Raw genomic sequence first — 72089 nt, 5'->3', positions numbered from 1 at the left:
ATATGTATGGTATTAAAGGGGAGTTCAGTATTGCAGCTCCTCAAATCCTAATGGTGTAGGGCACTGGGAACAGTGACCTTCTCCACCTTCCTGCCATTGGTAGTCTGAAACCTATGATATATTTAGAAAGTGTATGCAGATTGAGATGTTCTAATTTACATGATCGATCATTATTTATGTACTTGTTTTCAGAAATGACAGCTAACAGCTTGATTACAAATGTAAATTCTAATGCAGTAGCACAAGGCGAGTTTTAGGAGGTTATCAGCTGCTAGGAGCAAAATGGTAGCTGCTTTGGGTTCTGATACCATTGCTGTTTGCTTTGAGTCCTGAATGAACGAAAGTATGGCTAGACCATTGCTCAATAGCCTCAAGTGTAAAAGTACTAATGGTGTTATGGAGTTGGCTTTAAACTATGGGCCTGTTTCAGCTTAAATGAAACTGAACTGAAAAATTCCTAATTTTCATTAACATGGTTTGGGGCTTGTCCCATAGTTTATGTATTCCAGCCATAGACATGGAGCTTAGAAATAAGCTGAATGTGGGTGATCTAGTGTTCTGTAGTTCAAGGATTCCAGGTTGAGAGAGATTGGCAAGACACAATGGATAGAAGAAACAACTAGTTTATTACTATAGAAAAAGATAGGGAGGAAGAGCTGGCAAATGGTAAAAGAAACAGTGATGGATATTTTTGGTGAGTGTTTATCTTGCCAGCCCCAAAGACCACATGATGACGATCAGGAAACCAGCTCTGAGAGACATCATCTCAGTGTGAGGTGGAAAGCTCAGGCTTAGCAGGCACCCCTGCGAAGGCACCGTTGACCTGGGTGGTATGAGGTTCTGCCTCCCTGCATCACCTGGGGCTAGGGCTTTTATACTAGCAAAAATGCACACTCATTCTGATGTAGGGGGCCAGCCTACACTGGAAGAAGTGGCCAGCTGTATCTAGAAAGGTCTATGGGGATCAGGGACTTTTCAGGCATTTCCACAGTGGGACTTCCAGAGGAAAGCAGTACTTTCCTGGAGCTCAAGGGACTTTTGGGCAAGGAGCCAGCACGGGCAAACAGTACTTTTCTATTTTTGTGTGTTTCACTGCGGACCATTATCTAGTGTCACTGACACAGCTAGCTGAAATAAGAGCTTTCATTAATCTGAAACGTTTTATGAAACTTCAGACTTGAAAATCTCGGCAAGAAAACCATAGAAAAATCTCAGAATTTGTGCCTAGAGCTTCCAGCCTTGTCATGGGATACTGAATGATCATGCATAATTATATCGGAGTGTGATTATTGTCTTTGAACAATTATGCAATCTGTATTACCTATTTTTCTGTGATTATGCAGATAACGTATACTTACTGTTTTATTTAAAAAAAAACAACCCGGATTTAAACAATAGAAGAGATGATTGTTTTGTCTTCTTGTGATTCTGAAAATAGTTGGGCCTCTTCAGCTTAAACACTTCTGAAGTCTGAATAGAAAACCTGTTTCATGTGTAAATATTTAGCATGGAATTTTTGCCCACTCATTTTCTAACCCTATCTTCTCCTGTTTCTTAAATGCCCTTAAATTCTGGATTATAAATTAACACACTGGAACTCAGGACAGCTGGGAGAAATGTATCTTACAGTCTCTTGTTAACATAATCCATCTTACTTGGTGTGCTGTTATGTCTTAATTGCACAAAAATAAATTACTTATTTACTAATCCACACAGTCTACCCTATTTTGTTATTTTATCTTGCCTAGAATAATTAAGTTCCATTTAAACACCCTATCGGTTAATCCTCCCGAGAAAATTAGCACATTCATGTGTGTGAAGGGTATTTTGTGTCAAAAATCTTTCTCGTGGTTCAATAAACAGAACTTTGTGTTGCTGAGTAGGAACATTATTAACTTCTTGGTGACATTTTAATTATGGCTACTGATGCTACAATTAGCACAGCGAAAGAGTGCAGTAAGACAAGGACATTCCTAGCCTATGGCTACCTGTCACCTTCCAGAATACTTAGGTTTTTATTTCTCCCCACATAAAAGCACACGGAAAAGGTGGGGCTAACACAGAGGTAATCGTAGAAAGTGATAGTTGGAGCCATTGTTATTGGTCCAGAATGAGATTATTTGAACTGTAATTGTGGCTCGATTACAGTGTTTGCTGTTTCCTATGAGGACTGAGCTGGTTCTTACAGAACCAGTCATTGATGACCAAATTCAGAGCACAGAATTCCTGAAATATAACAATTTAAACACTCTTGTGTGTTTTAGTGAACCAGTTGTTAAAGGAGGGGAAGTTGAGGAGGTGTGAAAATACATTTGGAGATTTCCAGCTCCACTGAACTTTGACCCTATAGTGCTTTTTTCCTGTCAAAGCATCTGGCAGTAGTTTTGAATTTCAGCTTGAGATCCAGTAAGACTATGCTTGTTTCTTCAGCCTGTGTTTGTGCAGTACCTGGCACTATATACTATGGGCTGTGGTTCTGGTAAACATAATAATAAAGGGAGTTTCACAATAACACATATGTCATTTGCATATGTTTGCTTTCTTTGTATATGCTGTGTTCAGTATTTTAAGCTATTTTAGGTTCCTTCTGAAGTACCTAATTCTTTTAGGTGAACTCGCTTTATTTTTCATTCCTGGATGCTTTCATTGATCTATAAAATTCACTAGATATCTCTGGAATGGAAAAGCTGACTACTTCTTTGCACACCTGTCTTACAAATCAATAAAGTAGCATATGCAACAGCAAAGAAGTCTCAATGAACTCAATTCAGGAGTTGGATTAAGTACTAAAATTCAGTTTTCTATGACTCTTGCTTTTTAGTCTCTTTAAGAATCTGTTAGTCGGAATCATGATTATGAACATGACAGCTGTCAATCACAAGCTAATTGGAGTGTGACTGCAAAGAAATTGGTTTCCGTTCTATGTTAAAGAGAATGTGTTAGAACTAACCTTGACTTCTAGAATCTTAAAGTCAAAATTGGGAAGTGTTTGATGATTTTGGTTGGGTTTTGGTTGCGTTTGTTTTTGGGGGTTTTTTGGTTTGTTTTTTTCAGAGGAGGGTTTGTTGGTTTGGGTTTGTTTGGGGTTTTTCTAGAAAAGTCTTCTAGAAAAGTAGAAATAGACACTTAAATACAGATTTTCCTTTTATGACCAAGTCTTAAGAACAGAAATAACTGCTTTAAGGTTTCTTGCTCTATGAGAGTGCTGGAGAACTTGTGGGTTAACAAAATTGTCAAGGCCATTTATGATAATCCCTTTGTGATAGCAAAATAATCCGGCAGAGTGAAGCAACAAGTGAGCTGAGATCATTTAAATCTATTTATGACAAGGGCTATAGCACTTTCATTATTATGGGGATTCAGGAGAGACTTATGTTGTATTTCAGAATGGCAAGGGTCTGCTGGGGAGGGAAATTAATTTTATAGAGAGGTTATATGCAATCTCTTTCAAATATTTGGATGATTGTTCCAGCACAGCTGAAAAGTGAGTCTCCAGTCTGTTGCCTTGCCATTTTATAGTGTCTGAAGAGCAAGGCAAAGGCAATAATGTGGGTGGGGAGAGAACCTAAGATACACATTTTGTATTCTGAGTATGATGGAGATACAGTATTGTATATAGGAGACACTGGGCAAGACTCTGAAGATCTGCTTCTCTTTCTCATCTGCTCTCTTCTTATCTATGTGATTCCCTTTCCAATCTTTCTTTCCTTTGCTTTGCTAATGGTAGTTGACTGAAGAATTCTCATCTGTGTAGTGCCTGTTTCAAATAAGTCACAGTATTGTCTGGGGCTCTGGACTATCTGTTGTGCTGACTGAAATGCCTGTTTTGCCCAACATGGACCAAATAAGCATTTATATCTAAATAGCACTTACAAATATCTCTTTTAACTGGAATTAACTTTTCATCAATCAAGATGATGCACAGTGATGATGCCCAGACCAGACTGCTTGTATGCTTCTCAGCTGCCTGCAAACTGAACAAGAATTAGCCCTTTGAGATTTACACTTTCATGGCAGCAGGATTTAGCAATGAAGCAGATAAATTTCCTCCACTTTGGATTAAGAATGTAGCTTCTCTGATGAACAATAATTCTATTTTTTGGAAAATGTCCCAATAGGCCAATTAACTTAAATTTGCTGCATAATATTAATTGGTCTTGTTAACTTGCCTGATTAGTGCTTCAGAATGAAACAGGTAATATATCACTTTATGTTTAGTTGTCTAAACTGCTGCACAGTATGACTTATTCTTGCCACGCATTTTAATCTTTCCTTTTCTAACAGAGATGCTCATTTATATTTTAACTTACGATTTTTAAAAAACTAATTCTGATAAGTGTTAAATAATGTGATTTACATTTACTTACACTACTCAGTCACTGCTGGGTAACCTCTTCTCATTCCCTGTCTCAATTTTCTCATTCAGAGATGAATAGGATTTCTGTATTTACATCCTAGGGCTGTAGGTGAGAATAAAATAGACCCTACCACCAATTCTTTCTTACTTATATTCCACTTCTGTCTCTTTGGAGCTTTGATTCGGATTTTCATTTTCCTCCTTCATGACAGCAGTGCATTGGAGTGAAGTTTGCAATAGCTCCCAAATGCCTACCCTGGTCAGTATGCAACAGTATAAGCCCAGGCCTCACTTACATCAGTAATTTTCTTGCTCACTTTTCTGTTTTATTTTTCCAGTTAGTGCTTGTAGATTTTCCTTTTATTGCTAAATAAAAAGATCTTACCTGTAGCGGCATTCATCTGCTATTTCCATCATCTAAATCCAGGAAGTAAAATGATACTATAATCTACTTTAAATCATATCATAACAATCCTCATTAATTGAGGCTTTGTCTTTAATCATCTAAGATTATGAATACAGATTTTTGCCTAAAAACTGCCAGCCAAGTTATGAATAGGGCCACTGAATATCCTCTATTTCTCTTCAGTTGAAAACGTTACTTCACTAAAAACCTTTCACTTGTATCCAAGCCTGATTCCAACATGCACTTTTTTCACACATGACTCAGAATAAAACTCACAACCTGCAAATTACCAAATTATTCAAATCTCTGTTTGCTGCTGAGGTGCAAAAAGCCCACAGCTATGAGCCACATAATTTCCAACTGTGAATGCAGGACGTTGGATGGTTCAAAATTATTTTCTTAATTACAGTTGCAGTTTCTTCTCAGATCTTTTGGTCAGGTAGGAGATGAGAGGGGCATTTACCTTGATTAAGGTGCAGGAATGTTTTTCTTCTTTCCAGATGTCTTTCCTCCAAATAAATCAGCAATTAAATCTAATTTGGATTGTATGTATTTTAGCTCAATTACTAAAATAACAAAAGTTTTGTCACGAGCTGGAGAGAGGCCTGACTTTGATGAAATCACTACTTAGATCTTGGTTACGCAACATGAATCGAAAAGGAAGACATAGAAATACAGCTACATAATGAAGTCCTGGATTGTACATGAACATCCTCAAATTTCTTTATTGGGGAATGGGAATTTTGTCCCTCTTTCTTTCTGCTGCAGCCTCGTTGAGTCTTCCTTTTCTTGCACATAGGGATTTCTTCATTTCTTAATACTTCCCTTTGCAGCCAAATGTTTGGAATCCAATACTGTGCTGCCTTCCCCCCCCGACCCCAGCTGACCTCACTTGCTCATCTTTTTGTCTTTTGTACATAATATACTTCTTATACTGTTCAGTAGAAAGCACAAGACAGGCTGCAGATGTGAGAATTTGTTCTATATAGCAGAGTATACCTGACATTTATAAGAGATTTTATTATCTCATGGAAGTTGAACAGAGTTATTTTTTTTCAGTCAGCTATTTATTTCCTATGAATCACTTGGTACCACGTTAATAATATTACTACATTATCAACCTTTCATTTTAGCCATCATATTTAAATTTCCGCACTTCTTTTTTGTGGCATCTTATATCCTCTATTCACTTTGAAATAAAATTACTACAATTTCTCAGCAGAGTTCTTTTAGAGCAAGAATGTATTGCTCAAAATAAAGTACATCTGTATCTTTTAAAATCTACAGGAAAAAAAAGAAAACCCTTATGAGCAAAGCCAGTGAAATTATGTCTCAGTATTTAACAAGCTATTTTAGTACCAATAGCTCAGAGTCTTGCATATCCTATGGTGCAATTATACTTGGTTTAGACTAGAGCAATGGTACAGGGTTATTTCTAATTCAGGTTTCTCAAACTGTACATTATTGACTCATAAAGATTTGGACTCCAAGAACCTTGATGTTCAAAGTACCTGTTCATTAAGTATAATCTAATAAATGTAAATTCTAGTCTTTGTTCAACATTCATTAGGGGCAAACTCCTTTCATGCACTAGGAAAAAAGCAGTCTAAAAGATCTAGTTAGAAATATCTGTTATCCTTTGTTATAATACTAAATAGCTTACCATTTCAAGACCTTAAACAGCACCAACACTTACTAACCTAAGCAGTGAGAGGTATACAATTACTGCTTTCTTTACTGTAAGGGATGTTAGCATTGCTAAATCTCATATGACACACAAATAAACATTGTTTTTTCTGAGAGATTTCACTCGGTGAAGCTGAAAGTACACTTATCTCCCTCACAATCCTTCTCTTTGCAAATTACTGCTTCCCTTCCTGGATGCTTGCAGAAGGATGGTAACACAGGGGTGACTATAAATTGTTAAACCAGGGGTAATTTCCCAGTTTGGTCTAAGCAGAAACCATGATCTTCCTCTACCTTATCTTCCCTTTCTTGAGTCCAAGTAACATCCACCGTATAGAGAAAAACTGTATGAAAAAAGGGGTGTGTGTGTGGAAATCAGTGGTGGGATGCTCATGGTACTCATGCCAAAGATTGGGTTCAGGATAAGGCGCTCAGAATGAGCAGGAGGGCAGCAGACACTTAGTTATTCCTTTATGTTTTACTGTCTCCTTTGACTAGATCAGAGATGACTAAATGGTCGGAGGCAGCTAAGGGGAGTTGTCATTTAGGCCATATACAGTTGTTACAAGTCACAGCTCTGGGGCACTGCTATCCCAGGACTATTGCTCTCCATCCTGACATAGGTTGCCTGCAGCTACTAAATCTTTCTGCAAGCTTTTTGTGTTTTGGTTTTCTTTAATTCCACAGACCCTTGTGGCACAAAACAATGTCATCTCGGTTTTGTCCTTAATCTATTCCCTATATCAAGCACTAACAAGTCTTAGCAAAAACAAGAGTGAAACAAAAGCAGGTAGTTTAGTTTGGCAAGATAGAGGAAATCTGCGAGGAAATTCTATTTCAAATATTTTCTGAATATCGCAGAGAAATGTACTTACATGACTTATTTTTTTTTAACAAGGCAGGTCAAGAGTGAAAAATCAATACATTTCAGCCTACATGGTCCAAGACCTGAACTCATTTGGAGGCCCACATTCCAGGGGTTACTCACAGTTGAGGAAGAGACAACTGGCCATCATGTGCCTGGTCATCATATTTAGCCACCTTAATTTTCCTAGTTCACATGATGACTCTGTCTAGGTGAGTACAGCTTGAAACCTAGGCTTGTAGAAAAGCCCAACAAATGCATTAAACCAAATATGCACATATAATAATACAGTTACTTTGTGGAGGAAGGAGAAGAAAAGGTGGCAAATCAGTGTAATGAAGCAGAATACAGATCTCTGCACATATCACAAGTCGAAATATCCATTTAGAATCAGGCTTCCAGGTTAGGTATGTAATTGCCATTCACACATTTGAATAGTTCGTCATTTATCTCCATAGGAAATTGGAACAACGTTTTGGGGGTTACTGAAATGTGTATCACTCATGGAGTGCTCACTCTGGCTTGTTTAAAATTGTGATTATATCTCCAGTCACAGACACAGAGATTGATTCATCCCAACTGTGCTGAAGCTCAGAGCTTGCTTTTAGCTAAAGGCATTCACAGCAAATCAGAGGTGTACTCCAGCTGGGTAGATGAAATAGGGTTGGAAGGCACACTGGTGACAGCAGTTGTCATGCCTAGGTCTCAGTGGCACTGAGCAGTAATACTCAAGCATGCTGTTTTCAGGTACTGAAGATGTTAAAACATACTAGTCAAGGTTAAAAATTGTATCAGAAAAAATACTTTCAGAGGGTCTTGTGCTTTGTTATCAAAATGCTAATAATTACAGGGAGGAAAATAAGGGATTTTTTCAGATGATGTCTATGAAAGTCTACAAAAAGAAATTAATAAACTTAAACTAAATTTAGAAAATCAAAACTCATCATCTTAGCAGATGGTGCAGCCACTGAGTAGTGGGATGTTGTACCTGAGCTTCTAACACATTTCACTCCTTCGAGAAAAAAAGTAAAATTTGACGTTGATGTCAAACCCCAAACTTTGCATTGATTTCCACAAAGTTTAGGAGGAATTGTGGCAATGTTCACACTTCTCAGGAAATTATGTAATATGGCATTCTCTACATGAATCCTGCTATTATTCGACTAGACAACAAAGTTTAAGTACAAATTAACAATGAAGCTATAGCAGAAAGAGCCACCATGTGAAGTTGGAAAGAAAAGTCATAATATATGTGTATATAAATTTATCTACATTAAAAAATATCTATTAACAGGATTCTAATAATTTGATTACAGACTTAGAACTGCTTCATTAGGGCTGAGAGATCTCCTTTAATTATCCCACAATTTAAGCTCTAAATATATCTATTTAATACATAACTGTTTTTCCCCAAGGACATTCTGCCCTTGGCAGAGTCCCCACAGCTGATGCAAATTTGTCTAAGGGTCAACAGGTTTTGCACCCTTTCTGTAATGTTAGCCAAGGCAGTATTTTAATGTATTTTATTCAGACATATACTCTCCTATTTCCCCCAAGCAAATAGTAATTAGAGGCAATGGAAAAAAAAAATCTTATTCATGCTGACTTGCCATAGGACCTGATTTTATATTTACTGGAGATCAGTCTCACAGTGTCCTCCTTGGAAGATTCAAGTGCCATAAGGCAACTGGTTGTATTTAGCAATCTTCTGCATCAGTACTTTTGCCTTTTGGGCTCCAGAATTGATTCTTTTCTTCTTTACAACTATGCCACTTGACCTAGTGCACTGCACTGTCCAGCAGTGGCATGAGTGGCAGAAGAAATGTTAGTTCAGACTGGTGATTTCTGGGATGTCAGAAGTGACAGCTTCATGAGTAAAGGGAATTGAGACAGGTATTTTAAAACATATTACAGCTGGGAATCAGTCACCACAGAGGTTATTCAGAATTGGGAAACGTTCTTCTTTATGAAGAAGTCGCCTGCAAGACAGGAAATGTGTCTACCCTGTAAGTACACAACCCAGAGTTGTTTTTAACACATTGTAGACTTCTGCTAAGATTTTCTTACACTGTGTGAGAACCATTTATCTCAAAATTCTTAGATTTATTTTATATTTAGGAACATGCTGGATGAAAAAAGCTTCCATAAAATGTGTCCTTGCTTTATTTAAAATTCTCTTTTAAAATTGCCTTAGATATTCTTGTAAATATCTTAGATAAAACTGCCACAATATTCTTGTACACTGTTTTCTAGGATGGGCTAGACTTTTGGCTATCAATAGCACATTCCACAGCTGAGACTTCTAATGTACATAAATGTAACCATTACTAGGGTGAGATTTCCACCTTTTCCCTCTTTTTTTTTCTAATTATCTGCCTCTTGCCTCTTTGTACAAAAGTCTGCTGAGAAGTCCCAGTCACTGACTGAGGATTCTGGTTGCAGTTATAGCTGATAGCAGCAATACCTAGCTGATAGATGTGACTTATTTTTTTTCTCAGCAGAACCTAATGGTAGTACAAGAAGTCTTTGAGAGCAGAGTGGATCCTTGCCTGATTTCCTTAAATCTAGTGAACTGCAAGATAACTTTTCCTCTTAACCTTCGTTTAAAGAAGGAACTAAGTATTCCAAGTGTTTATTTGCATTCACTCAGAAAAACACCCAGTAGTTTAGGTCTTTGGAGAGTTAAACCATACCTAAACCACTGGATTATATCACCTGAGTTGTGGTGTGACTATGGTGAATATTTTTCTTTTGGTAGTGTGGAAGTGGACAGAAAGTTCTGTTTAGATGAGCAGTTTCTTAAATCCCAGACATCATGAGTTAGCAGTTACTGTTAGCAGCAGGTTGAGGTCTGGTGTGCCCTTTTTCTCAGCTATGGAAGTCTGTTGAGTTTCTTGTACAGAGAAGTGATCTCTGCATACATCCAATGTTAACGTTCTTGGCCTTTCTGAAGCACATTAGTTTAACTGTGGAAATTATCAAATGAATACAGCACACATTTAATGAGAATTTTTCACTTGTAGAGAATAATGATTTCAGTGGGGATCGCTTGTCCCCCTTTGCAGCAGAGTGGATGAGGACAACCTTCTGCAGCCCTTTTCAGCCTTATTGCTCAATGGTGCCATGATGTCCATTCTAGGGGGACCACAGAGACAACCCCACACTAAGGCTTTGAATTTTCCTCAGAAACCTGTTCAGGTTCCTTCTCAGTGTCAGGTCACTCAAGCACAGATGTATTTGGGCTGTCGCCAGGCCTGGTCAAAGGAAGCCAGGCAGTTCAGTGTGAAGGGAAATGCTACCCAGGATGCTGGGACACAGAGACACTGGCTCCTGCCAAAGCCTGGCCTGACCAGGAGTGGCAGCTGTGGCATTGCCTCCTGCTCCATGATACAAATGCACATGTTCACTGTTTGCTAGCCTCCCCTAGCCTTCTCTTAAGCTGCTTCACCTCTGACTTCACAGCCCTCTTGCCTTCAGTTCCTTCTGTTGTGCTATAGGCAAAGTTTCTTTCTGTCTGTACTTTTCCTCCATGTGTGCTGATGAGAACAGTGTGTCCATTCTAACTAAGCCAAGTGCTGGCGCTCTTTGTGTAATGCCCCAAATAGTGGAACTGAAATCTTTGGCAGTTCTCTGCCACTACGAAGAAACTAAAAATAGTAAATATGTTTTTAGTCTGGGATTGGGGTTGTGCTGCGGTACAACTCGGTTTCCGCTGTGTTGATTTTTGTTCAAGGCCCTTCATTGCACTGACCTTGAAGCAAGTTTTCTTTAGTGATGCACACTATCCAGCCACAGTTATGATGACAAGAGAAATGGGTGATTGTTTGCCATTTGCACTGACCATAGCTTCTGATATCATCAGTCTTTTTATCTTTTAAACGTGCATTCACAGCCATTAAGTACTAGATATAATAAACCAAAATAATAGCTAATAATCTGTATAGCTTGGCTGCAATACACAGGTGTAATAGCTTGTCTGACATGTTTTAGAGCTAATATTTACCTTTATCACTGGTAAATTCCTCCTGAGACTCATTATTCATGTAATTCCCATTAAGAGGCAGTAGTAAAACAGCCTGTTGTCTTACAACTCTTGTTGTTAAGTACACTAGTAATAAATACGTCAGCTTGTGCTACACCAGAGAATTGTCATTTATCTCTAGACATTTATAAATAAATGAATCATGTTTATTTATAGACTTCTTTCCATTTACTTCTTGCAGTAGCCAGATAAAACTGCTTTCCTTTAGGTGTATGGGCATATTTTTTGAATCTTGATGTTCCCTTTGAACCTAAGGCTGTATCAAAATTAATATTCTTGCTTTTTATGTCTTTGCAATTAACCAAGAATGATACGTAGGAGTAAAAGTTTTATCAAAAGATAAATTAGTCCAATCTAGAATAATGTGATAGAAATACTTCACAGAATTGAGTTACTTGAACTTCTGTTATTTCCCCTGCTATTACTAAAGCCTGGTATGGGAAGGTAATAATTAACTTGTGCCTCTAATTTGCTTGATCAATGGCTCCATACAGATCTATGGCAAAACTCAATAATTTCAAGCTCTGTTATATAATTTAGAAAATCTTTTATGACTATAACTGGGAATTGTTTTTCTCTTTTAAATACTTAAAAGTCATTCTAAACATGGCTAGAAATTTTGGGTAAGCTTTTCAAATGCATCAAGCACTCATTTAATTCTGCTCAAAGGGTGTTTTTGTTGTTTTATTAACTCATTTGCTAGGAAAAGGCCATGCGTCTGGGGTGGGGAACTGGATGATGGATGGTTAATCATCAGACCTAAAGCTAAGATAAACATGTGGAAGTGAACTTTCTGGTTTACCAGTTTTCTGTGTTATCCATGGTTTTTTTGTCTTCTGTCTGTGTACCTAAAATTCATCTTCTCAATTGTTATACTTTTTGGAGTTTCAAGCAAAAAATCTTTCATTCAAAACCTATTAAATGGAAACGGACATTTTCATCCCTGCCACATTTTTTGGAGAAGATGACTTAGGTTAGAGTCATTTACAAATTGAGATCCAGTAACCCAATGACCAGACCACAACTCCTATGCATTCTTAGACAGCTCCTACTGAAGTAATGGCTGGGATCCTACTTAACTGCAGAAAGGTTTACCTTCTCTGGAAATCTGGCTGTCTGTTAGTGGGGGAGATTACATACGAAAGTAAGATAAGTACATTCAGGTGTGAAAATTTTGGCTTTGCAGCCAGTTAAACATTCTGTCATACATATGTTACTCTCATAATACACAGTGTGTCCTTTTAAGCTGTTGAAATGGGATATTTTGCTATTGCTTTGTTTCTTTGCCTTCCCATGGATAAATTAGGAGAGAATAGTCATTAATAAGCTGGTAAAGGCCCTAATGAGCCCAAGGCTCCATTTTTCTTGGTCTAAATTAGCCCAGTTCCTTACAAATCAAGTGCTAGTAAGAAAATCGGCAGGCTGATTGACAGTAAGGATTGTCTTTTGAATAGCTGTAAGCAGCAGTTGTCTTTTGAAAAAGAAATTTGATTTAGCTGTCTCGCGTAAATGAAGAAATGAAATCCTATCAAGCCCACAAAATTTTATGTTAATCTGCATGTTATTTTGTTGTGTCTTTGAGGCTTAGCTGATCATTATGTATCATTATAAAAATATTTCACATTGTCATATTAAAACTCATGTTTGATCTGAGACTCCCACGCTGTTATTTCCTGTGATATGCACTGTTACCTTTGAGAACTATCCCCCTCGCCTCATCGTGTCTGCTGTAGCCACTCAGGCAAGAAAAAGATGAAAACTGACAGATTTCATGTTTTTCTTTTTGTAGAAAAAATCAGAGCAAAAACCCGTATCTAAAGCACCTCCTGAAGGTATTAAAATTAACAATTTTCTCCAAAAAGCAGATGGCCTCTTAGTTTATTATGGTTAGCTGAAAAATGTTATTCTTTCTTAAATTCATGTCTCTACAGCAGGTCTTAACAACTGGCAGAGATTTTTACTGTGGCCTCTGTTGGCTTTTCTTTTATTCCAAAGTATATTAATTTAAAAGATCCTTGGCTGAAATCCACTTTTCTGGTTTTTGTAAAGTATTTCATAAAAAAAAAAAAAGAAAGATCTTTCTATTGTAGCTTTGTCAGGTTTTATTTTTTTTTTTATGACCATAAAAGATTTTCTTCTGGTTTGTTTTTTTTCTGGAATTTTTCATATGCTTGCAGTAAATCTGTTGCTACACTACAATGCAGAGCAAACCTAGAAGCTTACAAACCGCTTGTTTAGAAGTGTGGTTCTGCTGCTACAGATAGCAGTGGAATAGGACCTTTAAGTGTGGAGCTTTTAAAGAAATTTGCATGAATCCTATAGCAGCTGAATTATTCTTTTTCCCAGGAGGCACTCAAGTCAGCCAGTATTAAGCAGATGATTCATGTATGTGAAATTATAGTATAGCAAAGATTGTGCTTTCTGGGCAACCATTAACAACCCACTTCTAAAGAAATTTAGTATCCATGCCTGGTTCAGATCCTTAGACTTATACAACTTGAGGTTAATTAAATACTTCATATGTAAGAACACTTGCAAACACAGATGATGAATTTCTTTGCATTCAATTGTCCTTGATTGTAGAGAGTTCAGCAAATGCATCTTTCCTTCCTTGACAGCACATTCAGAAAAGCAATGCCCTTTGTTGGTCTATCTGTCTGTCTGCAGGGTTTTGAAGGGAAATGTCTCTAGTCTTTGGGTGAAATCCATGTAACAGCTGTGCTGGAAGTGTGAAATCCACTCAAAACATCTTCAAATGCCCTGAAGCAGTTTAATCGAATAAGTTTATCAGCAGCTGTGAAGTCATCCTGCCTGTTTGGATGGGCCTATATCCCCAGTGGAGGAGCCTATGGAAACTTGTCGTTTCAAGACTCTTAACTCTGTTGTTGTATTTGACGTAGTTTGTAATCAGATGTAACATGACAGCAGCAGCTTGACAAGCTGATAATACCCTTCACTTGCAAAATTCATGTGCTAAGACTACAAACACATTTTTATTTAGGCTATGTCATGTTTATGCATAGTAGGAGGTTTTATTTTTTCTTCTGTGCATCTGCTATAGAAAGTCTGAGGAGATCTTGAGGTTTTTATCTCTTAAAATATGAGTGATATTTTTACGGCCCCTAAGAAAAAGTTTGACTTTCCCCAGTCACACTAATTTATGCGGACAGTCATTCAGATACAACGCATGTATCTACAAAGCTGAAAGAGTTTTTCTTATTATTTGCTTCCTGAAGCATGTGTGCCCCATTTTCTAACCATTAGGGTGTTTCATAAGCTTTTATTATTTACCATAGTGGTGAAAAATAGGAGATAGAGAGAAAAGAAAATCAGAGAATTCTTTTTTTTTTTTTTTTTTTGTCAGTCTGAGAGAAATAATATAATCCAGCAAGTCATTGGTGGGCTTAAACCACGACAGTGGTGTATAAAAAGTTCTTGGTCATGAAGAAAGTCCTGCAGTAGCTTCTAGAGATGATCCAAGTGAAACTGAAGGAGTTTCTCCTATTGATGTAATATCAGAGAAAACACAGCAATGCCATGTTAGGGTGTCATGCTGGACTGCCTGGTATCTGTGAATGTGTCATCTGACAAGGCTGTTCTTCCACTCTGTGAGCTGAATAATGCTGTAGGTTTTTCTTCGAGCCAAATCCTGTTGCATCCAGCCCATTTTACTTGAGTAAAATTCTGCCTAAAACCATCTGAGCAGTGACAAGGGAGGTTTGAGAATCCCTATGTATGCTCTGTAACTGGCATGTGAACATAGGATGTGGGTGTTCAGATGGTGTCACTCACCAGTTTCTTTACCATACTCCTCCAGAAAATCCTGTGTGGGTTTCCATAGGGATTCATCTCTGTGTATTTAGTAGTAGGAGGCAAGGAACAGGGATTCAGACTGCATTATTTTCACCCAAAATAGAGGAAAGCATGATAAGTTAATAGAATCTGAGTCTGTATTAAGACATTCTTTCCTTCTATTTTGAAGAATATGTCTGTAGGAGTCATGCTTGAGAACACTGAATATTGTTATATACACTTAAACCAGATTTTCCTGCTTTGGAAGCAGGAACTGTGCCTGCAGTCAGTTGTCTCCCACTACATAAAAGCACAATACTCGCTTTTCAAGAAGTTTTCCAAAAAAATTTGAGGGCTGAATGCACTGGAGTGACTTCTCCTGTCTCTATTTTTCTGTGTGGGAAAGAAGGAAGAGCTGAGATTTCAACATACATGTATGCTTGTTTGAATGCTACCCCAAAACTCAATAAATAAGTGAAATAATATTACTTTACATAGCCTGAGGTACTCTTCTAACAGTCTTTCTTAGATATGTGCATTTATTTAAACAGTGAAATCTGTAAAATAAATAGCTACATTTTTTTACTCTCTACCATTTTACCTGGGAGACAAAACATTTCTGTTCTGACCCTCTATTGTATTCACTGTTGTGGTACTAAACCTTAACAGTTGTTGATCTGATTCAGCTGTTTTATGGGATACACATTGTGCGGACTGAATTATCTTTTTTGAATGTCAAATCAGATTTTGGAAACTTTCCTGTTATATTTGTTCCTAGAAAACACTGGAAAAAAAAATTACATTTATTAAAACTGCATTCATTACCAAATCCACAGAAGCTAAGGTATTGGATGAATAGCAGTTTATCTAACAATGTATCATAAAAGGCAGTAACTAAAGAAAACCAAAGTAAAACATTCACTTTCATTATTGAACATTTTTAGCTTTATTATTATAATAGAATTACAATCTGACATAAAATAAAGAGCTTTTGCTAAACTCTGTAAAGCAATACATGCTTCTGCCATAAACAACCTCTGTTAGATTTAGGTTTTATTGCCACATCACTGCACTGAGGTGCAATAAACATTCAATGTCATCTTTTTAAAATTATCCCAGGAGTAAACAGAAACTGTCCTCTATAAGAGTGTATCATTATTTTCAAGGAAGACTTACTATTATTACATGGTTTAGCAAAGCATTGTAAAAAAGCTACATAGAGAATACCTTGTCTTTGATAAACTGTGCAATCAAGTTTATACAGTATAATACTATTGGCATAGACTAACTAAGAGGTGATATAATGCAATCATTGCATAGCAAAAAGCAGACTAGGTAAGTAATATTCACATCTAATGTGCAAAATGCAGACCAAAAGGTAGCTATGGATTGCTGGAAAGTTAAAATGCCCTAAATGAACACACTAGTTTAACGCCAAAAATAACAAGATAAACAAGTACACAGAAGTTAAAGAGCCATAGTTTATTTTTTTCTATACATATATCTACACATGATACCAGAAGATGAAACATCCCCTTTAAATAAGGTCCAATCAGATAACTTATCAAGTTTAGACAGGACTAAATGTTAGACAATGAAGCATTATTAAAGAAAAAAATAATATTTTCCCTAAATAAAACATTAACTTTTTCCTTTTGTAGGTAGAGAATGTCAACTTTTTATTTATAGAGTTTAGAAAACATCGCCTATGAAATCTGACTTACAGTAGCTGTTTCTCTGGCGGCTCATATAGCATTGTTTTCAAATTAATTCAATACCATATATTACTTTTTTTTAATTGATGTTTGCAAATATCTACAGTTTTTCCCATCTCTTTGAAAAAATCTTTATCTGCAATTTTATTTCTAAGAATCGGCGGTAAAGATACTGACTAGAATTTTTTTAAAGGGGGCGCGATACCTGCAAAATGGACATCTTGTATTTAAAGCCCTTACATATTGTTCCTACAAATATATTGCTACAGTAAAAATGAAATGTAGTAAGTTTACTCAATAAAATCTATTTTCCTGTACATTCTTTTATGTATGACTTCTTTGTATTTAATGCTACATATATTACATCACTTATTGTAACAGTTATGTATCAGCAAATATAGCAGTAATATACAGATGAACTTCTGTCTTAACAAATATTTCACCATTTTTACCTACCAAATATAATCCCATACTTTAGTATTTATGCATGACCTGAGCAGACCAGTCATTAATCTAATAGTATACATTGGATGACGTTGTCAAATTGCAAGCTACTATACACTTAACCACTTTACAAATGGAATTAATTCCAAGCACTTTCTGCTTATTTATTTTGTAGGCTTTCCAGGACTGCTGATTTATTTATTTATCATTTATTTTTCTTTAGGCTCTAAATATGTTTTATTGAGCATTTAGCAACATATTAAGAGCTAAGAGGTGAATCCTACATGATGTTTTAAGAACACAACTTTAAAAAAGTAAAAAATGTACAATCTCATGCTGCGTATTTACATATATTATTTAAATATTATATTTTCTTTCTGCTATCCATAAATCTCAGTCTAAAGCTTCTTTTTAATGTATTGTTTTATAAAAGAATACATTCAACATATCTAGAGCTTGCAAAAATTTTGTTTTGTTTTAACTCTCTAAAATATAGTGATGAGTAAAAGCTATCTGTAAAAGCATCCAGAAGTTGTTTGGAGTACACAGGTGATAGAGGGAAGTTGGGATCTGCACTTGATTGTGCAACTGGCTTGAAATGTAGTCTAGTGACAACTTAATGCTTAGAACAAGGCTGCAATAAGACAGCATATTAAAGCATTTGTTACCATTAGATCTTATGTGCTATACAGTGACAAACTGTACCTACAGTGAGTAGATTTCCTTTCTCTTTAAAGACCATTTATTGTTATAATTCAGGTGTTTTGAATATAGAAGGGAAAAGGGATTAGGAAAATAACATCTCTTATTTGATTCAGCAAATGGAAAGCTTTACATCCTTGAAAAGATTATAAACAGTGGTTGAAGAAATGGTACAATATAGAATGTGCATCAGGAATATCATAAAGAGTATTTTCCCACTCCCTACAATCCTTTGAATAAAAATATCCTTTTCATGTACATATACAATATCTCTTGGGGATGTTCAGTACTAAGCTACCTACAAATAGTTCCTTTTTTTTTTTACCTTTTTTTCATTACTCTACAACTCTTTCCCACTTTCAGACTCACTTTTCCAAAGTATATAGCTTATATTGTTCTCTCCCTCACCCCCAGGTTTTTAAAATATACCGATATATTTTACCTTTTGTTAAATAAAGAAACCTTTATTTTCTTTAAGACAGAGGCAATGAAGCAGATGGGAATTACTGTATGTGAAAACGGGAAGCAATTCCCAGAGCAAATGACAAAACAGAACTGTACAAATCAATGAGGTTATTGGTGTGGAGTTGGAGCTTTTAACTGGGGCTCCCGGTTTAAATAGGTAGCCCAATAGACTAAGTTGAAGATTCCAAAAAGCAATGGAAAGGCTATTCTTGATAGTCGATCAATTTTACTGACGCTGTTAAAAGTTTTCTTGGGTTCTGCAGGTTTTGTTTCTGGCTTAACTTCTTTGGGCTCAATCGTTGCACTTTTAGCTATGGTTGCCAGCCCAGGGTCCCTTGCAATATTAGGGGTGTAGCTTGTAGCTGCAGCTGTGTATGTGTTATTTTTCTTAATGAGAGGATCCTTCACTTTCTTTGGCTGAAGAAGAAAGAAAATGTTTTATTCTCACTGTCTTCTCAACAGATACGATCATGAAAAAGTATAATAAAATTTTCCAATTAATCAAATTCACACCAAATATTGAAATAATCTGTAAGAAAGAAGTTAGGGTCGGGACACATGACTTATACAAAATATTTAGGTGAAGACAGAATAAAAATCATTAGTCTGCATTACTTGCATTAGTTAAACCAAGTTAGATGATGGATAAACACTAATGAGGGCTTTTACTGATAGCTAGGCTCACTGATAAAATTACCTCTAATGTTAATCAGCAGTGACTCATAATTCAATATTACTTTAATCAACAGGACTGAAACTTTAAAAGACACTGAATTTCTTATTGTAGCTTTCCGGTGTTAAGATTAAAAATGTGTTACCATGCATTCTAACGCAGTTTTTTTATTTAAAATAAAAAAATATTATTTTATTAAAAGAAAATATTATTTTATTAAAATATAAAATAAAATGATGTGTCCATGCACTAAAAGTATGAATCATTTAATAAACTACAACGCTGCAAGCAGTCTATTCATGAACAGTTTTCACCAAGCGCGCATGCATTATGGAATAGAAAATTTTCTTGTTTGAATGTTACAGTTGGATCATAGTGGCTGAAATATCATTCCATATCCAAGGATTTAAATAGCTGTATAATTTTTTGCATCCACCTAACTATCCTGCTAAAGTAAGAATGTACTGGAAGTCTTTTAGTAGATCAGAAAGAAAATCTAGATTTTTCCCCAGTGTCGTCATGTTTTCTAGTGTTCTAGGATCTACTTGTAGGAAAAAAAAGTAATAATAGCTGTTGTATTACTTTTTCATAAGTTGAAACTGACGTAATTCCCATTTGACAGGAACACTAGCTGGAATTCAACTGTCCTTGCTGCAGACAGTCCAAACCCTTCCACCAGCCACTGCAGCATGATAAACATGAGAGATGTACTAGATCTCTAAGGTGGTGTAAAGGAACGTATCACTTTGCTCCTAGTGCCTTTGTTTATGAGGAAGAAAACAACAACAAAAAAACACCCAAAAACACAACCAAAAAAAAGAGCTTAGAAAATCTTTAGGCAGTTCTTGGCACAAAAAGAGCAGCCAAGTGTTATCCATTCTATCCTCTTCTAAGGAGAAAAGGATTAAAAAAAAAAAAAAGATACATCTAAATAGAAAATATTAGGAGAATGTGATCCATTATGTTGTTTCCCAACATAGTAAATACAGTTCTCTGTTTTCAAGAAGCAGCTGAACAACAAAGGCAATATTTTTTTACAGTCACAGTACTTTTTATGATAGATCAACTACAGACTAATAGTTACATAAAATACCCAGTGGGGGGAGTTGATAAAAGAGTTTTTGTTCAAGAGATGAAAGTTTCAGGGAGCAGAAATACTATACTATTTAGAATACTTCCTAGTACAAGCAACTGCCTCAGCATTGGGACTCTTCTCAAGTATAACCCAGCTCCTGCAGAGCACTTGGGAAATTGAAGGGAAGCTGCAAAAGATCAAGTGGGCAGAGGCTTTTCAAAGCATGGCTTGGAGCCCCTTGGGGCTGAAAGGTTAACTTTCTGCTACTTAGGAAGGAAAGAGATTCACATGATGACTGATGTAGATGCTCTTTATTTCATGACAATGACATTTGGCTTAGCTTGAGGCTCGGATATAAGGCTACAAACTGTCTTAGAATATTTCTGATGAACAGGAGGAACAAACAGGTTGAAATAAAAAATAGAATAGAAAAAGGGCAATGTCAGGAAGATGTTTTAGTTATATGTTTATTCCTCTCCTCCTGAGCAGGAAGGCTGTTAACACGCTTGCCAAGTATGAAGCCAGTCTTGTTTCCTTAGTAGATACTCCAGTGAGGAGCAATACATTCAGCAGCCAAAGTACTGCTTCACTGATGTTTCAGGAGGATCTTTCCATAGATTTAAAGGTCATGAGAAACCTGATCTGCAGACAGCCCTGACACCAGTCAGGGTCTTAATATTTTATGTCAGATTCAAGTTATGAAAAGGTAATACAACAGCTAATTACAGCTCAATGTCATTAAGTTGCAATGCTCTGTTCATAGGTAGTTTGCCTTCCTCGCCTTTCCTTACATCTGCAGATAATGCATGTTTTTGACTTAAATCAAATGACACATAAAGACCCTTACCTGCTGAAGAATGCAAAGCCATAAATCTGCCAATGTTTTAAACAGTGTTTGAGTAGTGTGTTTATATGGTGGTTGAGTTTTTTTTCTGAAAATGCAGTTTTCTTTGAAACAAATGAAATGGCTGATTATAGTAATATGTTACAAGGTAGGTTATATTAGCAAGGCAATATTTAACATACAAGGATTTTGGTCTTTTAATACAGCCTGGTTTTTACAATGGATATGATGAAGATAGGAGACAACAAAGAATCAAACAAATTATTTAAAAAAGAAAATTAAATAATTTCTCTCTCATCCCCTTCAAGTCCTCAACAATTTCTTGATGTATCTTTGGTTTACAGACCATGTCTGAGCCCAGACAAAAGGGAGTCAGTGTGATGTCTCTCTGCTGCATTCATGGAGGTATGGATCAGGATTGCATAGTCCTAGCAAAACTGTCAATGCTTTCCCCAAAACAGATCAGTTTTTCATATAGAGTAAGATGTAAAAATACTGTTTCTAGTTATAAAAAAGAAGGAAACAATAGGAGGCAAAAGAAAGAAAAGAAAAAGTCTGGCAGTGATTTATTTGATCTGATCACATGGCATTCCTCCTGATGGTCATGTTGGGAAGCAATGTACTTAGGAAACTGTCAAATATAGTAGCCACAAGTTTTTTTTTCCTGTGTTTATACTTGAGGCATCCACTTTTTCTCTTACTTGCACACTAATTGCCAGCCTTAAAAATAAGATGCTCAATTATCTTTTCTGCTTAGCAGCACATGTCAAAATCTTAGTAAAATTTTAAATTACTAACAGTATTAAATATCATCCAGTATGTCAAAAGCAGTATTTAAGTACTCAATGTCTAAGTAATTATTGTTTAGGTGTAGAGATGCTGTGTGCGAATACATGAGGAAACTCTTTGGAATAATTACTTCCTATTCTAAGTAATAAGAATTTCCAGCAGAGTAAAAAACCCCATGTAATGACCAAAGATGGGGCAGGATGACCTGTTGTAATAGATATTAAGTGGCGTTACCTTTTCAGGAACGACGCTTTTGCCGTCCCATGCATAGCCTCTCTTTGTGAAGTAATTCACAGTTGCAAACTCAATGAGTGCAGAAAACACAAAGGCATAGCACACGGCTATAAACCAATCCATGGCAGTGGCATAGGCCACCTTGGGGAGTGAATTCCTTGCGCTGATGCTCAGAGTAGTCATTGTCAGGACAGTTGTCACTCCTGCAAAGCAAAACAGTTTAGTGTCTTTAGATCAGTGTCTATGTTAACTGCCACAACAGATAGGAAAGCCTTGTCTTCACCCCTAATTCTTATAAACTTCCCCACTTAAGTCCAGTTGTTAATTGAGGAGATCAGAGTTCAAGTTCTGTGGGAACTGCAGGATCTACAAAACATCTTTTATACCTTTATTCTTTGACATTGTTGTAGTAGAATAATGTTTTTAATGTTGTACTGGAATTATATTTTGCGGTGTGGATTGGATACTACTTTCTGCTTCCTGGCATTTAGAGAATCACTGTCGCTGTTCCATATTCATGCCCTGTGAATTGTTGTGCAGATGTAACAATTTAATATTTTTCATTCTTTTTTGGAACAGTTCTAAGGTATTTAGATGCAAAACTAAAAAGGTTGTTTGCATTCAGCTTATTTGGGATATACTCCTTCAAATATATACTCAAATGCACTAAACTTGATGTGATACTGCATTTGTTTGTATTGATGGGTTTACAGATTTTTGACCCTTTATTCACTGCTGCCCTGAAAACAGCAAAGAATTTATGTAAGAACAATAATAATGTAATTTACATTTCTGATACCAGAGCTTAGCACTGCTGATGAACCTTTTCCCTTAACTAGCCATGGAGAGCAAGCAGGACTCCATTGAACTGACTCTGCTTGCAGCTGCTTGGAAAAAGATTCTGCAAGTGCAGGCTGGGCGTTTACATCAAATCACATGTACAGGAGTTACCTTGACAACTGCAATGTCATGTATTGGATATGTCTTCTGAGCTCAACTTTGCTACACTGTTAGTGAAAATATGCAGTGGTCTAAAATAGGCAAAATAATAATGAGCAGTGTATTTTTGTGCTGGTGTAAGGAGCTTGAAAGAGGAAGCAGTTTCTCTTCCCTGACACATAACCTAATTTTGTCTTTGACCCATTACTGGAGTTCTTACATTTCACTTACATAGTAGCAAACCAGGATTTATAATTTATATAAACTGTTGTACCAAGTAGACTAGCAGGCGTGAATTGTGTTTCTGTATGTATATACTTCCATGCAAAACTGTCTGCAATCCTGTTTCACTGCCATTAAGAAATGAACAAGCTATTTTGATACATGGAGTAAACGCAAGACTCTTTACTATTTGTCTTCTAAAAGGAAAACATTCAGAAATATGTGAGTTCTTGAGGCTGTGAAAATTGCATCTTGAACATTGAGCTTGGAGCACAAGTGTGATGAAGAACGGCTGAGGGACGTGGGGGGTTTATTCTGGAGAAGAGAAGGCTCAGGGGGGACCTTATCACTCCCTGCAGCTGCCTGACAGGAGGATGGAGCCAGGAGGGGGCTGGTCTCTGTTCCCAAGGAACAAGTGACAGGACAAGAGGAAACAGCCTCAAACTGCACCAGGGGAGGTTTAGATGAAGATGAGGAACAACTCCTTTCCCAAAGGGTGCTCAGGCATTGGAACAGGCTGCACAGGGCAGCGCTGGAGTCACTGTCCCTGGAAGTGTCCACACACCTTGTAGATGAGGCCCTCAGTGCCATGCGTTAGTGGTGCCCTTGACAGTGCTGGGGTAAGGGGTGGGCTGAATGATCTTAAAGGTGTTTTCCAACCTGGTTGATTCTATGATTCTATATTATTTATTGTGAGCTTAGCAAATCTTAGAAATTGTTCTCCATCTAGGACCAATGAAGTACAGCATTTCAAACTAATAATCTGACATTTCTTTTTAAATGGCATAAGCAAAAAGAGGAAAATAGTTACAATTTCAGTAGCTTTGATTACCGAAGCCCTTAAAAATCCAAGGTTAATTATCAGTGAAGTTGATGATAAAAACTCGGGACTAATTTTAGATGTTAATCTAAACAATATCATGCAAATCAAATTTAATTTTACTGTGGTCTAAACCATTCTGTAAACACATATCTATTAACAGAAAGCCTCTACTTGGTTCATGAGGTCTAAAGCTATGCAAGTTGTGATTGAGGCATTGGGAAACTAAAGCACACCTGTAAAGACTGCTAGAAAAGGTCAATATGTATAGTTCTTGAACAAGAGTTTCAGAGTCTGCATTTTTCAGCATCAGTCCTTGTGACTCTCTGGCCAATGTAAACGGGCAAGTGCTCTTTGGCAAAGCAGAAGGGTGCATGGGTTCCTGTTCCAGCAGTGCCTTGAGGCAGGAAAACCCGTGTAAAAGCCAGCTTGGTTGTGCGTTCTTCCACCTCCTCCTGTCAAAGGTGTTTTGGTGTCCCATCTGAACATCACAAAAAAGACTAGGTGACAGCAGAAATCCCAGGTTCTGTTTTCCTTAATTGAAGATTTTTTACTTTTTTTTATTAGGTACTTGACTTGGATTAATACCTCTGAAGTCTGTGCTAGTTGTTTGTTTCTAATTTTAAGATAAGTGTTTGTAAGAGGTGGTTAAAGCACTAGGGACCAGCTGTGTAAACTTTGTCTTCTTACTGCATGTGTCGAGTGCCTCTATTCACTGCTGTAAGCACAATAAGCTGTCACTGATTTCAAGAGCAGACCTTTAGCAGCAGCCTGCAGAAGTGATTGATGGATTAGATATTTTAAGAATTTTCAAAGGGTCTAAGGATGTCAAATGACCAACACCCATTGATTAAACCTTTCTGACAATTCCCACTATGAATGTCATTGCTGTTGTCAGAAATGATTTATTAATACAATTCTTGTTTTGGAAAAATCAAACTGTAATGGGTTGCTCAAGGTATTTTCAGGTCTTTTCACAATCAGTTTAAAAGCTTTGATCCTTAAATCAGTCTCTGCTACATCTTTGCAATGAAACGTGTTAGCTACTGTGTACTGCACTATGCCCAGGCTTGTGCTGTCCTTCAATATCATGTTATGCATAAACATAAAATTTCTTAAGCCTATTTGGCTGATGATTGCCAAGCAGGTTATATGTCTTGCTTACCAAATACAGTTCTTGCTGGAACAGATTCTCTGTTAAGCCAGAAGGACACCTGCGAGAGTATCACTGTCATGATGCATGGCAGGTAAGTCTGGATGACAAAGTAACCAATCTTCCTCTTCAAATGAAAATGTGTAGTCATAACAACATATTCCCCTACAACCAAGAAAAACAGGAACATTAAAGCTTTTATAAATATCCAAATTAGAAGGCTTTATAGGAAATACTTTTTTCATTATATCCACCCCTATTATAAAAAAAGAAAAAAATGTCCTCACATCAGATTGGGTCAGCTTTGAAGAAAACATTTAATAATGAAGGTTCTGAAGTTCCACTAATAATACAAAACTAGACAGTTCTAAGAAATGCTAATTAAACTTACATATTTTAATCTCTCTGAGTAGTGAATGAAAGTCTGCATTAGAGGCTGTTTAGGCCTCTTGTGAAAGGTCTTATTCCATTAGAAGATAGAAAACCACCATAATATACATGTGTAGACATCAAATAAAGACTAAATCAAGAGGGGTTCCCAGAAATGTTTCAGGGCCAGGCTTAAGATGTACTTGTTGATGTGATTGGGTCTGTATTATCACTGTCTGTGCTTTATGTACTCTGAAGATTTTGTCCCTGTCCTGCTAATTCAGTACTTTACTAAATGAGTATTCTCTCCTAACGTAAATGGGCAATGAAAGACTCTTTTTATTACCGCTAACTTTTTGGGTGCTATGAAAACATATGAGCTGAGTATTCTAACTGCAACTGAAAGAAATCGTAAGTATTTATATAACTCTATAAATCTTTTGTGCCAGAGTACAGCAAATAATGCCGGATTTTTAAAAACAGTATATTCTCAAAAGATTGGGAAACCTATTGTTGTGACCTTTTTTTTTTAGTTGATTGTTTCTTCTTATTATGCAATAAATATTACCTTAGGAAAGGAACAAGTAGACATGTAACTGAATGGAAACCTCCATCTAGATTAGAGATGACATGTGAAATTACTGTTATTCTATTTTAAAATGTAGGCAGCTGGAAAGAGAAAGTTGCTCTCATACTGGAAAAACTTAAATTGGATTGAAAATCTATGTCTAGACAGTGACTGCTTATGCACCAAGCATGTCAAATGCCCTTTTCTTTAATTCAGAGTCTAGAAGAGCATTCATTTGAACAATCTTGCTCAATGTATAACCCTCAGGAAAGTTTGTAAATAAGATGTGACAATACTCCTGATATGATTCAATATAAAAGACAGTAGCAAAGGGGGAAAAGAGGATCAATTATAAATTGAAAGATATAGCAAAAGATATACAAGAAAAATTTTCTTTTAAAAATAGGACTGGCAGAAGTAGTATAACAGGTATTATTACTTGAATTTTGCCCACCTTTCTTTAACTTTCAGTGAAACAACCTTCTTTTCTTCTGTACCAGAGATTATGATCTCATGAAGAGTGCCAGCCTTGGCTAGAAGAGTTAATAATTTAATTTTATCTACAAAAATATGACGTGGGAAGCTATTTTAATGCAATCAGATATAGAATGCTCACAACGGTGTGTCAGCATTAATTCAGTGATTGTAGATGGCAAGCTAAGAATACAGAGTGAACACACCACTGTACTCTGAAGCTTTATTTAGCTACTTAAATTATCAAAGTATTTTTAACCTCTGGAAAATGAGAACAAGATTCAAAGCATAAAGGCAATTAAAAAGACAGGGATTACTCTCATCTGTTGTTAAGCATTGCAGTAGGTCTGAGCTAGAAGTCAGATAAAGGTAGTGCCACAAGGAATGCAGGCAAAGCACAGGTCTAGAGTAATGCCTACAGTTCAGCTGGGAGCCAAAGCCATATTTTTCAGTATCCAAAGTACCAATAGACTGCAGTCGTTTATTAGCAGATAATAGAGCTTTGAGATAATTTAAATAACTACTTAAATAACTGCAGGACATGAAAGTACTCAGTTATTTACTGATTTTTTAATTTTTTTTATTTGTTCCTTGAAGTTTAAATTAGTTTATATGTATTTCAAAATATGAAGCATTTAAAATTGTGCAACAGCTCCATCTACATTAACTTAAATGTTTTGAATGATTGTGATTTCCACGTTTGATTACTTCCACTGCTCTGCCTGCAGTTTTTAACTAGCCCTTAATTCTGTAGTGTATTCCAATGCTCAGGTGGTATAAACTAACCTGTGTCCTTGGAAGAAAATAGTTGATAATTCAGTAACATTGCATCAATCACTCGGTGATCCGTAAACTATTTCTGATAAACCCAGTTTATCAGGTGAGCACCTAAAATTGATGTTCATCACATCAGACATAAGGTTTGAGCTGGGGACTGAGTATTAGCTATAATAATACTTTTTCTATCACTGCAGGTAGGAAGTAAGGCTTTCCTTGTCACTAATTTTAAACATAGCATTTCTCATTTATTACTTTTGCCATGTAACCAAAGAGAAACTCAACAGCATCCTCTCAGAAGGTTTACAGAACAACAGAAAAAAAATAAACCATTGTGAATATAAATCCTGATAATTCTCAGAGCAAAGCAATGTTTTCAACGTTCCAAAATAATTCTATGTAAATAGGAACTTGCACAAGACCTTTAAGCATCTGTTAAGGTGCTTACAAAAGAGATCACTTTAACCTCTTTCTGAGTCAATATGAGTCAGTGGTTGGAGACTGACAGGAGTTTTACAAACATAGTAAATAAATAATTCAGCATTTGTAGTTACCTTGTTCTAGATCCAAAATTAAGAATAGCAGATGTCCTTTAGCAAAGGAAGAAAGTAAGGGCAGGAGGTGGGGGTGGGGTGGAAAAGGGAAGGGAAAGGACTTTATGGATTTACCAAGGCACTTAGTAGTTTTGAGAATGGTTAGAGTAACCCACTTACACCCAAAATCTTGGAAAATATGTGTCTGGAATTACAGGCAACTGCAAATATTATCTTAAAATTGCCCAAGATGATGTAGATTCCTTTAATGATCCACAGAATCAGCAGCACAAGAGCTTCGTTTTCTTGCCTAATAAAGGTGCTGAGACTCTTAAGTGAAGATTGTTTTCAATTCCTTTTCTCTTTTTGTCAGGTGAGTCATCATCCACGACTTTGAAATCCCTCCGTACTTTCATAATTTTTATTACATATATCATATCTTAAAGCAGAGATGATCAGAGGACAAATTTTTGCTGGAGGATTCTGTTGAGACTAGCTGCTTACTTACCTGAATGAGGAGAAAAGTGATTGTTAACCACTTCCGATCTCCAAAACTACTTTGAGGAAGGCAAACATTTTCCTTTCCAAAGCAAGTCAAGAAAAATTTTTTGTTGAGACATTGAATTTGGAAACAATAAACATGTTTGTTGTATGTTTTTATCAGGTAGCAACTAAAGAGGATTGCAAGTTTGGTAATAAAAAATTCTTTACTGGTTTTCTGTTTTTTGTTTCTTTTTTTTTTTTTTTTTTTTTTTTTTGTTTTGTTTCAGTTTTTGTGATAACCACTGTAGTTATTTCTTTGTAATCTTATTCTGCACCTAGCCAACAGCATCTTTATTTCAGCGACTATTAACTATAGTGTATTTAACTTCATGGATAGGGCATGGTAAAGAGTTTCGTAGGTAGAAGAAGGAGGCAGATTTCAAATCTAGGAAATACTGTCAATAGAACTATTTATTTCTTCATAGAAATACAGGAAGAATTTTTACATTTAAGTTTGCCTTCAGTTCTGTTTAAAAATTTATCATCTGCCTTTCGTAACAATTTATAGGATGCCTCTCATGTTACTATCCAATTACCTTGAGCTATACCTGGTACTGCTTATTGAGATTAGGTTAAGTTCCCACATCTACAAGTGTCTTCTGATCATCCTGCTGCCTTTATAATGCATACAGCCAGCAGAAATTGTCAGTGAGTGCAGAAGCACAGGCACACAGGCTGCCAAGGTCTCCCTGAACAAGTAGCTTCAGAAAAGAAAGAGCCAAGAGCCCGAGATCCTTGCTGTTCCTCATGAATCCCATTGACTTTCCAGCAAAGGGCAGCTGGGGTGAATTATTGGCTCCACAAAAGTCAATGGCAACATTTCTAGCTGTGGCCAGGCCAAGAGATCTCCCCTTTTCCCTTTGCTTGTCTGATCCATGCAGTGAATCTGCAGGAGCAGTTGTGTTGATACTGCCTTTGTGCCCTTAGTACTGGTCTTCCACTTCTTTTATAATTACATTAACTGAACAGAAGCTTCCAAGTAGTAAGCTGAATATTGGTCCCCTAGAAACTTTTGTCTGTGAGAAATTTTGTTGGCTTAATAGAGCATATGAATATACTTTGGCAAACGAACTATAAAATTCAGATGTGGAGTAGGATTCAGCTTGAAATTACTCACTTTTCCTTAAATGTTCATTGACTTTATGAATGACATATTAGAAGGTTTAATTTATGCAGGTCGAAGTGTACTTCTCTAGTTTAGTTACAAAGTTGGGTGCATTCAAAGCAATACAACTACTTCTAATGCAGCGCTTCTTTTGGTCCACTGAAGAGTCAGTCTAGTCAACGCTTTGAGCTCTTATTCATGCCTTATGCTCAGTTTCTTACTGTATTTGGGTCTTCATGCCACTTCCAACTTATTAGGAAAACAAACCCCAAACAAAACATCTTAAACACTATAAAGTGAAAAGCAATGTGTTTTAGACAGTTTTAAGGTTACAGGTATATAATACTGTAGATGTTGGCCATATTTCTGTATCTCATTACTAGTTTTGGGAGTAAAGCTGGTGCTAACATTAAGACATCTAAATCCTGTTTGAATGTTCCAGATGTTTTTTTATTTGATGACATATTTTTTTTTCATTCTCTAAAGACCTCCCTGAGAAACTATATGCTGGCTTTTAGCAACTTCACAGCCTCCAGGAACGTGATCCTTGAGGAGTCATATTTTTATGCAATTATTTTTCTTTATGCTTATATAGTAAGCAGACAATACAACAAAGATATGAGGATTGCTTCTTTATAATGTAAATTACTGTTTTTCTGGCTAGATCTGTCACTGTGGGAAGCTTTTTAATTGGTCAAATACTTTAACCACTAGTTGAAAAAGTGGTTATCCCATGATATGTTGTCTTTTCAAACTCATGGTTTCCTAATCTGAAGCACATATATTGCACTTTACCTCTCTTATTCTTTGGTCTTTGCATTTTTTCTCCTGCTTGAAATTATGTTTTGGCAGTTAAATATGACCCTTAAAAAAACAAAACCAAAACCAAACCCACAACATTTTCACAGACCTGTACTGGACTGAACAATTCCAGAGTCCACAGTTTGTCCAAGGAGATCATATTGGTTCAATCGAGAGCCATCTTCAGCCACAACCACTGACCTTGCTGGTTCCCGTGTCCATTCATACACAACCTCTGCTCTCGTATAAGCATCTAATTAAAAAAAAATACATTGCATTTCAGCTTTGCACCTTCTGTTGCCATATGGCTTTATCAGAACAATGTTTTGAGCAGTTATTTTGATATTAAATCTTCTTTAATTATCTGTAGAAACCCACAGCTAGCTTACTGGAACTTTTTATCTAAGGGGAGATGAAACTGATTTTACAGGTCTATCCCTATGATGATTAACTAAATAACTGTTATAGGGCTGGATTAAGGTTTGTCCTCAATGGCATCAAAATCTTTCTCTTCCTTACATCATCCCTCCATTTGGTTATCTCCCCCTCACATTGACCCTGCTGTGTAACAGACATAGCAGACGTTTCTGAGGCTGCCTAGGCTCGCGTGAGGTTTAAGCACATTAATCTAATGTTCTTGCTTTGGTTGTTTCTGAGAAATGCGCACACTCAAGTTCACATTTATCTGAGACTAGAACAAAGCAACAGAGAACCACTGTGGATTCTGAAAACTTGAGTAGTCTAGTATGTTACATAGGTGATTCAGTAGCATCCTACATATGCTATCCAGGTTGTTTTGTGCTGTTATTTGTACATTATTTATGTTATTACAGCAATCAGACTATATATCAATATTTTTAATCTTGGTCCCATTGTAAAATTCTGCTGTCATTTTACATAGTCTGGAGTCTGACACTTGCTGTGAGCAGTTAGGGTGCGAGTTAGTTGTCTGTGTAGAGGCATCTAGTGTCATTCTTCGCACCTAAGGATATCCAAGACATGTATGGGACAGAATGTGTGATTAGAACCTGCACAGAGCTTGGACTCACTAAAGTCAGCTGGAAACTGGGTGGGACATTTTAGGGTATCTAAAATGATACTAGACTACTACCTAGAGGATGAGATTTTTTCCTTTTTTCAGTACTGGCAAGCAGCAAAGGAAAGGAAGGAATCTGATTTACTTGACTTCATTTGTGAGTAATTTTATCATATCGATGTAAGAGATAACAGTAATTGAAGAGATGGTGTTGAGTGGAGCGTGCTGGTAAATTAATCGCATGGCATTTGATCCTGCCTTATTGAAATGGAAGGGTGCTTTTACCCTCAGACTTCATATTCCCCAAGCACTGTAACATATAGCTTTTCAGAATCAGTGGCAAATGCAAGTCTATGTCTTAAAAATATTGGCCACACCAATACAAGAATTGGATTGCTAATCTAGTCACATAAAGAGTGGCAATAATATTAATTTTGAAGCATCTTGCTTATTCTGGAGCATGAGAGTAGTTTAGAAAAAAAAGACTGATTAGCTAAGCTGCTGAGAGCCAGTGGGTTGAGAGGGAAGGGAGTACACTCAGCAGTGCTGGAAATGAGTTTGCCCTACCCTGTACTTCCCAATTCAGTGCTCTGTTCAGCTTCCATCCTCAGCTTTCAACTCAGATATTGCATAAGTAGCAGCACAGCCTTTTGCTCCTACCACTGCTGCTTTCCAGAGTGGCCTTAGTTTTAAACTGACAATCAGATTTTTGTGCTAAGAGTTGAAGAGAGCATCTGCCTTTCTGATTTTGTTTTGCCAACATGTGGCTTTTTGTTGTTCCAGAATCTCTTTAGCATTTGTCACATTGAATTTATACTGGAATAAACTCTAGCTTAAGCTGCTATTTTGGCAAATCACTTTAGCCTTGGGGCTGGGTCAAACATTTATCGGCCTCTACAGTATGAGCAGAGACCATAGGAGATGTGCAGCTTCTTCAATATGAGGCTTTTCTGAATCCAGCTCCAATGTGATGAGTAACAGTGGAGGACATGGAAAACTCTTATCCAATTTAATCCAAAACAAACAGAGCTGGGCAAACACTACCCTGGGGAGCTACTAAGTGTAATATTGCAGTCTGCACTTAGAGCGTGGCTTTCATGACAATTAAATGTCTTTTTCAGTATTTTTTTCAGTACATTGAGATGATTATATTGAACTTCAGTTGTTTTACAGAGATATCCCAAATGCATTTAATACGATTCCCACTGAAAAGTGGCAATTAAATATAAGAACTGTTCTTTTTCTATGTACAACTGCAAGTCCCATTTTCATATTATTCTTGAGTCCAGCCATTTGTCTCATGGAAGATATTTCTATTTAAATTAGTAGCTAATTATTGAGACAACTGTTCTGTAATCTGATAGTTAATGGAATATAACCTGATGAGAAGGAGGAGAAGGTCCAGCTTTAAGGTCCTGTTCTGGACAGTTAATTCCCATACAGTGTTTTCAGTAAAGCCACGTTACAAAAGGAATTCCTCTCCATGAGGATCCCAGATTAGAAACTTGCCTGAATTTAGTAGGGGAATGCAGTTTTGCTGAAAACTTGATTTTATCTCATGGTCCTTCCCAGCACTTGGAGTTACTTGCCTGGCATAGGCTTGTTTAGAACAGCTGACATGATAGTCAGCTAGTGATCAAAACAGAAAAATAATGAAGATAGCCTGTAAAATGTGACAGACTATGCCTGCGCTCTGACCTTAGAATGCCAGTTTTTACCTTCGACTTTAGTGTGAGAAATGGTCTTTCAACGAGAAATATCACTGATATTTTTGTTAATGTTCATTTAAGAAAACTATGTATAATATAATAATAAAAAATATTTTGGAGGATAAAGAGGAAAACCATTTAGGTTCAAAAGACATGCAGATATACTTGCAAGTCTCTGCTGTCTTGTTATCTTATGGTGTGGTTCTGGAGTTGTATTCAAATCCATATTATCCAGCCCTTTTCATTTATAATTTCTGCATCTCTTAATCATTTAATGGGAGCAAGATTCTAGCAACTGGGAAAACAATGCACTTTGTGAGCCAAGAGTACGCTAATCTGGGACACAATGGGCCAGAAAGAAATAAAGGTAGGAAAAACATGGGGGCTATTGAGAGACTAGGGAGTGTCTGGTGTTGTTTAGGCTGTGATTCAATGATGCACAGATGTGGTAGGTTTTATATCCAGTCTACAGAACTTCAATCTGATAGTTCTCATTTGTTCAAAAACTGTTGATGGTTTATGCAGGATTAGCCATCTTCCCACCTCCCGCATCCAGCATGTGCTCCCCATAAACACTGTCATGGGCACTTCAAAAGAAATTCGATCCTGCGAGCACTCCAGATCTAACTGGGATCTCGGGTGCGCAGATCTCCCGTTATTATAGAAGAACCCACTGCAGCTATTTGCCCTATTATTAGCCCGAGTAAGGCTTCCCCTCCACCCTCTTCTGTTTCACAGGAGATTTCTAAAGATTTGTTGTAAGTGCTGTAAGAAAGCTTAAGGTTCAGGAGTAAACTATTCTTGTCAGTGATACTCCAAGTGTGTATGAGCTTTTGTTCTCTACATCTTATCTAGGAGGCCAGTAGCTCTTTAAAGACCTAACATCAGTCCTTTCTCATGGTAGACATAGAGCCCTTCAGCTCATAGTAAATTACCATCCGGTCTAGTACCATGTGAAGAACGAATTGGGTGTTCTGTTTGTTGACTTCTGAAATTGATCAAGCCACTAAGTACCCATTATGAATGAAACGACCCATTTCTACTAGAAAAAAATAGCCACTGAGGAAACAATTTGTACACTGTCACATCTTTCACACATTTTGTCTTCTTGTGTAGAGCCAACTACAGTGAAAAAGCTTTTCGCGATTTTGGTTTTGTTTTGTTTTGTTTTGTTTTTATTTAGAGTTGGAGAGGGCTATATTTAATTTTTTTAAATATTATGTTTAGCTAAGTTTGACTGCATCAGTGTCAGGTTGGTTGCTGTTCAAATTAAACTTCGGGGGAAAATTCTCAACTTACAGACAGCTTTGTCAATTATTACAATGATTTCAATTACATTATATTTTGTCCAGTATGTTCTCTGATCATAGGTTACAAATGTAACTAAATGCTGCAAGTGTAGGACTCAGTTTGGAGATTTGTGAAATTTTTCCCGTCCAGAAATGTTGCATGATTGTAATATGAGCATTTTATAATCTCAGGCAAAATTTTGTTCTAAATACGCCAATAAGGGAATTGTTTTCAATTAAACCAAATCAGTTATCCGTGGTCTGTATTTACTTTAACACTGATTTGGGGTCTTAACAAAATAAATCAACTATAAGATTACCAGTATTTTCTAAGCACCAAAATACTTTTCTAGATGTTTAGATCACTGTCGATTTTCTCTTTTGTGAATGTCCAGGCATGACATTGGAGGATATTAAAGACATAGAAAAGGTTAATTATATTAACTATAAATATATACAAGAATAAAAATACACAAGATTAAAACCTTGAGGTTTTCTCAATTGCAAAATACTTTTGTAAACTGGCCTGAAAAGGGAGTAACCTCAATTTAAAATAAACTTACAACTTCCAAATTTCAAGGGGCAAGCATGTACGTCCATAGGAAAGTCTTCTAAATGCATTGGACATTCTGCTCTCACAGTCAATCTATAACAGATTAATGAGCAAAAGGACACATTTATTCTAGTTTCATAGAAATAGCAAATAGACTTCTATTAAGACACATAGAATAAGTATAGCATAATATCTGTTATGTGATTAATTATCAACTAGAACAGGACCCGAATTGTCTGGCTGGGGGTGCCAATAGCCATGTGTGGACACAGCAGTGCAGCTGGGTCTGGCCCTCTACCACATTCACTGTATAGCAAAGACATGCTCAGACTTCTAATTTGGCATGAGGATTAGAATCTATTAACAACTGAACTTGGTTCCTTGTTGTCATCATTAAATTGGTGCACTCTGGATGCTTGGACATTTACTGCAATCATTGCATTGTTATCAGCTTGGGTGCAAACATGTTTCTCAGTAAAAGAGATTAAATAAACTATAAACAGTCACATACCACACATCAGCAAGGAACGAACAATAGTACTTGAATACTGGGCAGAAGATTGCTTCAAGGCACTTGCAAAGGTGAGCAAATAGAAATGGTTATGGTCAAAAAAGAGATATATGTGAACGATGTGCTGCCAAAATAGTGTTCCTGTGAATTTAAATCCTTATCAGTCAAGCATTTAGGAAGACAAGAAAAATTGACCTGGACTTGTGTAACTACCAGCCTAGCAGATTCTACCCTATCCTAAGCAGTCTTTAAAGATGTAGAATAAATTGAACATATTTGACAGACTCCCAAAAGCCTGGAGACTTTGTTTTCTCCAAATACTTGCACTGCTTTTAAAAACATCTTTAAAATTGTTAAAAGAAAACTCAGTGTTCACCTATGTACTAAGCTATTTATCTTGACCTTAGTCAACAGAATCACTTTATGCCTTGTTTGATTCCATGGAGACATAAATGAGGGATGTGTAGCTCTGTAGAGACAGTATACCATTTTTTTTTCATTGTTTCTTTTGCAGTCTTTTAATCCAGAATGCTTCCATGACTGTGTGTCGTTATTTCAAAAGGATTTAACTCCTCTGCTGAAAACTAGGTAGCCAAAGTTCAGTTATCCATGAAGAGAAACATACATTTCCACTAAAACTGGTGCCAGCACAGAAATAATTTTGTCTTCTAACCTTCCAAAAGCGTTAGTGAATTGGTTTTCCTGTTATGAACGGAATAAGACATGTCTGGTTTTAGATTATTGTGCTGTGTATTCCCAAGCACAAGAAATATGAAGAATGGGGAATGAATCCTCTGTGCATCTGCTAGTTCTTAGCATCTGCTTTCTATAGGATCCAAAGATTAATAATCCTTGCATACCATCTAGTATTCTAGATTATATTAAGTTTTCGTTTTCAGGCTTTATAATACTTTGCTAATGGAATCCTTGAAAGCAACTCCAAAGTAAGGTCCTTTGCAAACTGATGGATTCACAATACTATAGGTACCTTTTCAAAATCATGCATTAAGACACATCCAGGCAGTGTAAAGGTAGCACAGCAGGAGGGAAAAAAAGCCATACCAGCCTAAATGCCTCAGTTAGTCCATCATTCCATGGCCTATTGTGAAAATAATTATGAAGCAAGAATCAAATAATGATCAAAAAGGAAACCTGTTACCTGTTTGGAAAATATGATGCTTTAACAAGTTAAATTATGAAACTGAACGAAGGATATAATGAACGAAGGATATAATGTTTTAGGACTCACCTCATCGTATATAGCAACGTCCCATCCTCAGTAATTCGTAATAGTTTATTTGGCATTGTCATGTTATGAGCCACAGACTTCTTTCCATTGTGGAAAAAGGTATCAGGTGTCCAGATTTTGCTGGCCATTAAATTATTTAGCCGGAGAACAGTCATAGGTCCTTTGAATTTTAGTCTCTCATCTTTCCAGCTTTGACGGAAAAATACATCTATAGTGTATTCCTACGTCAATTCAGAAAAAAAGGGAAACACTTGTGACGCCATATGTTGCAATATGAGAACTTGAAAAGTATATTCTTATTGTTTCCTAGAAGCAAGATGACTATTAAGGAAATCAGCAATTACCAGAACATTTCTTCTCTATATTACAATGTACCCGAAGCAGTTATTAACCAGTTACAATATCATTACTGTGTTCAACAGAAAAAAGGTTAGGGAGAACAGTATATCAAGTTAGACAAGAACGTGAGATATAGTGGAAACAAAATAATTCATCCTTTTCTCACTTTTCCTTCACTTTCTAAAAAACTGTAATTTGAAGCTGTAGATATGCAGCCAGTATGCATAGCCCAGGAAGGATATGTCTCTTGGAATAAAACAAGCTTTGTGAGACAGGGTCTTCCTAGAGTCTTTTGTTCTGTTTCATTAGCATAAACATGTAGTCAACCTGCAAAAAGTTCACAGTTCACTTAGAATTATGTGGTCCAATTTATGAGATGTTGAATGGCTCATTGGTCCAAATCACTGGACTACAGCTAGCAAAAGCTGGCAACAGCTTTGGACCAAGAATTATAGTTGTTTATGCAAGGACTAGGTCAATGGGGAAGAGATGCAGTGGCTTACTCAGTGTATGTAGGGTGTATCAAAATAACCAGCGCTCACTATGAAATGAAAGAATTATTTGTTACAAACCAACAGGAACAAAGTTAAGAGAGAGAAGATGGGAAGGAAAAGTGTGTTGGAGTATTATACTATAAATACAGAGATACATGGGGTGAAAGTGGGGAAAACTCCTGTGGATGCAGTGTAGTATAATATTTTCCCTGGGAAAAATTCCATTCAGTCATGAAAGTTTAGTGTGGGATTACCCTGACCCTTCCAACCCTAATGGTTATGCTATTGTTATAGACATAAAAAGTAGCTGTCCAAACACTGTTCAAAATTACCCTGAATTATAATCTTTTGTCTGAGAAACTGAACTTTTTCTAAGATCTCCTGCTAATGGAGGTGGCAAATCCTGAAATGAAGGAAATTCCTGAGTATGAAGGCACACACAGCTATAAGGACAAGGAATATGGTAGTAAATAGAAACATTCTGGAGCTGGTATGCAAAATCTCTCTGTGACAGACTTTCTTAGACTTGTAATTTTTCTATTAGCAAATGGTAACACTCCATACAATATAAGCAAATGTGAGCTGTTTATTTCTTGTGTAATTATCAGCAAGTAAGAATGGTGGTTCTTACTGATGGTGTGTTTTCCGTGGTTTTAGGGCAAGAAATAGCTAAATAAATTTCTTGTGGACTTGGAAATGTCGTAGTTCCATGGGGTGTTCTTAATTTGGGTTTGTTTGAGTTTTGGAGTTGGGGATTTATTTTTTTGTTTTTGTTTTGGATTTTTTTAATTTACATCCCGTATCTGTGAATCATTTAGGTGTATAGTTAATTTTATTTCCATTTTTTAAGTATGTGCTCAGTGAGCCCAGATGTGTTCAGCTCCAGTGACAGCAGTTGTGCCCTTACAGCCTACTGCTTGCTTCAAGAATTTCGCTGGGTCAAGGCTTTAGATTGAGCAGTGTGCAAAATCTCGTCCAGGTGTGCAGCAGAGTAGCAGAGAAGGAGGTTCAAAAGGCAGTAGATGGCATTAAAATATTGGATTTTCTCCATATTTTACTGTCTCCAAGGAAAATTTCCTCCTACACACATGGGGAAGGTAAAAGACATGCCCAGAAGGTGACATCATTTCAGCGTGCATGTAAACCATTCCCTTTTTATCTCTTTCAACTGCAAAGAAGGAGGTGAGTGGGAGGTGGTACAGGTTGAGAGAAGGGAGTCTGGTTCTTCACTTTATATGAACACAAGTTTCTTATGCTGGGAAAGAACATGGAGTCTGAGAGATCTGACAGCATAAGACAGAACTCAATTAAAAAGTAACTGACAGGTCATGTCTGGCACAGACTTAATCTGTCCCAGGCTGTTGCAGTATAGAGGATGAATTTATTTTGGCTGAGATTTCTCAACTCCTTAGCTTTCACTACCCACTTTAATACATACAGTAATTCTCCTCAAATGAATCCTGACAGACAGCTGATCTTTAAGATTAAGTCATCGGATACTTTAATTAAGTCTTTCTTCTACAGGAAGGTGCCACAGAGAACAAAGGAACAGAAGGATTTTTTCCAAACCATGTACTATAGCAGTGGTCTGTGTACAAATATAGGAGTGAGGTGAAATTCAGAATAAATTCTCCACAGTAGAGACTCTTCATTCCTTAGTGTGCAGGTAAGGAAGGAAGATTCTTGTCTGTGCTTTGGCAGTAAGTTGAATGATATTAAATATTTAAAGCACTTTGACTTAAATATTTTCTGATTTACTCATCTAATATCTCTTCTCAGAAACTGTACAGGAATGTAGTAAGACAAAATTAAATTCCTGAGGAGCTTACAGTACAGAAGCAGTGGGAATGAAGGTTTACTAGGGAAAAAAATAAATATCTTTATGAGAAAAAGTTAATTTTAAAATGCTTCTTATCCCACATAATATACATCAAAAATTTCACAAAAGTGTGTCATGTGGGAATAGCCAGATATCTGTTGATTACTCCAATCCACCATCTGAGAGAGCGTGCCTGAAAACCTGCAAAGCTCTTCCAGGAAATGATATTTTTAAAAGTGCTTTTTTCCTCTTTAACTTTATTCACAAGTTTAAGAACAAGCCAAGACATTCTCTTTATAGATTAACAGGTTATGTCTATACTGCTCTTAAAAAAGTGTATTGAGAGTGGGTAGGAACACCATGTACTCCCTGATATATCAACCTACTATCTATATAGCTGCCTCATTGGATTCTGCAAACAGATGGTCTCTAGGTATGCTGATGTCTCACTGTGGCTGTAGTTTCATAACACATGGCGTCAGCTGGAAAAGCTCATTGCCAGTTCCCAGCCATCCATCCCAGGCTCAGACAGCAGCGCATCATTCCCCCAGTGTGCCAGTACAGCTGCATGAGGCCTCTCTCTTACCAAATCCCACAGCCCAGGCTACACTTACCTTAAATCTGCTCACTGGAGCAAATTTGGGGTAGCCCTCAAGTGACAGTGTCGACAACCAACCTGTAGTATGCCCAGAGGAATTTGCACTACATGTACACAGGAATTAATATAAACTTTATATTCTGCAAGTCCTTAATTTTATCTTTCTCTCTCTGCCTCTGATTTCACGCTTATTTCCTTACGCAAAAGAGTTAGCATGAGTAGGCAGCACACACGTTACTTTTTAGGAAAGGTGAGTAGGAGTTTTATACTAAATACTCTTCTGTAATTCCTTAGTTTCCAAAACACATGAACACCTGCCTGTGTGTTTCTTGGCCGCACACTATATTAAGAAGAATGATGAATTCTTTCTCCTGTTTAATTGAGAATCAGGAGCCATGTGGTATGAGCTTTTAATTATTTTTGACAAATATTTTTGTAGGTAGTGATGGCTTATGGTACAGTAATTCAGCTACACTGAATTACAGTTGAAGTCAATGTTTTGGGTTTTGGGTTTTTTTAAATATGCCTGTTCGTATTTCTGAAAGTAGATTATTTTTGGCTTCAGTATTATATTCCTCCTTAAAACTCAAATCCCATACAAATATCAGTTCATCCTAGGAATGACAAATTAGCTTTACCTTCTACTTACTAATTAAATCACCTGAAACTACAAAGTAGAGGTAGCCGCTGAAGTCCAAACATTACATAGTCCCAAGTACTTCAGCAGGCCTATCAGTTACTCAAAACTTATGTCTGCATGTAGGATAGCATCCATGTCCATTTGTTTATTAGATCGCTATTCGTTAGTGGAGTTTTCTAGTAAAAATGACTCAGCAGAGCAAACAATAGCTTAGCCAGCTGACTTACAGCAAGCAATGCCAATAAATATTAATACAGAGCACACATTCACCCACGTACATTTATTACTCTTTTTTTTCATTGATCTCTCATAAACATCTACATCCAGTCCAATGCATTAAATTTCATTAATTTTCAGGAAATTAACAAGAGGTCCATCCTGAAAAGGCAGATTTCTATAGAACTGCAGCAGCCTCAGATCACTTACAAACTGCAGCTGCTACAGTTTGAATTCAAAGACTATTAAATTAAAGTTAAATGATAAAAATTAATCACAAGACTGTTTGAAATTTCCAGTTTGTCCGGTGGTGATTGGTTACCTGTTTTGACACAGAAATGGGAAAGCAAGATGAGGTGTTTTACCAAATACAAATAGTGTATATCAGATGTTTCTATCAGTCTTTAATCCAAGGAATGTGCCCTCTTTAATGTAAAATTTAGACTAAGAAGTAAACATGGTAATTTCACAACATTATCATAGAACAAAAAAGCAGAAATCATTTATTTATTTATTCATTCTTCATGGTATATATACTGCTTAGACAGTATTGTATGTATGTCCTGAGAAGACAAATCACCAGTGCAGTTATTTCCCTAGATTACCCTCCTATTGTAAGTAATCTCAGCAGAATGACTGGTCAGAACTTTTGTGCTGCCACCGAGGCTATTCTTTCTCATTTAAATATCACGCCATCAGTTACAATTATAAATATGACTGTAGTTTTATAAATGCTGTTTTCCAAGCAATCAGGAAAATGGTGTCTTTGCATAAATTTAATTCAGGAAAATAAACTATCTTGTAAAAGTTATTCTCTGTTATTCCATTCCTTAACATTGTTTAGAGTAGTCAGAGACCTGTAGTAACCTGGTGTTTAAGGCCTGTCTACAGATTTTGTTTGAATTAAACAACTGGCAGTTTTGTGGTAAGGAACTTGTTTCCTTTCCTGTGATAATGTGTTGGGGTTTTGTTCTGTTTTGTTTTGGGTTTGTGTTTTTTTTCCCCCTGTTTTTATTTTGGTGAATGTATTTAGCTAACTGTAGCCAGCTACAAGGTTGAACTGTTTTCTTCATTTAAATTAATGAGGATGCGTTCAGCATTCATCCTAACACAGAATCCAGCAGATACTAGTGAATGCAGACCAGGCTTTCCCTGTCAATAGCAACCTATTTGTGAAGACCTCATTTATATGCAAAATATTAAGTACCTTATGCGTAATTTCACACAATTTTTAATATCTCTTAAGACCAGAGCTCACAACATCTTCATTCAGGGTTCTGAACTTCTCCATTCCCTGCAGTTATCTAGCAATTTGATTTCAATATTTATTCCATGAAGAAGTGACACTAATTCTCTCATTAATCTTCTCTCTTTCAGCAGCCAAGATCTAGGAAAGTCACTTCCCATTGATCAGTAGCTTTTAATATAAAACTACAGGTTAGACTGTATGAATGTCACACTGTAGGCATAAGTGTTAATTGCATTTTAAGATGATGATCTTTCTCAGCAAATTGGATCAGTGGTGTGCTAGCAAGGACCTGAGCAATCATTCTCAGAAGAATTGCGTATCCAAACCCTAATGCATTTCATAATATATTATGTAGCAAATAGAAGGTCTGTTAAAACACTTATTAAAGTCTCTGAGGCTGCTAATTTCAGGGCACTTAAATGCAGCCACAACTATCAGGAAATGTTGCATATAAAAGCTGACAGCATTTTGGAATACAGGGTTTAATAAAGGCCCAGCCTTAAAAGGAGTAAATAAGTTACATATAGATCTTTCATCCTCCAAATTAAAAAGACAAGACAAAATGAATACTGTAGAAATATAGGCTATCACTTACCATATCATGGTCTGAAACAGGCCCAAAACTGGTGACGAAGATGTCAGTCTTCACTTCAGTTACACGCTCTGATGAAGCAGGAAATTAGGACAGTGAGTGCCTATCAACAGTCTTCATTAGATCTAACCACTACAAATTCTCACAATAAATAGAAAAATTATTGGCTTTCATTAGCCATTCTAAAATTGGTCTACAATACGGTCCTGGTAATTTATTGCTTCTCAATGTAATTTCACAGTCAGTATTGTCAGCAACAATCTTTTTACTGCAGTGGTTTTAAACACAGAACTTTTTGAGACATGGCTTGTGATGCCAAAGTACAGCAGCCATAGCTCCGCTGCTGTGTAAATCTTTTTACTCTGGCTAATAAATCTTCTTGTCTGGTAACATAAACAGTGCTGTGTATTTTACACAGTACTCAAAAGTCTTATTGGGTACTCAGCGTTTCTGGGGAAGCTGAATGAAGGTCTCTAATAATTAACCCTGAGCTTATGAATTTTGTCTTTTTTATTGAGATGCAGGAAGAAAAAGAGAGATAATGCAGCAAGGTGTGTAAAAACATACAGATATTTTATTTGGCATGAGTGAGAAATGACTGCACTGCCCTTAACTGCAACAAAAAAAGGAGTTAAAACTTTTCAAATAAGTATCAGCTAAACTTATCTACTACAGTTTTTCACTTATGTATAACCATTATAGCTTGTAAATGTTCAAGGTTGTTTTTAAATTGATACAGGCATTAACAACAGTAAATTTCTCAAGCTACCAATTTTTTTTTAATAGGCCTCGATGATAAGTTAGTGTAAATGATAATTCGGAAATCTAGAACGTGTACATAACACAGATTATATGTATTTACTATGCCATAAAGATGGACTTCTCTGTGATTTCAAAGATGTACATTTGCTCCATGGCACAATGCCCTTGTCCACTTCAGAAGGATATAATGATTTTAGTCGTCACAGATGCTGAGCCTGAGACACCTAAAATGGTGCTGATCTATTGTTAAAAGTCACTTTGAGAAACACAGGAGTTTAACCTCCCTCTTCCTCTCCTTTCCTCCCCCACTACATGCACTTTGGAACATCCTGGTATTTTCTAGGCCACACACCACGAAATATTCACCAAGGATGGCATATATCAAAATCACTCTACTGATTTAAATATAGCCACAGGGAGTAACACCACCTGGAGGCATAAATTCAAACAGCTAACCCCATCAGCTTTCAGAATTTACAGTGATGTAAGTCTGAATACATTTACTATAGTGCTGTACGAGCCAGCGTGGAGTTTTTAGTAGAAATTTCAAATACGGAATATGGAAGGAGTGATACATTCTCAAATAACTTAAAAAAAAAAAAGAGGGAAATTTAGAATATTAGAAGTAAACCTAAAGAGAAAAGGCTTACAGAGAAGTACAGGTATACTAAGCAAAAGTCATGCAGCAAGCAAAAAATGTCATAAGATTAAGAAATGCATCAATGTAGCAATCTGTATAATGCTATTTAAATATTTTCAAATAACTAAATTTAATACCTAACGTAATACAACATCCTGATTTCAAAAGGCCTTGGACTGCTAAAATATGATTTGTTCTGTCTAACAAGAAACTTCTGACAGAAGTGAAATAAGGAATCAAGATTAAGCAGCCAGTAACAGGATACATTTCTGTATCTGATGAAAAAGTTCGATGAGAATCAGTGTTCTACAGTGCACATGCAGGTTTTTCACTTTCATTCAAAAAGTCTACAAATTCTAAATACGTGTATGTAAGCAGTTTAATATAAGTGTTTGATATATATACAATAAAATATCTCCTTCTGTGAGACAGCAATAATCAAGATATAATATCAGATCTGATTCTACTGCCATTGTAATAATGCACCGAATGAGAGAGATTTTCTGTTAGTAAGTTAATGCAAAAAATTAGATGGTAGCAAAGTAATCTCCAGGAATCATTATAAAGGTTGAAGGATGAAGTTTCTGATGTGCTGCACATAATCACAGAAAGTAAAATACTATAATGTGACTGAATCACCTGATAATATTGTTTTTGTGCTTTATATCTGTGACTGAGATGTGTACAAACTACAGTGACTATTGACAAAAGCATGGGATAGGTGAAATTTCCTCCTTGGCTGTCCAGAGAAATTAATGTGTGACCTTAGCATTGTTTATAAGCTTTAGAGAGATATAAGTAATCTCTTGACACCTAATTGGCTCTGATCTTAAAGAAGTTCATAGTGAGAATTTAACCTTCTATTACTGGAAGAAGCATATGGCTGTCCAGAAATTGCTTGGCTTGGAAGAAAAGTATTCTCTCCTTCAGCCTATCACTTTAACAACAGTTCAAGAGGCTATGATCTTGTCTGAAACAGCTGGCAGAAAAAGGACATTGAGATTTCACAAGGTCCAGTAGAACATTGCTGAATGGATTCTTTTTAAGTTCAAGCTACTGAATCACCTTTTCTTTAAACTGAGAAATTAATAGTATCATGAAACCTATTAACGTTTTACATCTTGAAAAGTGAAACTCAGATGACCTTTTTTAAAGATCTTTCATTCTGACTGCCTGTCTCTCCGTCTCCTTTCAATGGAGGCACTGGTGTGATTAGGGGAGAGAAAGACACTAGATCCTCAGGCACAATCCATCATCCTTCAGTGGTGTAAACTTGAGAGTCTCAGCTCTGAGTGAGCCTCTAATATAACATAACTGATTTACCTTGGACAAGCAAAGAATATGCTGTTTGAATCAGTGGCATATTATGAATTCTAGCTTTTGGAGACATATGGTCAATCACTCTGAGAGCACAAAATGGAAACCAAAGACTTTGGCAGCAAGACGGAATATTTCCAAGGGAGTGGAAAAATGAGTGATGCCTTTCATTTCTGTATAACACTGAAGATATTTTAAGTGGCATGTAAGACATAAGTAATAATAGAAAATTCAGACTGTGAACTCAGAAGAGATTGTGTATTCTTCATACTGATTACACTTCTGCAGAGCATCTAATCCCAGTTCTCTTCAAATGCAGATAAAGCCACTGTACACATCACCAAATGCTTTATTTTTCCTTTGATATGTACCTCTTTATCAAGAGCAATGAAAAATTGTGTGTGAACACACAGGAAAAGATTAGCCCCTCCAAAGCCATATGGAAGTTTTGAGATTTATGTTTACTGTTTTACTAATTAGATGATTCAACTGTGCTTTGCTAAGGGCTTCAAAAGTTGTGAGTCAACCTTGTACAGGACATGTGTTTACTCATACAGTTGGGATTTATATTTAGAATCAAGGTTAACCACGTTCAGTCTGCAGCTTCATTAGCATGGGAAGGCTTAAACTATACTTCAAATGCCCAGGATGCATTTTCTCAGGAGCCTCAGATCCTGAGCAGTGGTCAAAACCTTCACAATATCCTTAAGAACTAGAGAAAATTATAAATCATTGAACAAAACAAGCTCAGGTCAGGAGCTGATCTCACTGCTAAGGATAAATCCACTGGTTGTAAACACATGCTAATGTCTCTTGATTACAAAATCTACCTCATGAACTAGGACTAAGTAATACAGAGATATCTGTAGAAAATGTAATGATTCCAGTAAAAAAACAAAAACAAAAAACAAGGAAATTAATGACTTGCTAATTTTACTATAAGACAACCATAGGGTTCAGTAAAATAGCAACTGATTACCACACCTTGGCACTCTAGAACATGGCCTCATGCAATTGATCCACATATAGCTGTGAAAACAGCAGTCAGTGTTAACTACTGTAATTTTACTGTTTACAAATACTGTGTTTTGCTAATGATGCTAGACTAACTTATACTCTCAACATTAATAACAATAAATATTTTGATTTAAACTCCCAGGGAGCTCATTAGTGCTAGAATTGTGATTGGATTACAAATTGAGAACAAAAATAAGAAATACAGATTTATTTAAAAGGCAGGAAATGAGCCTATTTATCATAGGAAACTATATATTAACTGTTTCCCTTTCAGACCTGCTGGTATTTGAGCATAAGGCTTATTTGAATTGCATATTTTGGTGGTTTAAATTAATTCCATCTCATTTGGTACCGCACATGTTCCTGCTGCATGTTTGGTGTGTGTGCTACAGTTATTAAAATGGAAAAGACTTCTCCTATGGTTTTGAAGGAGAGGAATTTGGTTGCCTGTATAGCGTACTCTTACTGCTGAAAAAAGTCATGTAGACTAATCACCCTGGCTGCATCCTATGACGTGTTTTGGTTTACAAACCACAGCAAATACTCATAAGGATTTTGTGCTGCTGCATTTATAAAAGTAGAAACCAAAAGAGAGAAGTGCTTGCTGTCCTATGATCACCTGCTGTAGTCTGTGCTGCAGTCAAGGGTTTACCAAGAACTGTGCAGTGTCATGGCAGCAATCCCTGTGCCAGTTAACAGCTCAGAGCTGTTCATATCCCTCCTACTTCCCTACTGTTGTATTAGATCAATTTTCCTAGGGTCTTCTATGCCTTTTTACATCAATGTGGTGTCTACAGAGTGGCAAGAAGACCAAAATCAGCCCTTTCAGTTTTTACGGCGTTCAGTATAGCATCTAGTTGTTTTTTACTTGAAGAATTACGTGTAGGAGGTCCAGTATAGGACTCTCTTTTAATTTAGGGTAGAAACCTTTAGGTTTAACTGAATTTTTATTATACATGTAGACAAAACCTGTATTTTCCTTAAACTTTAAGTTAGCCCATATACAAGTCAAAATCCAACAATTTCCATTTGGACCTCAATCACCAAGAGATAAATTTATATTATATTTATAGATAACGATCTCATAAAAACTGAATTCTAAAACCTAATTAACATAATACTCTCAGGTTTATTTTCCATCACTATAAACATAAGCATTCTTTGGAAGCGATGAATTGCCGAGATGGGCTGATGTTCCACTTAAGAATAGTCACGCTCAATTTTGATAAACATTACACAGGAGAGGTCAACAAATAGCTTTTACTGATAGCATAAAGCAAGTATAACTGTTCAATACTAAGGTAATGTTGGTAATCTACTTGGGGTGATCTAATAGGCATTCATCCAAACTGTAAAAGCGAGTTTCATTTTAAAAGATTCTTGTTTGCCTTATCAAACCCACTCTTAGCTCTGTATTGAGCAACCTTTCTAGTACAAAGTCCGTCTCAAAGGGATAAACCACATTTACAATTGAAAGGTCACAGACTGCGTGATATCCTTTAGTTTTAGAGAGGAGATGTGTGCACTGCAAAGGTGATAGCCTTAAAAAAAAATCTGTAACTGCACCTGATTTCATGTTTATAAATCTCAGCAACAGTACAACCAGCCCTGTGCAAGCCTGGTGAAGCCACGTGAAGACAACCCACAACAAAAGGCAATGGCATAGCCATTTATCTGAAGAACTTTTTTTTTCCACCATTTTTTTGTTTCTTTTCAAGTCTTTTAAACTCCCACTCGAAATATAGTAGCTTACTAGGAGAGGTCACCAAACACTGAGGTGAAATTTCCTACTTATTTAACTCCTTCCCAGCACAATCTGATCCTTTATTTTGTTCAGGATTGTGTATTTGAAAAGAGAACAGCATCTTTATTATTCAGGATATTTTTTATCACCTCTGGTTCTAGGATCCAGATATTTCCCACAGAAAATTATGCTATTACCTAAATGACTTCACTGTTCATTTTTTCCCTTAATGTCTAACATGATTTCCACTTTTTTCAGCTTCAATATTTTACTCTCTGCAATTCCTCCTCCTTGCTTTTTGTAAATTATTATCTTCTCATAGAGTTAATAGTTGTCATCTAGTATGATTCAGAACATTTTTACATTCATTTTTAAAGTTTTATTTTCCAGGCACAAATAACTGTAAATGTAGCTATTTGTCCATGTTTATGGATGGGTATAACAGATGCTATTTCCTGGCAATGTCTGACTAAGTGACTATGCCCACATATGAAGGAGGCAAGCATCTAAATAACATAATTTATATCAATAATTATTGATAGGAGGTGTAAATGTGCCAACGTGTAACATAGTGCTGTGTGTTTCTTTTAAAGAAAAATCAGATTAATTTTAGCTACAATGCCATTTTTAAAATAATTACCATATTCAGTCACTGTAACTTTTCACTGTGGGTCACCTACTCCTTTATTTATTTATTTATTCATTCTTGCTAATAAGAAATGACCTCTGTTTAATAGCAAAATGCTCAGAGCTACTCAGTTAATTTCAGATATGGCTTTACTGGGTTATCTGAACAATAGTAATTTTTATTCCCATAACCTTTAATGGAGCATATGCATGTTTTATTTTTCCTTTTGAAGTAATACCCCAAAAGAAGATCTGAAAAAAGGAAAGGAAGGATTTAATATTAATCTAACACTGATTCCATGCATACTGAAAGACTGATTCAAAATTCAGCACCTCTAAACTTTTCATTATCTTAATGCTCCACTTTTTAACCTGGCTTCCCAATGAATATGTACTACAGCTCCAACTTTGTGATGAGATCTCTTCAGGATCTTGTTCCTGGCTTCATGGTGCCTCATCTGCCTCGCCAGGATATTTATTTCAAACTATGAATCTGTTCATCGCACTAATAAGTTTGCAAACAAGATAGAGAAATATCATGGCACTTATTTCAAAAAGGAGGAAATTACTCTTATTAGTAAGAAGAACCATATCAAGATCAAACACCTTTCACAGTTCGATACAATTTTTCAGTAAGCATATTTTGTCACTGAATTCTTCATGCATAAACACAAGGAAAGAGAAACAAACTGACTGAACAAACTGTCATTTACTTTTTCTTCCATAGGTGGGAAAGAGAGAAATTGGTTCTCTTTTCTGTTTCATGCATAGTATTCTGTTTTCTGTAGGCGTATATGTTTGAAAAGCTGCACTAAAGAAGGAGAGGTCCTACAGGGATAAACAGTTTTCTGCAATATGCCCCTTTCTGTAGAAGAAAGTGACTGTACCATGCAATGGTGTACTTCATCTATTGTTGATGAAGGCATATGAAGACATAGAACAGGATAGATATTTCTGGATAGCTGCTGTGGTGTAATCAGTGGTACACAGATTACACCAGGAGGTACACCAGTGGTACTGGTGCCTAACAGTGTAAAATTCATTAATAGAACATATATATATATATGAGGGTCTCTAATCTCTTAAATTCTCCGATAGCCATGTCACAGTTAATATGGAATGAATTGGACCTAATTACATATATCTAAACATGGCACTATATTTGTGCCTTTCTTTAGAGTAGATAAAAATCATGTTCTGACTGAAATATTTAAGACATCATTGACTTTGGGAAGAAAAATGAAATCACCGTTTTTACATTTAATTTTAACTTTTCCAGCAACAGATCATGCTGTAACTGAAGGCTATTGAACTTCCAACTCCAAAAACATTGCTTTATTTGATATATTGATTTAGATTTCTCACTAGATATTTTTCCATATGGAACATTTCAGAATGCATTTCCCCATTATAACAAGTGTCTAAATCAAATGTGTCAGAATTGAGTCATCTGGAGGTTCTTAGCTCATATTTAGACACCTTAGCAAGAAGATTTTTCAGAGATGAATTTCAAAATTCCTGAGCAAACCTTTTAATTATAAATTGGTACCAGAATTGAAAGCATAGGCCTAGAGGTTTGTCTCTAGTGTCTGAAATGTATCATTTATGTCTTTTGGATAACATATTATTTAACACTTAAAAGACTAAAGCTACTTCTTTTATTTTAAACATTATTTACTACCCACAATTTGATAAGATGTGGGATTTTTTATAATAGATAAATTAAATTTACTCTGTTGAACTGACACCATGAAACTGTAATGTACTAAGCAACAGGGAAATTGTGATATTCGAGGGGTTTGGCTAAAGGCAGGAACATGCAACACAATTCAAAAAGGGAGGGATGCAAAGATGATTTAAACATCTCTAACCAAAGGTTAGAGAAATTATTCCAATACTGCCTTCCCTCAATCCCATATTTCCCACGCTCCACTCATTTTTGCTTTTAACTGATAGTGATGCAAATGGCTATTAAAATTTGTGAAAAGACTCAGTTCCTCCTACAGAAGCAGTTACGTTAAACAATCTTGCTCTCATGATCAAATTTTAGCTGGACTGAGTGATCCTTTCATGAAGTATTCAGACCTCTTCTCCCAGTACACCCTTGCAGTCTGGCTTCAGAATTATAGATAGAAACACACATATATAAGACTCTGTACAGATGTCCTTAGTTCTCTAATCTGCAATCCAGAGAATGAGAGAAAATCCTTTCCCTGCAGCTCCCTTTGTTTGCTTTTCTAGTAACAGTTCAACAAAACATAATAGCTACAAAACTCATATAAGAAATCATCATATGCTCAAAATTTTCCTGTAGACCTGTACCAGACTCTACACAGTTTGCAAAGTTTCATTTATTTATGGCCTTCTCTGCTATGTTTATTTACTATGATACAGTAGCTGACTGAACTGTACAGTTGCATTAATCAAAGATTAAGGAGCATTTATTTCTAAGCTAGTCCAAGTATTTACAAGTAAGCAAGCAAAAATACTGGTAGATAAATGTAAAAAGTTATTCTTATTTTGTTGTGTATTATCTGAAATAGCACACAAAAACGTAGACCAGCACATTTTAAAATGCATTAATTTTATGAACAGAATTTTATCTTTGGCCATTCCTTGAAGTCAGTGAAGTCAAACCATTGAAGAAGTTGGCTCACAATTCAAAACTGTTGCAAGGTGATAGCCTCAAACCATAGAATAAGCTTACCCTTAATTATCTTCCATTTCATCCTCAGGAGATGGTATAAAAATTCTAATGTAATACCCTGTTCTTCTTATAATGCAGTTCCTCTGAGAGCTATTACATGGTTGAACTATACTTTGTGGGGTGGGTTGCTCTGTTTTACTTTAAAGGAAAGATTAAAAAACAAACATCTGAAAGAAATAAATCCAACTTTTCCATGCACCAGAAAGACAGGTTTGTGCTTGTATGTTCAGAACTTTCACGTCTGTGAACAACAAGCTTTTAAGACCTAGTTTCGGGATTTTGTCAGAGCAGAACAAATCAGAGGGAACATAGGGATGCTGATAAAGACAATACCTTCATAACAAGGTTTTTAGAAAGATGGAATTGCTGTGTGGTTTTATATCTTTTTATGGATTCAGCACCAAGAGCAGAAGAAAAAAGACATTTTTATCAAGCTGTGAAGACAAAATGTTAGAGAAACAAATGCTGACATACCTAAGTAGAAAAAAAAATCTTATAAACTTCTCTGAGACTCTTATGGCTAAGGCTGATTGATGCTTTCACTTCTAAAACGAAATATTCTCATGAAGGTAGTCATAGATAGATGTGCTGTTTAGGCCTGATTCATAAACTTGTCATTTGTCAGTTCACAGGTTATATTTTATTATATTTTATTCTTCATACAATTTTAATACATATTCAGAGGTCTTCTTGAATCGTGAACCATTTTCTTGTTTGGCGTATAAGTGTGAGAAAATCAAGTATGTGAAAGACAGAGAAGGCGTGGCGTTTTTGAAAAGATGGATACTGCATGTCAGCATTATTTTCAGTTTATATAGAAACAGAATTGAAATGAGTATATAATAGGAAAACAGCATTGTTTTACCTAACACATAACCTTATATAAAATCATAATACAACACACCTCCCAGTCCTGGTCTCAAGCGGTTATCGTAGCCATCCAGCAGACGATCCAATATTCTGGTAAATACTGTGGTATTGTCTTTAAGTTCATCTTGTGATGAGGTTTGTCCATAGCTGAAATACAGAACCATGAAGACTGAAAAACAGGAATTCACCAATAAGATTATAAAGCAATTCAAAATTCTGTTTAATCTTGCTTATACAGGGTTTACGTTCACAATATCTCCCCCCTAAAACAATATTGTAATACTTTATAGGGTTCTTTCACTGAAACATTTTCTTCTTAAATTGTACATTTTTTGTAAAATCCTTGAAAATCAGTGCCTCTCTGTAAACAGTGAGCAAATGGGATGTCAGTTCCTCAGTGTTCATTTCATTATTCATTAATGATTATAATGTTCTGTGTGTTCCTCAGGAAAAGGCTCATTTGTCAGCAAAAGATAACGTGTTTACTTCATAATAGTTATAAAGGGTTTGCATAGGAAGAAAGGTAGAGTAATTTAGAATATTGACACTTAAGTACTGAAATAAACTCTAGAATAAAGATAAAAAAATACAGAGTTGCCTACCTTATGAATATAGAAGTCAGTCAAGTGAGCATTCATTTTCAATATAAAATTTTGCTTTATTTCCTATTTTCCTTTAGCAATTAGATTTGGAGCAATACCTCCAACTTTTCCTTACAAATGTGCAACAAAACCATCTGTTGATACAGAAATCTCTTATGTCTGTCAAACTTCACTTACGGATCCCTAATGTGTATCTCTAACTCAGGCAAGGGTCCTAAAATTTTGCTTGAACAAGGATCAAATTGAGCTCTTTGAGCTCAGCTACCAAAATCTTATTTTCATCAATACAAATGGAATGGAATCCTTGGGCTTAGTGGTTTCTGTCTGCTGTAGATTACATCAGAATCAACCTTTTTCTTAAATCTGAAACCTTTACCTGTCATAGATGATTCTCTTAATCACAGATTACAGTCGTCTTAAAGCCAAACCCAGTACTGTTTTTTCATTCATTGCTGGGAATACTTCCATTATAAACCTGTGTAGTCATCATGACCAAGAGCAAAACCAGTGCTTTCCAAAACATCATTTTGTCTCACACATTGCTACTGAGCCGGATAACGAGTAGAGTGCCAAAACCTGTTGTTAAGATTGGGTCTAGTCACAGAAGCGATCCTTCCATTGGGCAGTTTATTATCCATACAGCAACGGAGATCTGCGGCTCTCAGTGCTCTGCTAGTTGTTCCTGTTCTAACCAGCAAAGGCCGAATACGAGGAATATACTGTTACATAAAATTATCTTGTTCTATTGAAACACCTACAAAATTATTTTCTGTTAAGCTTCATCAAACATTATGTATCACATGTCTGATCCACTTGTATTTTAAACAGAGAGAAGGAGAAAAGATAACCTGAATATAGGTGCTCTGGAAATGCTTCCAGGCTATTTTGCAATACAGGTTTGAATACGTAACACTACAAATTTAACTAAGTTTCAGAACAGACGCTCCCAGAAGTTTTACTAACTTTCGTTTTATTTCAGTAGGGTGTGACTTTGTAGAGAGCAATATTCAGGGGGTTTTATGCATATAGAACACTGTTTCTAATGAAGAGACAAAATCTTTAACAGTTTTAAAAAATATTATTAATCTCCTCTAGCCATATCATATAATTTTGCTTTTAAAAGGGTTGATTTATATTTATTCTTCATACCTACAGTTGAATTTTAAGTCACAGCCATTAATATTTCTTTTTCTTTTATGCTTCCTATATGTTACCAAATAACAAGTTCTCCTGCTGTCTCCAGTGAGCATTATCTTTCAAAGGATCATTCCTCATGCGCCTGACGTAGAACTGCAACACAGGTCTTTTCACTGGATTAAATCTTACATTAACACTCGTTGTCAATAAACAAGCTGCTGTACACACATATCTCAAGGATAGTAGAAGGTCATCAGAATTAAGGTGGCAAAAGGATATAAAAAGACTTCAGAAATTGTAGTGGTAAATAAATGAGCATGTTTGCAGAAGAGGCATCAGGAAGATGAACTGGTGGCAGTGCACTCGGCAAGGATGCAACAAAATGTACCGCTTCCATTCTGGGTGTCACATTTGTCAGTACCCTTACCTGTTCTTCCCACCATTTTGTCAGAGGTAAAAAGCACCCTTAGGGCTGGTTTTAACTGACATATGGTCACAACAGGAAGAATCTAAACATTTGTGTACATACAAAGTGTACTGTAACTCCAGAGGGATTGTGTTTTGTCATTCAAAACGCACATATTAAAATAGTCCTAGTGCTGCATTTTGTGACAAGAAGAATGATATGGGAAGGTTGCATCTTTCTGTATCACAGACACTTCTCATTCATCATTCTCTTTTATCTTAAATGATTAACAGCACTCCAGAAGAATAGGCAAGGGACGTTACTATGACACAATGGTTTTAAAAACAGATATATTTCATGTAAGGTGTGTACATTTTGAGAGAAAGGTGACTGCAAGCGATTGTGTTTTCATATTAAACCACAGTATAATAAAAAACTGTGCACTAACTCCATCTACAGGTCATTATAATAGTGACACACCATATAATTTTTAAACACTAGTCCAATGCAGTTAAATTCTCACTTTAAAAATGCACATGCATACCTTAAATATATAATAAATACATTTACACATGTATATGTACACATATCTATATAATAAACATGTTTCCACAAAATTCTCTAGCTAGGCCAGGTGAAGTACTTTATGAATACTTCGAATCTCACTTTTCTTAATATATTATCAAAATAAAGGTATTGCCTCTAAAGTGCCATGTTTATTCAATGAAGCAATTGTTACATGAATCACCTGATTTTATTCTTTTCTTTTTAGAGGAAATGCTTGTACAGATGAACCTTTGCCCACCCCACTCTATCTAAAATCTCCAAGCTAGCCAGAAGGTAAGTAAGTTTATCTAGAGCTACAAATGCATAAGGAGACACTATGGAGGTCAGGGCACAAATACACCTTTTTGGGATCGCTGTTGACAATATGAAATTTCTAGTGCTTTTTGGTTATTAGGTAACATTATTGACTGGACTTTAATATTTTTAAAATACAGAAATATATCTATGCATCTTCTTAAACATCTTTACTGAATTCTGAATTGCAGAGAATACTCCAAGTGTACTCTAAACTCCTTGACGATCTTTAGTTAACTTACTAGTTGTTAGGTGAGGTGTTGTATGATTACAAATTGTTCTTAATACTGATGATGGTTTTAGATTATGATTTCAACATATATTCCATACACATTCAGTGCAGCATGGTCTTTCAAACACAAACTCTTATGGGGTTTGAGCTTACAGATTCTCCTTCATCCAAGCAGTCTCCCTTCGCTAGGATGGTCCACTTTCAGATTTGCAAAAACAGGTACTAAGTTAGGACACAATCCTGACCAACAGACAAGTAAAAATTTTGCCTCTTCTTGCAGGGATAATAAAGTTGCTAAATAGCATTTAAATAAGGTTAAAAAAAAAGACTTGATTACACTTTTTATTTTTCCTCTAAAGAAACTTGTATTTCTGGGCAGTCCTTATCAGAGTAAAAAGGATTGCACAGGTGTTTAAGAGGTATTTCAATTTGTTTCAGAAGGGCTTTGCTTTTTTTCTTCACAATATCGAAAAAGAGATGTTATGCAAACAAATTGTAGTTTTCTTTCAGACTTCCTTTGGTTATATTTAGCTGGGATTTGAATAGGGATTAACCACCCCCCAGTACACGTAGTAGTAGTGCAGCCCATGCGGTATTTGTCTCACGCTGCTGTATTAAGTTAAATGTTCCAAAAATATGTTAGTGCATTAAAAAATATCTCCCCACCTTCTTTCAGTCAGTGCATTCAGGAGGAGGCTCCAGGCCCAGAGGCAGTCACAAAGCACCAGGAATCTCTTCATGGTGGGCTCTGAAACTAGAAGGAAAATAAGCATCAACAAACAGGTACTGTGAAAAAATGTCCAATTTAGGAAACTTTTGCAGAATAATTTGATGTCAGGCAATGACCTCACAATACTGCAGCTCCTGTCATCCAGAATAAGGGAGCATGGCCTTTGCTGTTCCCATTTACCTTTTACTTTTACACAGGGGCTTAGGGTGGGATTTATTTTGCGGTAAGGGTGTATTCCTGTTTGCATTATTCTTGAATTTAAACAAAACCAGCTGTGAGTTAAAGCTGTTGTCCCCAAACTCTGTAGCAGTTCTTAGTTAGTTCCTTCCTATGTTGAAAATGTGACGAGGAGCCTCCATAACATTTCCAGATAACCAAGTGTAACTGGTTTTTGTTTGGCTTGAACCAGCCTGAGTACTTCCAGACTCTTGGAAGGTGTCAGTGTGTGGTAGTGTGACTGGGGAGAGAGCGGTGCTTCCCTCACAGCCGCTGCTTTGCTTTGATGTGGTGGAAGCAACTTCTTACAGATATTACTACCGTTCCCTGAAATAGTGGCATAAGAGCAGGAGTAAAATGATCAGATTCTGACTCTGTGATCTTCTGCTACATACGCACGCTAATATTTTTGTTGGGCTAAAGGGCACGATTCATAATCAAACCATGTGCTGACAACCTACACACATCTCCTACCTCTCTACCAGTCTCTGCTCTAGGAAATGGTTTTGCATTAGCAGCCTTCTCATCCCTTCCAGTCCTTCCTCCAGACTTCTGTGAGTTACTCTCATTTACCTTTGAGTAAAAAGTAACACAACTCGTGTTTCTTTTGCTTTCTAATAAACCATAAAATACAAAGTTAACTGGTATTTGTGGAACCGGTGTTCCAGATTGAGCTGATTGCCTGGGAGATGCTGCAGGTCCCTTTACTTATCTGTGTGCTGGAATCCAGATGATTTTTAGTATTCATTACATTAAAAAGGGCAACAAAATAGGAAGCCTGTATTTCCTCCCCCGGTAGTGAATTGGGTTTTTTTAAATGCCTGAGAAAGCAAAGCACTGTACGTGCAAATGTTGTTGTACCTTTAATTCACTGCACACTCTCAGGGACAATTTAAATCAATAAAATATCATTACAAAGCGGCATGTAAGCAATGAGATATAATTAATGCGTTTATAGCCAAATGATCGGCAGATAAGCATGGAGTGGGGCTGAGCTAATCTCACTGGGTAGCGAAGAGCTGGCTGTGACTGGGAAGCGTGGATAAAGATCTTCACGGACGAGACTGCATCTTAACTTGCCCTGTAACCAGCCCCCTTACAAAGGGAAAGGCAACATCTGTAGCTTCAAAAATCGCCTTCTCCCGGTCCTGCCAACTTCTGCCTTTGCAAAAGGCTCCTCGGGATAAAGAACGGAAAGTGAATTATTCCCAACTATCTTGATCTGTTGAGCTCCACGTTTGCCCCCCTCCCTTCACCACCCCCTGCTTCAATAAACCCATACAGGCGCTATAAATCCTGGAGAAGGAAAGTTTCTTGCAGCTAGAAAAAACAAATGTTAGCAAAGACTTTAAAGGAGCGTTGGACCCCCCCAGCCCCCCAGCCCCTGGCCTCCAACTACCCGCACCGCCGGGGAACCAGCTCGGGTGTTCCCATTCAAAATGGGAGAAAGATCCACGTTTTGGGAGAATGTCAGCAGCGCCCGCTGGAAAAAAAGGAGAAAGGAAAAAAAAAAAAAAAAGAAAGAGGGAAAAGAAAAAAAAATTAAAAAATTAAAAAGGGGAAAAAATTAAAAACAAAAACCGGGGGAAGAAGGGAACATTTTGATGCAGTTTTGAGTCCCGGTGGGAGGTTTGCCCATCTCTGAGGCGCAAATCGAGACTTGTTTTCCTCCCGGCATTTCAACTTTGTATTTCCCCCTCACCCCGAGAAAGCCACCCCTCCCACCGCCTCCCGCGGAGGGGGAAAAAGGGGGGAAAAAAAAAAAGAGCCCCAAACCCAAAAAAAAACCTTTCCCAAGCGACCGGTGGAAATCAGTCCACGCTAAAAAATAAATAAGACCAATTACAATGCCCATCGATCGCTGCGGATTTTCAGGCTGGAGGGATAGGGAATAAAAATCCCACCGACCCGGCGGTACCTGCGGAGAGGGGAGAGGAGCTGCCTGCGCGCCTGGACGCGGTGCCCGCAGCCGGGAGCGCCCGGAGGGGTGCGGGTGTGTGTCTGCGCGTCCGTCTGCGTGCCGGGCTGCGTGCGCGGGGTGCGAGCTAGCGGCCGCCCTTACCGGAGCCCCTCAGGCGCGGGTCCGCGGCGCAGCTGCCCGGCTCTGCCCGCCCGCGCGGAGGCTGCGCGGCTCCCGCTCCGCCGCTCACTCCGCCTCGGCCATCGCCGGCGCTCCGCTCCTCCGGGCGCAGCGCCCGAATTTCTCTTCCCAATATTCCGACCGCCGCGGTACAACAAAAGCTTTCTCTTTACCAAGACAGTAGTAATACGTCCCAGGGTAAACCGGATGTGAAATAGGCTGTGACTTCATGCCAGAGAGATTTTATTTTAGAAAGGAAGGTGGTACCAAGCTCTCATCTAGAGACCAATCCGCCCATTTTTTATATGCAGCACAATTTAACTTCCACTGCTCTCGCCCTAATCCCTTTCTCTCTGGCTGCAGACTCAAATCCTTCTACAATCTGCAGCGTTATTATTATTTGGGGGGGGAGGCAGCACCGGGATTCTTTAGACACTTGCTTTCACAAAACAGTCTATTTTAAGGGTCGTACATTAAAAATATAACAGATCTGCCTCAGCATTCAACCTTTGATCAAATATTTAATCGCGGCATACATATGAATGAAGTCTAGCTGGGAATGTAGAGGATGCGGTACCATGCATGTGCGCCTATAGACTGTGCATACCTACGGAGTCTATCCTGTGCAGTACCCAGACAGGGAATGCTGTGCAATCCAAATTAAACCCAGGTAACATGCATTTGGAGCGAGACCGCAGGCGATCCGCTCCAGGACCTGGTGTCTCTCCTACACTTCCACTCGCCCTTACGGGTGGGTGCCACCTCTGCCCGCAGCGGCCCCAGCGCTCTGCGAGGGGGCTCCCGGTCCTCGCGGGCAGCCAGCGGCTGCTCTGCCTGCGGCCCCCAGGAGCCGGTACCGGGCTGAGGCCGGGACATCCCTCCCGTCCCCCGGTGCCCGCGGCAGGAGAGGCGCTCATGGGTACCCCCCCTCCCTCTCCCCGGGACGTGCGCGGTGGCCCGGCCGTGGCCCACCTGTGGTCGCCGAGGGGCAAGGTTCTGCTTGAAGTTAAGGTCTGTTTAACCCCCAAGCAGCGACCGTCCTCTCCTCAGGTGTGAACAAACTGGGAGAGCTCGGGCGGTGCTGATGTATCTGTGGAAAAACAAGGAGAAAGTTGGACGCATCAGGTAGGAAGAGGTGGCTGTTATGGCAGGAGAGCATCACTCAGCCCTCACCTGCCCACCGTGCACAGGTCATCATGCCTGTAGCCCAGGGCGCTTCTCATCAGCTTCACGCCTTTTACAGAAATGTCAGACGCTGCTAACTGCCACACACACAGCGTGGTCAGCTCTCCTGGCTCTGGTTAGTGTAAAGATAAAATGAACTCCTCAGTCAAAGAACTACTAGCATCCATAGGGTGGAAAAAATGCATCCATCAAATCCTTACAGTCCTTGCTACTTTCCGTCTTCCCCTCTCAATGCCATCACCAATCCAGTTTCTGCTCCCTTCTCTGATGCTGCTTCAAGGGAAGTCAAAATCCATATATTTTGTCAGAGATAACCTGAATTTATATCTTATGTTACAGTTAAACTATCTGTTGCAAGCTATATCCAGATTTTTAAATGAAATATTGCACATTCTATGCATCTTCAGGAAATATATGATCTATTTGTAACAGTATGGGGAGGATTTGATGTGACCCAAGAAACCAATGACATTCATAGCTAAGGCTGGCAATAACTTCCAAGGTGGCAGTCATTTTGGATAAGTGCCTGACTTATAACAATCTAAACACTGCAATGATTTCCCTAAGCGCAAGGAAAATAGGAATTCTGTTTATCAAAGTCCCTTAGTGCACCAAGTTCGCACAGTCGTTTGTGTTCAGCATTAAATAGCTACAGGTTATTTTAAAGACTCACAATGGGCTGTTTTCTTAGTTTCCTGATGTTTCCAGTGTAGTTCGTCTCAGCTGATTCAAGCTTGTTAACAGTGCACAGAAAAGTAGGAAATAGAAAAACCTACTGACTTCCCAAGGAAACTGGAAGTAGTGGTTTTTCAAATCACTAGCTCATAGACACATAGCGGCTGGAGGTATTTTCCAAATCAATGCTTTCACCTTCATTTGCTCTTAGCATAATTTGCTAAATTTTTATTTGTACACTGAAGCATGAGAGAGTTTTGCTTAAGCAACAAGTAGGTCCTTGGCTGAGTTTACAAAAACAGCACAAGGGGCTTTTATTAAAGTACATGGACATTGTGTGGCTGTAAACCCACTGAGCTTCCTTGCCCTGTCACTATAGCAGTATATTATCTACAATGACCTTAAACTGTTTTTCTTCTAGATTAATAATATATGCTTGCAAAAATAAATGTTCAACATAACTTCTGTATTTCATTTTCCCTTTCATTCCTCATGGTGGGGGGGAGAAATTGCAAGTATGCTTGCTGTATGTGTGTCAGTGACAGGTAGCTAGACAGGAAGATGGGCTGCAAAGTGAATGATTGAATGGCTACAGGTCCATGTACCTCCGTGCACTGAAATCTGAGCAAGTATCTGGGCAGCTGATATAGTCTCAGAGCCAGTGAGACATAACTGTGCATCCTACAGTGATCTTTAAATCCTATAGTTTTCTTCTTATTTTAATTAGTGTATGAACAATGGTAACTGCTTTTATTTTTGCAAAGTATCAAGAGTTGCACAGGATGGTCTTTGCCTCCATGGACACATCCTCCATGTGCCAAAGGTTAATGTGTTTTTCTGGGTTCTCCCTGGGTGAAAATATTGCCCTAAAATTAGAAGTTGCTCATTCTCTCTCTAATTCTCATCTGCTTAGAAAGTAGGACAAAACTATTTTTCCTCCATGGCTGAGATTGCTGTCCATCAGTGCTCACACGTAACCCAGATTTTCTCTCTTCTTTCAAGGCTGTTATCACAGTTCATGTCATTCCACAGTAAACACTAAAAATATTTGGATGTAATCAAACAAATAGGCTGGTTTATGATGGATTGTGGTAACAAAATGACTGTTTCTTAAGGAAAGACAAACTATAAAAGAAAATAATTTGTTGTCAGCAACAGAAATGCTCTTTCAACGAACGAGTGTTAAGCTGGAGATCGCTGTCTTGCAATTCCTACTTCTTCCCTTTCCTGTCCAAATTCCACTGACCTAATCCAAAGACCACTACAGGTAATGCATTTATCAAATAAGTCTATCTGTGGGTTTCAGGTACCTAACTTGATATGTTTTTTAAATGTCAGGCTATATAGAGTAACATGCATATTATCAGTGAGCACTAGGGTGATATGATTTAATTCTTGAATGAATTGTTCAAATGAGACAGGAAAGATGCATTTGAATTTAAGCCTCCAGGTGACTAAATATTAGGAGATGTGCATATCACTGCATGGTTTACAGCACAATAGGAAGATATCAAGAAGACCTATGCTTTTTTTGAGCCAGCATTATGACTCCATAAGGTTTTCAGACAGAGGCTGTGTCATTCACATTACAAGGTAGTGTAGAGCTAAATCCTGTAAAAAACAATTTTATTAAATCTAAACTGTCAGCCAAATTGAACTTGGCACAGCTACTATGTACAACGCGTTGAACCTTGACGTTAGTGCAAGTGATTAGTAGCAATGAAGTTAAACCAATTTAATCCTATTTTGGTAAAATATATTCATTAAATGATGGATTAAAATTGACACAGAGAAAGATTTTTTTAAGTAGTTAGAACTGGTTTTGCTTTTGAATTTCTAATAAGCACTTTTTGAATTCTGACCTATTCCTTATGTGCCCACATCCTCTCTCTGTATATAAACATAACATGTATACAAAGAATGTAAATAGGTCACCAAGGAAGAATATTTTTTCAGTGTTGTGTTTTTGTGTTGTTCTTTGTGTGTACAGAATATACATATGTTTGATTTTAGTTTAGGGGCATATACAAACCAACTGAAATTCCACAGCAGAATGCTTTGATACAGTGTGTCCTGAATAGGCAAGGGATTTGAATAAAGCAAATGAAACTCAGAGATTTACTGACATACAGCAGATCAGATAAAGAATTAAACCAGAAAGACCATCTGCTCCAAAGCTTTGAACTCTGTTATTTACAAGTTTTGCTCATGTGATTAAATGGAAATATTTTGTTAAATATATGATTTCCATCTGATTTCTAATTTAATGTGTTCCAGAAATATACTGAGGAATAGCTGTTGACTCTTTGGTAGACATAACGGAATCCAGTTGCTTAACCTTTTTTTTCTCCTTTAATTTACAGCCACAGTCAAAAAACAGGACATATAATTGTCAGCTAGGGTTTTTATAAAAGGTACGTGATGATATAAGAAACAAAGTTCACTCTCATTATGCCTCTTTCATTTTACAGCGATGTTTATTCATTCCATCTTTCCGCTTGAAAAAGTTAGTAGAAAGAGAGGAAGTTCCAGGGAAATACAAATGAGAATCTTCATGAAAACAAGTTGTACTATTTTCAAAGAGTCAGTCTGAGATACAGTGCCCATTAAGGACACATGAATGTTCTTTCTAGATCTGTGGTGAAAATTGACAGTGGCACTTCTTTGAACCCATTATCTATTAAAAATGGAATAAAGATGTAAAATAGCTGATGCTCAGAAACTTAGAGATGATGCTCTCTTGAATTTTAAAGTCTTCAAATGCAATGTTTCAAACAGAAAACCCAATTACTTATACATTTCTCAGACTTTCTGATCCACAGAGATAACAATTTATTATGCCTTGGCATGCTGTTGCCAAACATCGCCACAAAATTCAATCTGCAAAGCCAGGAATGGAGGATTCTTTCCTAGATAATAACAGGATTTCTTGTCTGATGTCAGAAAGGAAGAATGGGATAATAATCTGTTTTCTAAAAAAAATCCCACCACTGTGGAATTAATGAAAACTGCCAAAAAGAACACAGGTTGCAGTCGGGAGCTTGTGGGATTACAAGAGCCTGGTAAATCCAGTGGTGATCATTGATGAGATCTTTTTCAGGAGGCTTTTCCTGCAACAGCTGGGTTTATCTGCAGTGGATTACAAACACCATATGTGTTTACCTCCTGTGCTCTAACACACTGCTTCTGATGAGGTCTAGTCTTGAATAGAAATCCACAACCTCATGGAGCTTTCATACTACCTTTAGTGTAAATTCAGCACACCTACAACTGGGAAGCTCTCCACACAAAAAGGGAGGAAGGTACTCTTGACGTTCTGGTGTGGATGTAATTCCGTTACCCTTCAAAAACAAGAAAGTTATTTTGCGGTTCAGTGTCCTTCCTGTGCTGCATTCGGAAGAAAAGATTGTTGTGGACTCAGAATTATGGCCTTAATGACAGTTCATGTTCCTGCAGACCAATGAGCTAATCTGTAATTTCATATTTTCTTAAGCAACAGTATTGTTCCATAATGATGATTTTCCCTAAAACTGGATAGGCTAAAAAGCTATGTAAGCAGAAGTTCTAGATTACCCAAAGTTCATGAAGGTTGATACTTCTTTCCTGTTAAAAAATGATCCAACAGTACGATGTTTAGTGCATTAATAAGCCCTTGTTACTTATTATTTGTGGGTAAATAAAATAAGTAACAATGAAAAGAGAGTGAGCAAAGTAAATATTTACAGAGATACGAAAAAAATTAAAATACATTTGTGAGAATTAAGGGAAAAAAAATCAGTAGGGAAAAAATTCCATTCACCATTGTCCTACTATAAATATTTGTCTTTGAACCAAGAGATGTAAAGTCAGAATATCTCAGCCTGAATTCAGAGAGATGCTTAAAATGTGTTTAAATCCATTCTCATTCAGGCAAACACTTAAGAATCCACTTAATGCAATGGGTCATAAATATTTGTGAACTTAAATGTGTCACACTCGGCTGAATTTTGCTGCTTTGGAAGCCAAATACCCTGCTGACTTCCTAGGTGACCTTAGATGTATTTAATTTCTCTCCCTGTGTTGGTAGCTTTATCTAGAATGAAAAACATTGCAACCTGTGAAGTTCAATTAGCCAAATTCCGGTAGATTCCGGTGCACGCAGTGCTAAGCTGAAGCTTTCCTGCAAAAACTTTTTAGAAGCCGCAGAAAGTTTGTAACGCAAAGGTAACACGCAGAGTAGCTTGTCAGGTAGGTGCTGGCTCCCCGCTGTCATTTAGAAGCACACAGTGTTTGATTCTGCCATTCCTCCTACTCCACTGCCTTTCTCACTTCTTAGAGATGGTGACAAGGAGGCTCTTCAGATGATTTCGTCTTCCATTTGGACACATTGTGTTATTCCTGACTCTGATGCTCTTGCATGGAGATATACTTGCTCAGTTGCTGCACGTTGTCAAACCACTTTTGATGGTTTGTCCTGTTCTAGAGTTTGAAGTCTGCTGCAGAAATGTGATATTCAGATTTTAAATTTATTTCTTGCATGACCTGCTTACTGCTAAAAATCCAGGTGTAGTCAGTTGGGACAAATGCAGGTGAGAAATACACTGGGACAGTTGGTTAACAAGACGATGTTGTAATGGTATGAGTTTTACGCTTAGCTTTTGTGCAGTTTTGCACTCTTGAAAGAGACACATCTCTTTCAAGGTCTTTATCCAGGAGATACTAACACAATCCTTCTGCATTTTCCTTCCATTTTAAAATTATTTTTGCTTAGTTTTATAGGTACTGAAAATGACACAGACAAAACACCTGTGTAATTTTCCCAGCACTGCTCTGCTGGGGCAACTGAAGGTCCAGGTGTTAGTGGGAAACTTTTACAGGCCATATAAGAACAGGGCGGGCTGGATGCAAGCTTTTCTCAGTCCCAGGGCTTGTCAAGAACCCATCTAAGGTGGGTTCTTCCTGATTTATTTTGTGGGTTTTGTTGCTTGTTTTTACTGTTACAGATTGAAAACAGATTACATGCTCTGAATTTCCTTGCAGAGCCCTCAGTGTTAGGTAGAACTGAAATTGTAATGTGAGCTAGAGAGCTGCTTGATGAACTTTTTTCTTTTCTTCCTCATTGTAATACCCTGATTCAACTACATTTCTTGTTCCAGCCATTTCATTCATAGAAATATACCTCACAATTGTATTTTTATGCCAAGCTTTGTGATGTGAAATCTACATCTACAGTAGTTTGCATATGGTGTTCTATTAAGTAATTATTGTCTTCATTCAGAAGCAGCTGAAATAATGGCTAGGCTACAGGGGCAAAACCCTTAAGAATTAAAAATCAATATTTTTCTGGTCATTATCAATGCATGTAAATATTAGTTAGAATTGAAACTGTGTTGTAATCTAAATCTGTGCTTTATTTTAAGGAGAGCTATAATAATATAGTTTCTGAAATTCTCTGATAACCCAAGATGATCCAAAGGATATTTTGGAATGTAACCAATAGTTTTGGATGTTGACTGGCATAAGCAGTTTTGTAGGTGTCAGGATTGGCTCCCCAGCACATGTAAAGGGGCTCAGATGTGCTGAGTTCAGCTGGGTTGGTGCATCAGCTTTGGATCTGATCTCTGCCTATCTACCTTGTTTAAACAAACTAAGCAATTGGTATGAACAGCTGGGCTTGCTCAGGTAGTATATGAAAAGGCAGCCAACTTAATAGAAAGAGTTATGTTTAACCTTGATAGTCTTTACTGCCCGTCTTCATGAAGATGTTAATGTTTACCTCATCTTTGTAGCATGGATGTTGGTGTGCACTTTTACCTATTTTGAAATTCTGAGTACCAATATTAATTTCATTTTGTTTTAGAGCTCAAAATGTTTCTTGTGAAAATTATGAAACGTGTTTATGTAGAAACAGCGCCTCTTTAGTCAGTAGTGGCTCTATAGAAAAGAGTATTGAGACATTTGTCCTTTTTGCTGCTATCAATCAAGAGCAAACCAATGGACACTGGAACAATATTCAGGCTAACAGTCACTGGTGTGACAGGGAGGGAAGCTACTTTTTCACTTGTGTTCTGCTCTGGGAGTAACTCGGCATGGCTCTGACACCACGTTGATTACCGCTGTCTGCCTGTACTAAAGGAAATGAGCATGCATGGGCTTTGAACAAAGAAATGCTATTAGCAGTATTTCATGGGCTCACAAGAAACTTGTCTGACCTTCTCATTCTGTGGTAAGGTAGCAAGCAAAGGAGTCAGCCATTCACTCTGAAAGTGAAGCTGTGCTCTGCAGGTCATTAAAGGCAAGGTTTATTTATCTAACCCATCTTCAGCTGTGACTAACTAATTAGATCCCTAAATTCCCATATAGACACCATTTGTATTTAACAGAGTGACAAGATGACTCAGTTTACTTCTTTTTAAGAGGTTTTTGAAATTAAATTAATCATTTTTTCATATTGATATATCTCATTCTACTAGACAATACTAATAAGCAGGTAGCTAAAACTTAGTTACATAAATGTAACAAAGGATTGTAAAGGCAGGCCTCTAGACTATTGCTGCTCTGTTATAGCAGTTCTAGTGTTGGGGGGTTTATTTGTATCTGATCGAGTGAGAGTTCAAGAAAAATTTACAATGCAACAGTATTGTGATCCTGAGCCATGTGTGATGCCATGGTTATATCCTCAATTTTTTCAGGACAAAAAAAACCCCAGTCAAATTTGTGTATCAGATCACTTTTCAAGTGAAAATACTTTACTCATTGCAAACGAAAAGCAGTGTTATTCACTAACATATATAATTCAAGCAAGAACTTCAGAGGCCTAAATGTTGAAATGGCTGCATCATAAAGTCTGTATTATAAAGCAATTGGGATGTGACATTTATCTTCTCAGTAGTCTGCAGTAAAATCTTTAATCACTTCATAGTGGTGTCATGAACTTCCCTCATTTGTTAGGGATGCCAATGGCCCTGTGACTGCAAAACTGCTGGTATTTTCTTTGATTCCACATAATGATTTGTTCTAGTAGCTAAAACATATCAAAGTATGCTTTGCCTTGGATGACAAAGAAGGGCCTTTTTCTGAAGACTGATACAAACTGAACAAGTGGGACAGCAAACCAGCATGTACTTGTAAGTGCAACTGCTCAGTCAGCAAAATTGAGGTTATTGAAACCTCCTTTGGCAGACCTCAACTAGAAAGGATCAGCCTTGGACTCCCACTCTCTCCCCATAAAGAAGCAAAACAGAAGAAAGACATAAAGGAAGTCTTCTGAAGGCAAGAAGTTCATTAGCACAAAATATCTGCTGCATAAAGTAAGATTGGTCCAACGTGGAAATAATTTCTATTTTTCTATCAATTTTTCCTTCAAAGTAGATTATGCACTCTTAACGCTTGTTCCCCTTTTTCATGAACTTTTTCTTGTTCTTGAAATTGAGTAATGTAGAAAAAAATATTAGTCACCTAAGCCGCTCAAGCGTTTTTCCCTGATCTTGCAATACAAGTTCATCGAGCATAATAATTTCTAATGTATAGTGCTAAAACTTCTTTTCCATGAATATGTTGCTGTATACACACAGAGTGGTTAACCTGTTGTTGTTCAGATTTTCCCATTAAAGTTTGAAGGGTTTTTATTATTTTCTAGGTAGCGTAGCAGGAATGCACAGGTTCTACAAATTCTGTCAGTCTCATTGTTGAACAACAATAAAAATATTCAGAAGCAGTGAAGACTTAATTCTGTGAGATCTACCACCTTTAAGGTAACAAAGATGAGGTATTCCCAACTGTGCATGGCTTTGTGGCTCAGGCACATGTATGTTGTCTGTGCCCACTAGAGAAAGGGAAAGTGCCAGGAATCATCTTAATCCTGAGTTCAGCAGGGCATCTGGGAATTTCTAAGTTTTCTTGGGGATTCATGAATTGGGATAATTAAAGCAGCAATTGTACTTGATTGCTCCTTCTGACCTGATGAGTGCTCATTGGTAATAACAATGTCCACAGTAGAAAAGCACTTGAGTCAAAGGTAGCTTTATTTAACAACTCATTATCTAAAAGATGTGCTTATGCTAATGTCTTTGGTGTTGTGTGGCCTTTTGAAGTAACTGGCTAGTCTTGTTGCAGTTTATCTTACATCAGGGAGGAGCCTTAGAAAATGGAAATTCAAATCATTACAAATGAAACAAAAGCAAATGATAGTTTCCAGGAGTATCTGATATGCTCCAGCAGCTTAATGGGTATTCAGCCCATGGAGCCTGACAGGAAGTAACCCTCTCAAAATGCATAAAGGTTATGTGCTGATATATAGCATCAGCTGTTTTGCTCTAGATATCTCCATCTACTGGTTTATGGTACTGAGTAATGCAAAGCCAACCTATGATAGTGTCCTGGGTTCAGCAGCAGCAGTCATTTTTCTCCTTCTTAGTAGCTGGTGCAGTGCTGTGTTTTTGACTTTCAGCCTTGCAACAGTGCTGATAACACCGATGTTTTTAGTTGGTGCTCAGTAATGTTTACTCTGACCAAGGACTTTGAGTCTCATGGTCTGCCAGGGTTGAGGGGGAGCTGGGAGGAAGCAGAGACAGGACACCTGACCCAAACTGACCAAAGAGGTATTCCATACCAGAGCACATCATGCCCACTATATAAACTGGGGGCAGTTACCCAGAAGGGCGAGTTCACTGCGGGGTCTGGCTGGGTATCAGTCGATGGTGAGAGGTTGTATTGTTATTATTGGTGGTAGCAGCTGTGGTTTGTGTTACACCTTAGTTACTAAACTGTTCTTATCTCAACCCGTGGGAGTTACATTCTTTCGATTCTCCTCCCCATCCCTCTGGAAGCAGGGTGGGGGGAGTGAGAGGGTGGCTGCGTGGTACTAAGTTACCGGCTGGGCTTAAACCATGACAGATAGTTGGATATTCATAATAAAATTTGTATCAATTCACCTTTTGCTGTGTATTTAGGACACTATTATAGATACTAGGCATGACGATATCCTTGTCCCCAACCTTCAAAATTCTTTTAGGGGTTGAATCTGCATATATGTGTGTATGGCTATGCCAGCTATGTGTTTCCCTGGTTTAGAATGTTGACTCCATGCTACCAGCATCCTATGGAGCTCTGTCATCTCCCTAGATCCCATCCACTGTTCTCCTGCCTCCCACACTCCTGCAAGAATAGGCCTTGTCTGTGTAGAATAGTCTGTGTTTTCTTCATTATCAGATCTGCTCATTGCCCTAAATTTATTACCTGTATACAATTTTTAAGAGGGTCCTAGTATTAGTTTCTTTTTTCACTTCCCTGCTGTATGCTGGCTTTTTTTTTTCTTTATATTAGGAAAAATGAGTTCAATTGTGCAGATTTATTGAGCAAGTTCAGTTGAGTGGTTTGAGCAAGACTAATTTGTTGGGGTTTGATTTTTAACATAACAGAAAGTATATTTTACCTAACTTGGACTGCCCTGATAACTGTTTAAACCACCAAAGTCAAATACTGGGAACTGTTGGCTCATCTTCTCTAGCAAGTCAAGGAATTTACAGTTATGTAGCCCACCCTGCATCTTACTCCCACTTTCCTTCTGGAACAGACCTTTCTGTTTACTCTATCCCAGTAGGACCAGAAGTCCTTCTATAGAAGCAGGGTTACTGAGAACATCATGTGAAGTCAGGTAGTATGACTAGAAAGAGCTAGAATCGATATCTTCAATTATAGTTGTGTCAGTAGGTACTGAGAATCGGGACATAGTTTCAACAGCAGAATAAAGTACTTTAAGTACAGCTTGAACAGTGCAGATCAGTATTAGGAATAAAATACAAAACCATTTTTGAAAGCTAAAGAATTACTTGGCTTTTTCTCTATTAATATTTGCAAAATTCTATAAAACTATTTATGTAATGAATTGATCATTTATTTGCGTGACTTAGAATACCACCCCTTCTGAACTGTTCTCTCATGTTGTTTGAAGGCGGGGGGAGGAAGGCTGGATTTCCTTGTCTTCTATTTGTCTCCTTAGAAATATGAAGCAAATACTTTGACCAAAACACACCCCCCACCCCCCAGCAGCTTCAGCACCTGATAGTAAATATCTCCTAAGCACATGTCTACAAATGCTATGCAAATTTCTGTTCTTAAGCATGTTAGGAGTGCCACTGAAATCAAGACTGCCTACTGTCTATGCCTGTGTTTTTTAAAAATAGCTGTTTAGGACTTTAAAAAGGTTTCTCAGATGTGTGTTGGATATTGCTGTAAGGGTTCTCCCCAGTCCCCAGAAATCCATTGAGAAAATGTATCAATTCTAAGATTGGAATTTCTTTCTGACTGTATAAATAATCACTAAAAAATCAACTACTGTAAGAAAAAAAGAGCCATTAATTTGTATTTTAATTTATATGTATAATTTTTTATATAGCAAGAACTAGACATTTAAATACTAACTGTGATTGAGCCTATTTAAATAATTCCAACTGGGAAAAAAACATAGCTCACTCCTCAGCAAATTAATTTTCTACATGTATAAGCTATTGTCAGAACAGGACCTATTCTTGAAAATAATCTGTTAATGAATCTGTTTAGAATTAGAGTATTTCATTAAAATGTTTCTTGACCTCAACCAGGTTTTATAGAGCTACAATCAAAGCACACCTCTTCAACCGCTGGACTTGAGTAGCTGAGTACATTTAAAACAGTCAAAGCAAATGTATCAATCCAAAACTCTTTCACTAAACAAAACGTAAATTGGCATTTACATATATAATGACAGAAAGAGTTTTTTATGTAAAATTTCTTCAACTATGGCTTCCAGATTATTTAATTATGTGTCTATACTTAGAAATTAATTTACTAGTGCAAAGTCAGTGTGAAATGGCATGTGCGAAAACCTCAAGATTAGAAGCTTAGTTTAAGGCATTTTTTAGTCAAGAAATGCAGGATAATCTGTCTAACAACTGCTAGCCTGTAAATTTTGGATTATTCAAAATGTTACACAAAAATAAAAAAAAAAGGATGTACACTAAATATAATTACTGTTATATAGTGAACAATACTGCTCCCAACACAGAACAGGAAAAAAAGTGGTTGGAAAAAATCATGTGCTAAAATTAGATTATAACTTAGAGTGCCATTCACCCAAACAGTTTTTACAGCATTATAAAGAGAAATGTTTTTTGTAATTAGGGTGAATGAATGCATTTCTTCCAGTATACCAACTTTAACACCCTTAGAGCAACTTCTATGACAGAAAAGCTATTTAAAGGACCACTGCAATGAAGAATGACTTGCAATATGTTGCAGTACAGAAAGGACCTCATTAATTTTTACAGGAAGAAGGAATTGGAAAGCTGAAGCTTTCAGAGGGCAAGAGTCAGCCAATGTAACAAGGAAGTCCTTATAGGAACAGTGCTGTTCACCTATTACATAGCAGCCATTGCAGTTGAAATTCAAGTGACAAGTGGGGAAATGTGGAATATGTCTGTAAAATGTCCCATCCTCATAAATTCTGTAACATAATTCTATCATAAAAATGCAAAGATGCAGACAAAGCTATCTTCACAGTGAGTAATAAGCAAATACTCATTTACTAGGAGACCTTTTTTGATGGCAGTGATAGCATCATGGTAAGAATTAAATAA

General features: G+C 37.1%; 1 protein-coding gene across 3 annotated transcripts; it reads right to left on the bottom strand.

The window, feature by feature from the left end:
- Positions 1 to 16070: 16070 nt before the first annotated feature.
- GABRA1 (gamma-aminobutyric acid type A receptor subunit alpha1) lies at positions 16071 to 59006 on the bottom strand. 3 transcript variants are annotated; one of them, XM_057409866.1, is made up of 10 exons: positions 58809 to 59006; positions 56276 to 56357; positions 52406 to 52518; positions 42691 to 42758; positions 36741 to 36961; positions 34991 to 35073; positions 30503 to 30646; positions 25236 to 25388; positions 22090 to 22292; positions 16071 to 18891 (listed from the first exon to the last, which is right to left on the bottom strand). In XM_057409866.1, the coding sequence occupies exons 1-10, from the start codon at positions 58864 to 58866 to the stop codon at positions 18583 to 18585; spliced, it is 1434 nt and encodes a 477-aa protein (XP_057265849.1). In that variant the 5' UTR covers positions 58867 to 59006; the 3' UTR covers positions 16071 to 18582. The 3 variants fall into 3 exon arrangements, with proteins under 3 accessions (XP_057265849.1, XP_057265851.1, XP_057265852.1); XM_057409868.1 differs by having other exon boundaries at positions 58618 to 58936; XM_057409869.1 differs by lacking the exon at positions 58809 to 59006 and adding an exon at positions 58474 to 58611.
- Positions 59007 to 72089: the final 13083 nt, after the last annotated feature.

The sequence above is a fragment of the Pezoporus wallicus genome, unplaced genomic scaffold (genome assembly GCF_028554395.1).
Source record: "Pezoporus wallicus isolate ANWC-B61680 ecotype Strahan unplaced genomic scaffold, APGP_CSIRO_Pwel_v1 contig_4309, whole genome shotgun sequence".
NCBI classification, from domain to species: domain Eukaryota; kingdom Metazoa; phylum Chordata; class Aves; order Psittaciformes; family Psittacidae; genus Pezoporus; species Pezoporus wallicus.
The sequence above is the reverse complement of the archived record's forward strand: the minus strand, read 5'-3'. Positions and strand labels throughout refer to the sequence as shown.

Excerpts from the sequence above, each read along its gene's own strand:
- GABRA1 (XM_057409866.1), bottom strand. The coding sequence starts at position 58,866 with ATGAAGTCACAGCCTATTTCACATCCGGTTTACCCTGGGACGTATTAC. Across the intron at positions 56,358-58,808 it reads GACGTATTACTACTGTCTTG|AGCCCACCATGAAGAGATTC; the intron begins GTAAAGAGAAAG and ends TTCTAGTTTCAG. Across the intron at positions 22,293-25,235 it reads TCCAGCAAGAACTGTATTTG|GAGTGACAACTGTCCTGACA; the intron begins GTAAGCAAGACA and ends TTTGCTTTGCAG.